A 72,089-nucleotide genomic window follows, 5' to 3' on the forward strand; every position below is an offset into this window, starting at 1 on the left:
AGGGATTGAAGTAAACTCACCCAATGTTTTCAGACTTGTCAATCTAAAGGTTCATAATAGCTGAAAAGCAGTTAACAAAGTGATTAGAAAAGGAAGTATATGAACCCAGTGTCTTTTTAAAGATATCAACTTTAATTTGAGCAAGATGCTTATTCCCAGAGCCCTAAACCTGCTGGGCAATCTCACAGTCACAATCTACTTGTCAGTCTTTATTCCATCATGATCGTCAACTCCACTTTTAGCAGAACCATCTTCAGATCACATTTTCTTTTCTGGAAGTGCGAGTGTGCACTGTATGTACAAGACTGCCACTTCATGGAGAATCTGCTACCTTCCTCTTCAGCCATCCAGCGCTTCCAGTTTTATCAATGAGGTGAAGTTGACAGTATTGTGACAATATTGTGTATCAGATCGATGCAATGCTTCACATATTTTTGAGCCTCTGAGGGAGGAAAATAGCATCTCTTTAAAGCAGAGGACTGAGAGCTACCTGATCTCAAAAAAGACATAGCTGCTTCAAAGAGTTGTGATGGCCTACATGGGCAAATCCTATGAAACTACTCATGAAATGTTGCACATATTTAGTATTTCTCTTCTGGAAGTATAAGAGAACACAAATCTAAATGGAGAGAAGATACTAGAATGAAGCATTACTTGAGGTTTTGCAGTGTTATAGCAGATCATTCCTCTTTGGCATATGCAAGAAATATTGTTTTCAAATCAGTGGCAGCCAAGGACATCCTGTCATTCTTCCCCAGTCATGATATAAAGTAACTTTAATAAAACCTGAGGCAGATAAACCCACAACTGCCTCTTCTCATTGGCAGCAATAAAATATAACATATAGTGAAAATTAACTATATACAAAAGACATTTCCTCATTTTTGTTTTCCTTTGTGATTGCAGCATCATTTGGGGTGGATTTTAATCTATTCATCTGTTGAACAGTCTTCCTTAGCAGTAGCTCTTACAATCTTTGTCATGCGACTATCTCTTCATTATGCATGCATGCTGAGTTTTATGGCCCATACCATGTGTGAGCTCCAAACACTCACTGCACACAAGCAAATAAGGAGGTCAAATGTTTCTGAGGAAAGTAAAAATGCTTGAGGAACAGAACAATAGAAGGGCATTTCCACCTGAGTAGTAGCCAGATCTTAAGACAGATATGTCCACATGTTATGGTGGTGAGCCCAGCAAACTATTAATTTATTACAAAAAGAACAGTAGAAAGTTGTGGGATGAATGCCAGGCACTTTTTAATTTTCTCTTTTAAAACAAACAAACAAGCATCGAAGAAGATTTTCGGAGGAGTCCTTGATGCTCTCTGAGCTTGGTTGTTTTCTTGCAAAAATTTCATTACCCAAACTATGTAACATTGTCAGTGATGGTAAGAAATGGGGGTTTATTTGCAATTTATATTTTAGTAGTTGGAATATGAATTGAGAGCAAACTCCATTCCTTACCAGCACTGATGATGTTACTTAGTTTGGGTAATGAAATGTTTGCAAGAAAACAACTAAGGCAGTTCAGACAGCACCAAGGATCCCTCATTTCAACCCTGAGCTACAAATGTTCTCCTTTATTGGAATTTTTTTCCAAAGCGGGAAACTGAATAGAGACATCTGAAGTGTATGTCATAGGTATGTGTAACTCTCTTCTCCTATAGTGTAAATCAGGGGTGTCCAACCTTGGCAACTTTAAGCCTGGAGGACTTCAATTCCCAGAATTCCCCAGCCAGCTAAGCTGGCTGGGGAATTCTGGGAGTTGAAGTCCTCCAGGCTTAAAGTTGCCAAGGTTGGACACCCCTGGTGTAAATAGTTTGGAGATAACTTTAACTGGACAAAGGAAAGTGGTGGTGGTGGGGATTTCTCATTCTTCCAAGTAAAATTACCTGGTTAAGAATGCTTAAAAAAATGTATGGATAGAGGAAAATTCTAAGTGCCATCAATGTCATAATGGAAGAGAAATTTGATATTGAATAAGGAATAGCCAAAATTGCACTGAATATTTAACAAGATATTACACTATCTTTATAATATACTACGCTATTAGCAATAGCACTTAGCAATAGCAGTAACACTTATATATTGCTCCTTAATGCTTTACATTCTATGAAATGGTTTACAATGTCAGCATTATTTGTGTATTGCCCCCAACAATATGGGTTCTCATTTTACTGACCTTGGAAGGATGAAAGGCTGAGTCAACCTTGAGCTCATTGGGATTGAACTCCAGACTGTGGGCAGAATTAGCCTGCAATATTGCATTCTAACCACTTGGCCACCAGGGTTCTTACATTCTGATAGATTGATCTACTGAATTCTGATTAAATTGGAAAAATAAAATATCCAGTCCTAGATTAATGTCTGACATAGCTTTTAGCAGCAACCCCAAGAACACATTTATGAGTTATGATACCCATATGTGACACAATTCAGAGAATCTTAGTCATAAACAGAATATGGCTTCAATTAGTTGAATATATTTTCTGATTTCTACAGAATATTGATGTAACTTTGAGTGGAGGTTCATGAACAACAGTCTAAGAACAAACCTATTTCTAACGGTCTTGCCTCAAAAGAAGCGAGATCACAAAAGTGGATACAATTAATACATAAAATCTTTATACATAGTTAATTGCGTCAGTGGTTGTCTTTTTCACAACACCCACATTCATCTAGATGTTGGGGTCTCTCCTTCCATTTAGGTTCCAGCTTCCTAATATTGTTTCCTTTTCCGCAGAAAATTTAGATGTATGTCTTTTATTTGTTGTCAGCAGGAGTGCAGGATTGGGACAGGGATAGTGATTTTGGTTAGCTTTCCCTTCAAAAAAGCAACAATATCAAATTAGATCAGAAGTGCCCAACTTTGGCAGCTTTAAAACCTGTGGACTTCAATTCCCAGAGTTCCTCAGCCAGCTATGGTAGTTGAAGTCCATACGTCTTAAAGTTGCCAAGGTTGGACATCCCTGGGTTGGATGATACCCCTTTGGCAGAAGGAAAATGAGGACTCTGGGGAAATAAGACTATCCTAAACCAATCTTTTAGAATGACATTTCCTGCAGTTATCTTTCTTTCATACGTCAGGGTAGCTTTGATTTGTTTTGCAACCAAAAGGTATGTCTACTCTAGCAACTGCCTATTAAACAATTTGAGGATGAGTAAACTTGTTCAATCATCCCACACTGTAAAAATACCCTCTTTTTACATTTTCCCCTTGCACTTAACTGTTGGACATTTGTCAGTATTTATTCTCATAGAAAAGACAACAGGATCTAAAAATGGAGATTTGTTTGCTGTAAAAAGAAGCCCAACAAAATTTAAAAGAGCCAACGACTGACACTTTCCCCTTGCCATAAATTTCACTATATCAGGTTTTTTTAAAAGTTCACTTATGCCAACAAGTTATGAAATTAACCCCTTTTATCAATTCCCCATCTTAGCAAGAAGAATGAAAAAAAAATCCAAATTTTTGATTTATGCAATCATTCCAAGTTTAGCTTAGAGCTAGACTGTTTTGGGAATGTATGTATGTATTTATTTATTTTTCATATTTCTTAACAGTCCATCTCTTTGAGAAGGGCTCTGGGCCATGTTACTAGTTTGCACTCAAATTTACGATTGGCGGACACTTTTCATGTTTTAAAAATGTAAAAGTTCCTACACCTTTTCTTTGGAATAGATGGAGAAATACAGGTAGACTTTGACTTACAACAGTTCATTTAGTGACCGTTCAAGGTTACAACAGCACTGAAAAATGTGACTTATGGCCGTTTTTCATAGTTATGACCTTTGAAGCACCCCCATGATTATGTGACTGAAATTCAGATGCTTGGCAACTGGTTCATATTTATGACAGTTGCTGTGTCTCAAGGTCATGAAAATCCATTTTGCAATCTTGTGACAAGCAATGTCAATGGGGAAGCCAGGTTCACTTAACAACTGGGTTACTAACTTATGAACGGCAGTGATTCATAAGTGAAAATTGTTGAGAAGATGGCCAGTCTACACATTGAATGGGTGCTGGAGGAAGCAGGTTATCTGGTTCCCCTTCCAGCAAGGTTTCAGACTGGGAAATAGTACCCAGTCAGCTTTGGTCATATTTGTCAGTGGCTGAGGTAGGCTTGGATAGGGTGATTCTGAATGGGGCCGCCCAGATCTTGTGTGGAGTTTAGGAATCCCTCAGGACTTACAGGTACTGAGTGGTGGCCGGGGGACATTTGCACAATTGTACCTTGTGTTCCATTTGTGCCCGATCTTCCTTGTACTCACTCATGCCTTAGTCATGGCTGTTGCAATGTGCTTTATTTGGGGCTGCCCTAGAAGACCATTCAGAAGTTGCAATTGGTTTAGAATAGGAGCGTCAAACTCAATTTCATTGAGGGTTGCATCAGGGCTGTGGTTGACCTCAAGGGGCCGGGTGGGTGTGGCCAACTGGGGGGGCATGGCCAGCTTGATGCCACTCACTTGGCATGGCTGACTGGGTGGACATGGCCAGCTTGACGCCACTCCCCAAACTACTGCCATGTTTCCTTTTCGCATTGGGTAGACCAGTCCAAAACCACGCTGGCCTGACGTTTCTACTTTGCATTGGGTAGACCAGGCCGAAGCAATGCGGGAAGGCCCCTTACATTTTCCAGGAAGGCCTCGCAGGCCAATCTAACTACATCGGGGGCCAGATCCGGACCACAGGCCTTGAGTTTGACACCCCTGGTCTAGGACATAGTGGTACTGATTGTTACAAATTTCCTCTATATGTTCATGTAACACCTCTATTCTGCAAACTGCACTAGTTTGCTATAAGCTTCTGGATGCAATTCAAGGGCATACATGGCACAGATCTTTTTTTCAAATGATGTAATCCTAGGGATTCAGGTGGTGTAACTTTTATACAGAAGGATTCCCCCCATCCTCATCCCGATAGGTGCCTGGCTCTGACTTAGCAGAGAACTGAGTCTCTACCTTTAGAACAGCAGATAAAATTTGGCTCTTTCCTTCAGCAGGGTGTGTCAAATTCCTATATGGTGACATATACTAAATTTGAGTGCCTGGTTTCCAATTAACTGTTACATTGATTTTTTTAAGTTGGCATTATTATTTTGTTTTTAGCATTTTTGTTATTAGGTTTTTATACATTGCACAGAATCTAATTGTTCAAGTTGGGTGACCATGTAAGCGCTTTAAACAAAAAAAGTATACTTTTTTTGATTAAACAGTGTTACCTAAAAGGAATTTCACTAAGTAGAATTTCCAGTCATTGGTATGGAACGGTGGATAATTACTGAAATTATGCATTATGGGGACATTCTGAGTAATGCTGCATGGAGAAAAAGGAAAAAAAAAAACTATGATGCTCAGTATAATATACTTGTTCTTCATGTAAAGAAAAAAAATGCTTTGAGAGTAGTCTATCAAAATCTTGGGACATAGTGGCTAAGATGCTGAGCTTGTCAATCAGAAAGGTCGGCAGTTCGGCGATTCAAATCCCTAGCACTGCGTAATGGAGTGAGCTCCTGTTACTTGTCCCAGCTTCTGCCAACCTAGCAGTTCAAAAGCATGTTAAAAAAAATGCAAGTAGAAAAATAGGGACCACTTTGGTGGGAAGGTAACAGGATTCTGTGCGCCTTTGGCGTTTAGTCATGCCGGCCACATGACCACGGAGACGTCTTCGGACAGCGCTGGCTCTTTGGCTTTGTAACAGAGATGAGCACTGACCCCTAGAGCCGGAAACAACTAGCACGTATGTGCGAGGGGAACCTTTACCTTTACCTTATCAAAATCTTTTCCTGCTCTTGAGCACTTTAAAAATAATCTCTGTGTGATCGAGCATGTATTCACATGAGGGCAAAATTTACTAATGGAGCAAATATACCTTGATCTATTCATGTCATTGTAAAATTCCAGAGCAGGCTTCAGTTTGACTCACCGCTAGTTTATTTTGTGATAATATTCTCCTTAATCTAAAAGTATCATCTTGCAAAATAGGACGGTACCACTTTGGTAGTGCACCAAATGGATGTAACGTTCTGGAGAAAAAAACTGGGTGTCCGATAGCTAGTTGCAAATGTGAGAGCTTGGGACTAAAAGAGATCAGAGATGCACGTTGATGAAGTTTCCTCTTTCTTTTCCACTCCTTACTATATTCCTTGAACATCATATTGAGAGCTGCCAACAGAGTGTGGTAAAAAATCAAGATGGCAGCCACAATGGAATATAAAATGGGTGGAGTTTCTATCTCATTGCCGTGTCCTCCATCTTGACTTTTTTTTTTTTTTTTTGCTATGCCCTGTGAATAGAAAAAGTGCCATGGGAAAGGAAGTGTATTATGCACTGCTTTTTTTGGAATTTCAAAAAGAAGAGAACAGTTGCAACTCATACAATTAATGTACAGTAATTCACAATTTGAATCCTTTAAACTTATTACTTATTTATTATGATACGCATAGGATTAGATATCTATTTCCCGATGCTAGGAGGATATCCTGCATGAATATTCACCTTTTAAACCTGACACTGAGTATATTGAATATTTCCACATGAAACTAGGCAACATTATATTTAAAGTAGACCTAGTCATTAGGCTTCAGATAACCTTCATACTTAGTGTGAAGTCCTTGACATTTAATTAAAAAGAAACCCATACCATGCAATAAGTAGGCTGTGAGTGTAATAATGATCAGAATTAGAACAATTCAAAAATGTGTGAATTTAATACTTTCTTTTCTTTGGGGCCTTCAGGAAAATGTGAGAACCTATTTTAGTCTGAGAAGTATGGACAAATGCATTAAAGTAAAAGTAAAGGTTTTGTGGTGACCCAGAGTGTAACACAAACAAAACAAAATCCAAAACATAAATAAATGTCTTTTAATGCCCCCAACTTGGCCCCACTGTTCAATAATTCTCAGTTGGAGATAAAATGTACTCAAAAATAGTTTTCAAAAGAAAGCAATACAATCTGAATTTAATGTGCAGAAAGATGTGAAAATAAAAACCAAACAAACTACAATGATGAAATTTCTACAACGGAACAGGAAAAGTATTTACCAAATTCAAGGAGATAACAAGGCACAGTCTGTTGAAGGACGCCAATCAAGATAACTTCAGACCAAAATGAAACACGCGTTGTCTCCAGCATTTGCCAGAACGCAGGTCCAAACTCTTATGCAGTTCTCACACCTGCAGCCCATGAAGAGGATCAAGGCCCTCTCCTCCCGAGGAGACCCCGTATCTCCCTTATCCTTTCCTCCCTGCATGTCCTAGGATGGATAGGGGATGGGCCTGGGTCCTCCTCTGACTGCTCAGCTGGCCTCTGCCCCTCCCCAGCCTCCTCCACAACCTCTGGAGCCACACTTCCACTCCCTGTCAGCTGTTCTTCCTCTCCCTTAGAGTCAGTCTCCACCAGGGGCATGACAGGTTTCCCTCTCCAGTCGTGTCCAGTTCTAGAGGACAGTGCTCATCTCTGTTTCTTAGCCAAGGGAGCCAGCCTTGACAGCATGACTGTACCCCAAGGCACACGGAACACTGTTACCTTCCCACCATAGTGGTACCTATTTATCTGCTCACATTTGCATGCTTTCAAACTGCTCTGTGGGCAGGAGCTGGGGCAAGTAATGGGACTCATCCTGTCACATGGTACTTGGGCCTTGAACCCAGGCTGTCAAATTTTCAGTTGACAAGCTCAGTGTCTTTAACTGCTGAGCCATCATGCCCCTGGACAACAACTGCATAATCATGCCGGGCAGAGAATAGTACAAATTTGATGCATTTTCTGAATTTTGATACGAGTATACAATGTTGTACTTCGTTTTCATACCTGCAGGATGCAGGATAATGGGAGGAATAGTGGTGTGACAGAGTCTCTGTCACAAGACTCTCTAGTCAATGAGTCTCACTGAAACCTTGGGATGTCAGTGTTTATGGGACTTTGGGCTTCATTCATTTTCTCAGCATTCAGCTTATGACCAGCAACAAATCTTACTGAAGTTCTTTATTGTTGTAATGGAATATTATATTACTCTGCTGGTCCTGGCAACACAACTGGGCACTCGAGGACAAAAGGTCTGCCATGTATTCTTATATATTCATCTATGTATGTATGTTTGTATGTACTGTAAGTATGTATGTACTGTAAGTATGTATGATACATTTGCAGCTTTATTCAGGAGTTCAGACTAGCATATGGCAGTCCATCGTCCTATTTTCACCCATAACACTCCATGAGGCAGATTGGGTTGAAAGAATGGGTTTGGCCCAAAGTACTCCCACAAGCTTCATGGCTGAGGATAGACTAGAACTTGTCTTTCCTTGCTTCTACACCAAAACTTTAGCTCTCTTAATTATGTGCCATCAAGTCAGTGCTGACTCCTGTTGGTTGTCCTCTTCTTCTCTTTCCTTTTACCCTCCCCAACTTTATAACCCTTTCGAGGGATCCATGTCTTAGCATAAAGTGTTTGAAGTAGGAAATTCTGAAATTCTGGTTATTTATGTCTGAAATGAGAACCTTGGTTGATTTGTTCAATGATCAATTTGTTTTCTTGGCTGTTCACAATATTCTTTGGAGTCTTCTCCAACACTAAATCTCAAAAATTCCAACGCTCTTTCAATTTTGCTTCTTCAAGTTCAATTTTCTCTTCCATAGAGTGTCACAGGAAATACCATACATTTCTTGATGGCTTGTTCCTTTTCTATTGGTAGTTGATCCTAAGAGGCAGATGCTATCCACCATTTCTATATCTTCAGTGTGAATTCTAAGGGTGGTTTAAGTTTGTGATAATAGGTGAAATGGTTGCAGGCTAACAGTTCAGAAGCTGGTTTATACACATATTGCTTTGAAGAAGACAGGAGTGGCAATTACAACTTTCTTTGTACCATCTATTTTTCTGTGACCTACACTTTCTGTGGCATTGTATATCATTTTGCTAATCTGGCTTGTTTTGTTTTTCCTAATTTACATAGAGTACTGCCAGCATCTGACACATTTAAGTCCGGCTCAGAAAATGCAAATGTTGTCAGCAACGTCTATGATGGGTGCAAAAGGGGACTGATTTACCAAATCCATGCCTTCTTCAACATGCATCATGACGGCGGAAACCCCTCCGCGGGGCCCCCTGAAAAGGGATTTATAGGGTGACATTGTACTACTGCTTTTGTTATTCTGATGAAAGCAATCAAATTTAGCAAATGTTGCTGTACAAAGTTTGGACCGGCACTTCTCTGATGCCAGGGATGAAATGAGTATCTATTCTAGGGAAGGTCAAAGATACAGTTGAAACTTTGTGTAAGGTTAATTCATAGATCTAAAAAAAAAAATCTAAGCATTTTCATCCCACTCTGCAAAACAAGGAAGCAGTGGCAGGTGGTTCTTTCTTACTGTATATTTTATTAAAAATTAAAAGATGAACTGCAAACTTAAACACTTTCCCCTCACTTGAAGTTGTGGCCTTTTTGAAATCTGAATCTCCACTCTGGATCAAAGCAGTATTAAGTCTAAATGACCTGGATTCTATTATCTGGTTCAAATACTACAGCGCTTCTGTGGAGAATACTGAATTTTTCCCCCCTCCCCTCAGATAGTTGTATATCATGTAAGTAATTGTTAACATCATCACGGTGCTTACATGACACATTACAAGACATGATTTGCATGCAGTTTAGTTTAACTAGATGAAGAGTTGGCCTTTTGACATGAATTGCCATCAGGAATGTATAGTAGTGGCCTGGAGAATCTCTGTGTAATTATGATGAATTAGTAAGTATCAAGCAGACATTACAACAGCCTCACAAAGTATCACCACACAAACACATTTTCAGCACTTTTCACGGGCAATAGAGTTTGCTCCATTTGTGAATAAATGGCCAGATTTCTCATTCTATAGCTTTCTTACACATATCTCACCCATAGTATAGTTAACATTATGCACTGCCAGTTTTTCCACGGACACATATACTGCAGTTTGAATCACTCTAAAAAGAATCCGAAACTGGAAATTAGGAATGACATATTCAAGATAAAAGAGCGGCCGTTGCAGAAAGAAGTCGCTGATGAAGATTTAGAATGGAGGCTGAGCCGTGTGAATTGTTTATCCGTTCTGCCATGCTATTGCTGCAAACCAAGCATGGTGTAATAATTTATTTGGAGAACCATAGCTTAGTACAGTGGAGGGGAAAAAAAATAAAAGTAATCCAGTGTAGCTTTGACAGGCAAGACAGAAAGATATGAAAAGGAGAAGCAGATCTATTTTTTGAGATGTGAGCAAGAACTATGAATGAATAGACAGCGGCAGTAATGTAGATTTGCTGTGTCTCAGATGTTTTAGCAGATGGCCAGCTATGTGTGATTTTGAGAGGAGGGGAGAATGTGGGAAAAGTGTGATATATTCTGTGTATAATGCATGTTATTGCTTTTTATTGCTCAGTGCATCTGTACCATGGCTTATCATGTTTACAATCACTCTTACAATGCGAAAGCCAGACATTTTGTACTGGTTCTAAGAATGTAGATTTTTATCATGTTTTTCTTAGTAACTTTGTGGTTTTAGAAGCCACTCTTTGAACATTTTCTTCCCCTAATTTTTTCCTCCCTGTGTGATATGTTTTTCATCTTTTAAAACATAATTTGTATTAAAAGTTTTTTTTTAATAATAATAAAATATAAACATGCAGTGTAGCTTTATAGAAAAGAAAGAGGGAAGAAAGATTTATAAAACAAGTAAAAGTAGATCTCGACTTATGATCACAGTTGAGCTCAACATTCCTGTTGCTCAGTGAGTCATCTGTTAAGTGAACCTTGTTCCATTTGACGACGTTTCTTACCACTGTTGTTAAGTGAATCCCTGCAGTTGTTAAGTTAGTCACACGGTTGCTAAGCGAATCTGGCTTCTTCATTGACTTTGTTTGTCAGAAGGTCGCAAAAGGGGATCACATGATTCCCCGGGACCCTGCAACCATCATAAACATGAGTCGGTTGCCAAGCACCTGAATTTTGATCACATGGTCATGGGGATGCTGCAAAGGTGCTAACCGTGAAATATGGCCGTAAGTCACTTTTTGGGGAGCTGTTGTAACTTTGAATGGTCACTAAATGAACTGTTGTAAGTCGAGGATTACCTGTACCTTGTATATTATTTCCTAAGCAACTCCCTAATACAGTGGTCGCCAATCAGTGGGCTGGAGAGAAAATTTTGGTGATCTGCAAAGAAATGTCCCCCCAAAGCACCCCCCCTCAAAGCTATTAATCCAGGCTGTGCAGGAACACAAGGCTGCGCTGCCCACATGGCCCGCCCACCCACTAGCCCCCACCCTTTGGCCAAGCACAAACCTTATCTTGAGTAGAGCCACGCGAGCTGGAACTGGAAGGTAAGACCAACGGCAGGGGAAGGAAATCCGCCCTGGGGTGGCTTGCTGACATTGGTGGGAAAGTCGGTCCCATGTTCCAGAGCTGCAGTAGTCACAGGACTGGCCCTTTGGTCAGCCCGGAGTAGCTCCTCCTGCAGTCCATGGCAGGCTGGTGCACCCGGGTGGAGGAGCAGCTGCTCTGGGATGACCAAGGGGCCAGTCCTGTGACTACTGCAGCTCTGGAATATGGGACCGACTTTCCCACCAACGTCAGCAAGCCACTGTCAGTCAAAATTCATATCAATGGTCCACGGGATTTAAAATTATGAGTTTGGTGATCCCTGAGGTCCAAAAGGCTGGCGACCCCTGCTCTAATAGTATAGACTGGAAACAGATGATCTCACTTCTCTGCCCAGGCAGTTGAGGATTGTATGATAGAGGAATTGTTGCTGCTTTTTCAATACCAACCCATGTTTTACTGACATTGGGACCACAGCTTTATACTGCTTCAAAATCCTATAAGATTACATTGATAAAAGAAGATAGAGAAACAAAAGACACCTCCTGGAAGGCAGGTGTGTCTGTTTACGTTTTAAATTTTATTGCAATTTTTAAAATAAACGCTAGAAGAAAACAACGTGCACAACAATGTACATGCTTATTCATTTAACGGAGTTGTATAGCCACCTATCTCACACAACATGAGCCTGGCAGTTTACAAACATATTAATTATTAAAATTGTAAAGACAAACCTACTGTAAATAAAAAGTATAAGAAAGCCAAGAATGTGGGAAAACAACAGTCAATTGACATCATATAACCAATTTGCAATTTGAGCCGGTATCCTCAAACATTGATGAAAAAAAAAAAAAAAGGTTTCAAGGGCCTTCTGATGGCAGACAAGGATGGGGTCAACGCATGGGGGGAATGATGTTCCAGTGGGCAAAGGACGTAGCTTCCACAGCAAACCTCTCCTACTCAATGGATGGGATGGGTAGATGAAATCAGAAAAAAATAGTCCCTCAAATAACCTCGTCCCATTCCATGTAGGTCTTTAAAGGCAAAACACAACACCTGGATTTGCACCCAGAATTAAATTGGCAGCCAGTGTAATTTGTGGACAAGATATGCAATGTGTACCATCCTTGAGGTGCACATAGCTGTCTACACAGCTGCATTCTATGTCGGCTGCAGCTTTTCGATGTTCTTCAAGGGCATCCTTAACCTCTGGACCAAACTGGCTCTGATTTGTTGATTTCTTTAGAAGACAGTTTCAAAATTGGCATGGTTGATGTACACTGCAAATAACTCAGTCACACAAGCCCACAGCTGTCAACAAGCTATAATTTGTTAAGAATAAATACACATATTAAATATATATCTATAATTTACATCGGGGTCCCCAATCCCCAGGGCGTGGCCCACTTACCAGGCCTTGAAGCCTTCGGAACAGGGCTGTGGAAGTGACAGATGTGCATGCGCATCCCCACTTGTAGAGTTGCACACATGCCATGTTTGTCCATCCCTCAGGTGGAACTATCACCTCTGCCCCTCCCCCGACCAGTCCACAAACCCAGAAAAGTTGGGAAACTATGAGTTGTGCTATATTAGTTATATTAAATAGGAGTGGGCAATCATGGCAGGAAGCTTTATGGCCTCAAACAAATCATGAGGTTCCTTTAATATGCATTAAAAAAAATACTTTTGAAAAAAAATGTACATATTTTTACAGAGTAAAAGCTAAACATCTGACATATTCTGGACCAAGCAAGAAATTCATGAGGGAACTATGAAAATTCACAACACCATTAAGCCTTACAGAGTAATAAATATATGGGTCGCTTTGATATGTAGCAGTGTCATTTTGTTGACATGTTTAAAGTGTCCAAGAGTTAAGAACAAAGATTATTGTGACAATTTAGAGACTAACAAATTTATTACGGGATAATTTTTCATGGGCTAATTATTCGGAAAGTGATGCTATATAGCTTTGAAGGGGCCACAATGCTATAAAATGTTGTAGAGTCACGTCTGGAAAAAAGTTAAAAAGAAAATTCTAGTGAGCAATGACAGCGGGGAAGCATCCCTGAAAGCAGAATGCTGATTTGGGGACCACAGATCATGTAAAATTCAGGCAAGTATATTTAAAATCACACAGCTCAGACTTCACTATTTAGAAGTCAACTCTACCACTGCAGCAATCTTTGTATTCATTTTTTGAACTAGCTCAATATGCCATAGGAGAAAAACAAATGGATTCCTAAGGAACATTGGAGTTATTATGGAATGCAGGCAGGTCTGCCCATGTAAACAATCAAATATCTTGATCACAGCAATAATGCAGCTCCTTTGCCTCCGAAAAGGAGAGGGCTAAACCATACTCATGAGCTTTAATCTTATTAGAAATCCATGTCTCAGCTGACCTTGTAACACTACTGATTGACTGCCATGAGTAACACAGGGTTAGAATTAGGCCAGCAAGGGAACAGACTGAACACACAGACAGTGGTCTGTGGGAAAACAGTCCTGGCCTGGGGTGCTAGGGAAGGGGTGGTGATGGGAGGTGAAAGACTGAAACAGTTACCAGCCATTGCATGTATTAGATGTTTTTATTCCTTTTCCTTGGTGTCTGCTACACCTAGGCTCAGACAAATGTTAATCTATCTAAACATATATTATGGATACCTAAGGTTCCTACCCGCTGTGCAAATCTTCATGATATTTAACATAAAACAGATCAATTAAAAACTGGGTAGATGTCTCAAAATGTTCTGTTTACTGTAATGTAATTTAGCTCCCAGCATAATCCTAACCGACAATATAGCTATTATTATGATGGTACAGGCCTATATTGTATATTTCCATTTTGTTTGTTTCTTTGTTGAACCAATTAGTTCACAATTGTAACAGATCACCTCTTCCCTGAAGGCTGCCGATGTTTGATTTCCCAGAATGCCACCTCACTAGGAATGGATCAAGAGAGCAACCTTGCAGATCAGGACTGGCTCCAGAAGACCAGAATCACAACTAGGATCTTGGTGACCCTTGGGCATCCCAGATATTTATTTGACTTCTATAGCTGCCCATCTCAACAAGGGACTCTGAGCAGCATAAAACATGAATCAACTAAAACTATTAAAATAATTTAATCAATACAAAATAAACAATATGTTATTATGGATGTGAATACATCCAGGAAACAATGCCCTCGAAGTCCCAGGCCTGGGCACACAACAAAGTCTTCATAGCCTTGCGAAAGACCAATAGGGTTGGGGTCATTCTGATATCCGAAGGGAGAACATTCCAGGGGGCAGACTCTATGGCAGAGAAGACATGTCTCTCAGCGGAGGGATTCAAATAGTTTTACTACCAGTTCTGTGGGCATGGCGTGGCTTTGTGGGCGTGGCTTTGTGGGCATGGCAGGGGAAGGATACTGTAAAATCTCCATTCCTTCCCTACCCCACTAACCTGCTTTCCAGCTCTGTGCAGGGCAACAAAAGAGGACCCAGCAATCAGCTGGACTTGACAGGCAGAGAATAGATGGGGGTGGGGCCACTCAGGAACAACATATACAAGCACACCAGAGGTGGTATTCCAAACTACTCAAAATTTCCACTACCGGTTCTCCGAACTACTCAAAATTTCCGCTATCGGTTCTCCAGAACTGGTCAGAACCTGCTGAATACCACCTCTGATGTCTCTGCCAGCCAACCCTAGGATACAGTAGTTATTAGGGTCTAAGACAGGGGTGGGCAAACTTTTTGGCTAGGGGGCCTCATTGACTTTTAAAATTTGACAGACGGGCCACCACCTGGTGTCGAAATGCCTGTCATTACAAGTCAAAATCAAATGAATGCAATCATTCAATCATTCACATCAAACCTTAATTCTGTACCAATCTTCGGCGGGCCGGATTAAAAAGACCAACGGGCCGGATGTGGCCCGCGGGCCGTAGTTTGCCCACCCCTGGTCTAAGATAATTCTTAGTCAGATGTTGGTGAATTCTGCAGTATCCAGGAGTTTTTAAATTATATTAGAAGAATCTAATAAACTAACTAGAAGCAAATCAAAATCAAAATAATCTCCAGTACCAAAAACTTTTGGGGACTACAGAAGGATAGACACATTTGTCTGGTACCTCAAAAAATAAAAACAAAAAGACCCAAGGAAAAATATATAATGGAAGAAGTACATATCATTATGGCATAAAGAATTGCAAAGCTTGCTTCATCTGATAAAAGTAGAGTAGTTGTGTTAGTCTTTAAAGTCCTTGTTGTTTTTCTTCTGTTCATTCTGCTCATTTTAAAAGCAGCTATTAAGTGTAATAAATACAACAATTCCAGAGAACAATGTACAGTATAAAATCCCCGTGTACATCTTTTTACAACTTAAATATGCACATTGCTTCAGCTGAAAAGCCTATAAGACATTGCATTAATGTGTTACATTATTTTCTTATGACTTATTGCAGGGGGTTTCAAACTTTACAATACTATGGTATTCAGAAGTTTAAAATAAATTTATCAATATCTCCACCCTTGGTTCAGACCGAATAATCTAATAAAAATAAATAAATAAGGATTAATACAAGTGTGGTGATTGGTGGGTGGTTTTGACTGATGTTTAGTCCAATGTGTTTTGCCTTCCTTCAAAATCGCATTCTGAGCTTTGTTCCTTGCCATGCCACTGCAGGCTTGTGCAGACAAAGAGGGAGTGACTTGTAATAGTGCAACAAATTATGACCCCTTTCTTAGTTGCTTCTGAACTCCTGGAGGTCATGACCCACAATTTGAGAACCTTAGCTTACTGTATTGCTTAATTTGACCTGCCTCAGATTAAAACATTAATGTGAGACCTTTTGCCATAACAAGCAATAAAACTCAGTCCATATATAGGTAAAAGATAGATAATAGAAAGCAGCTGCAATTAGAAGTTCACCATACTGTGAACACATACTTGATATCTAATCCATCTGTAGGTTTGGATTGGATTAGCCTGTCCTGAAACAGAATCCGACCTTACTTGGCTGACTCCCATCTTATGGCCTGGACTTTCCTTTTTTCTACTTCCTATATAACCTGTAACCCAGATTTCATTTGGATGGATATACAAGCATACCAGAGGTGGTATTCAGCAGGTTCTGACCAGTTCTGGAGAACCAGTAGTGGAAATTTTGAATAGTTCAGAGAACCGGCAAATACTACCTCTGACTGGAGATTTTACAATATCTTTCCCCTGCCACGCCCACCAAGCCACGCCCACAGAACTGATAGTAAATACATTTGAATCCCACCACTGAAGCACATCAATATACATTTTGGTTCTGCCCCAAAGTTGCAATAGTTTTTTTTCCTGGCCCAGATTATTTAAGTTTTTTGCCCCATTGGTGCTATATTTCTTGGTAAACATAGGTTGACATGTTATCTTCAAAAGATGTAGATTATATTTGGATGTTGTCTGATATGGAACCTTTTTTTTAATATGCTTGTGTTTCAGATTGATGACTGTTATTTAATTCTTCTTGCAGATTTATCACTGGAATTGACAAGAAACAACCTGCATATAACACAATTGTTAAGCAATTTCCTTGTAATGCATTAAATCTTGGATTTAAATGTTAAACACTTACTCAGTAAGAATATTTGCTCTACTGAAGAATGCTTACAATACTACAGCAGCATATTAGTCTCCAAAACGCAAGGACCAGAATACTTTGGAAATTAAAAAGTATTTACCTCTTACTACTTGCATAGGATTGCAGTTTTGCTGAGTTGTTTCATATTGTACATAATTGGTTAAAAAGTATTTATTTATTGCATTTAAGTTTCTTATTGTCATTAAAACAATCACAATCATATACAATTGTATTTTCCATTCCCCCATATTATGCTCATGCAAATTTTGGGAATTAGATTATGTTGAGAACTATTAGAGACTGACCCAAACAAAATGCAAGATTAAATGGAACTCTGAGACTGAATCAAAGGAGTCGGAATATTGTAAAATTTGGGACATGTGGTATGATTGGCTGGAAATTAGACAAATAGAAAATAATGAAAGTTGAAATAAGTAAATGACAGATAAATGTATATAACTGAATAATAATGTATATAAATGTATAACACAAGAGATAGAGATGTATAATATGAATGTTACAGTACTGTTATGGTTATTTTTTTCTTTTAAAAATGTAAAAGAATTAATAAAGTTTAATTAATAGAGACTGAATCGTCCCTGCCCTCCTCCAGTCACTACACAATAATTCCATTTATTTGGAATCCTGGTTTTTCACTCATGCGAGTTGAACTTTGTGTCCTCTGTTCAAGAACTCCTCACTTGCACAAGTGGAGCTTCACGTGCAAGTGCAACAGTGGTGGGATTCAAAATATTTTACTACAGTTCTGTTGCTGTGGCTTGGTGGTCATGGCATGACTTGGTGGTCATGGCTTGGTATGTGTGTGGCAGGGGAAGGATACTATAAAATCTCCATTCCCACCCCACTCCTGGGGGAAGGTTATGGCAAAATCCCATTCCCTCCCCACCCCACTAACCTGCTTTCCAGCTCTGTTCTCCTGTGCTGGGCAGCAAAAGAAGACCCAGTTGATTAGCTGGGACTCGGGAGGCAGAGAATAAATGACCCGGGGCATGGCACAAAGGCAACACAGTCAAATAAACAATAAGAGTCCCTTTATTATCTCCAACTTTGCCCCCAAGGTCCAGGTTACCTTCGGCTGGAGAAAAACTCTCCCAGGAACAGCCCCGTATTTAGCTGGTTGTCCACTAAGACTCCAAGATCCCTCTCACAGTTACTGCTTGCCTTTTTTATACACTGTGTTCCCAGTTGCAGCTAATGAAGGGAAACGGGGCCCTTTCCTCCCCGTAAGCCACACAACCCACATTGCTCTCTTCTCCGTTCTTTCCTACATGCCCTAGGATGAAGACGGGGGGCTGGGTCTTCCTCTTAATTCCCTCTCCCTTGCTCTACCTCTCTTCTCCTCTGCCCAGCTGGACTTTGCCCTTCCCCAGTTTCTTCCACAGCCAATGGAGCCACACTCCCACTCCCTGTCAGCTGTTCAGCTTCCTCCTATGAGTCGGATTCTGACAGGGGCATGACAGTCTCCTTAAGTCTCTGTGTTCCTTCAAGGCCAACGAGGCTGCCCCCTTAACCTCCGCCGGCCCCAGCTCTGGTTCATCCTCTTCCACTGACTCAGGCTCCAATGAGGCCATGACAGTCTTGAGAGTGTCATAGAGATTACTTATGCAGCAAGTGGACCCCATATTCTGCAATGGTTAGCATGCAGGATTAAGACTTGGGGATATAGTTGCCTAGAATCATGCAAAAGTGAGAAGGCAGTTATATAAATGAAATGAAATATAAATAAATAAATGTAAATATACAAAATACCTATCTACCTAGACAATAGACTTTATGCTTCTGTTTTTTCCTTCCTTCCTTCCTTCCTTCCTTCCTTCCTTCCTTCCTTCCTTCCTTCCTTCCTTCCTTCCTTCCTTCCTTCCTTCCTTCTTTCCTCCTTCCCTCCCTCACTTTCATGCTTATATTATACACTCATACTCCAACATACAAACACACCAATGTACACATACACAGCTGCAATTACATTTCAATTATGATAGTGATCAAAACTGATGATGTTAGAAACTTTAGTTATAGGTTAGCTTGTTAAGAAAATCAAATGTTAGGAACATGTATAAGTTGCTAATAACTAAATATTTTTAAGATATTGGGGTCATACCATCTGTTAATCTCTGTTGTGATTAAAGAACTAAATCTAATGCCCATTATTCCTAATGACAGGACCAAGCAGACTGAAAGCATTAGCCATCACTGGCTGAACAGAAGAAGCAATGAAGGATATCAGCAATCTTAGCTACAATTGAGGAATTGGCCCGTCCTCCACCCAACAAAAGTGATACAAAAGAATTACACCCTCACTAAAGCCTATTTCCTCGTATAATCACACAAAATGATTTTTCTTAAATATGATAATAAATCACAGCAAAAAATCAATGTGGCAGGGCCCAACTGCTATAGCCTGATAACGCATCAATCAATATTTAGTATTTAGATTTTAATTAATACATAGCAGTGCAGAGGCCTTTTAAGAGAGAAATATTATCACAGATAAAAAATCCTGCTCTGTTAGCATGCAAAAGTTGTTGCTCATATCTGTCATTGATCAATCTGCTGGTGTTGTGATTAAAAACCCTTGAAAATATCAGACAAGAGCATAAAACAGACTGAATCAAAGGAAGTGTGTGGTAGGTCTCTCAGTCTTCAAAGCTAGGTAAAAGTAACAGGGAACCAAACATTTTTCCTCAGATAAATGTGAGTAATGTTTTCTTAGATTAGCTTTCCCAATTTTATGCCCTTCAGATATGTTGAGATTATAACTGTTAGCCCTGGAAAGCCTGTCTGAGAAAATCCTTAAAATCCTAACACATTCATTATATGAGATAAATAATAATAAATATTTATTTCCTTATTAAATTGTCAGTGACCAGAATATGTGTGTGTGTGTGTGTGTATCACATAGACACACACGCACACACACACACACAACTTTAAAGTACTTATACATTACTTTATATATATTACTTTAAAAAGCCACTCTCACACACAAACTCTCACACACAAACACACATGGTTATATATATTTTGGTCCTCGGGTAAATCACAGACTGAAAGAAGCAAGGTCAGCTATAGCTTTTAAAGCCCCTAACAACAATAACAACAATAATAATAAACAAGCAATGAAAACAAAATAAAAAATGATAAGCCAGATGTTCATTCCGAATTTGGTATTTTTATCCACCTATAGGGTCCTTCCCAAGGATCTGGGAAGGCAGATGTTAACAACTGCCTTGGAAATAATATTTTTATTATTGTAATAAAAAGCCTCAAATCCGTAGATCAACTAGATCAAATATCCCTCTTACTTTCCCCTCAATTGGCCCTCTGGTCCTCCCCCCCATATCCTTCTTTCTTCTCTGTTTACCTCTAGTTCTCTCTCATATCTACCAAGAATTCTGAAGAGAAAGCATATCTAGTTCCTTTGTTTATTTGCATGTGAGAACAGTTTTGCCTAGATCTGGGATCTTGCTTTATCCATGCCTTTACCTACAACTTCTATTCAGGCTATTTTATGAATAAGAGGAAATTGGGAGAAAAAAAGGTAAGAAGGACCGGAAACCTACAGTATATCTTCTATATAGCGTCTTCCTATATACACTTTAACTATCTCATGTAAGGCGTCCTTATGATTATCATAATTTATGAACAATCTCTGCCTTTCATAAAATGTCTGCCTTTCCTAAAATACCAAAATTGGTTGGTTCTGATTGGATTATGAGTTCAGGTTCCTCCTTGGAATAATCTCATAAAAGAATTTAAAAACTTCCTTGTCTTTCCTTACAGGTCTCTAGCAGTTAGAAGAAGCAGATGAAGTTTTATTAAAACCAAAGGACACCCCCTCACCTTCCTCCCTCAAAAAAATAAATAAAAGAATTTTGATGTGATATTCCAGGTACCTAGAAATCTGTTTGGAAGACAAATTCTCCTAAACATAAAATGTCAGATTAAGTCTTGACTTGTGCTGATGATAATTTTCTCCTTCAAAGGTTGTGTGGACAGTAGATTTGTTACCTGGGATTTAGAAGAGATATTATAATGGTGGGAACTTTGGCTGCAAGTGACCGTACATTGTTAGAATTTTTGACTTTAACAAAAAAAAACAAACCCCTTGGTTAAAAAAAAGTCAAATGCAAGCTGTATTTTAGAAAGGTCAATTTTAATAAACCCAAAGAAATTATAAAATGCCATGGGAAGAAAACCTTAAAGGCAAAGGAGTTACGGCTTTCTTGAAAAGGACATTAAAAACCAGCGCAGTCTCAGACAAAGCCGATGAGGGAACAACAACTAGGAGATTTCTAAAGGAGCCAGGGTTGTTGAATAAGTAGTTTACAAGGAGCTGAGACTAAAGAAGAGTGCTTAATGGAAATAAAAGGAAGGGCTAATGAGCAAGGAAGTCTACAAGAGCCTCAGCTCAGAAATATAGGAATAAGATCAGGAAGGCAAAGCAGAGAGTGTACTAAGGTTAGCTAGAGAGGTTTCCACAAATTTTGCAACAGTAAGAGGAAAACAAAGCAGGTGGTTGGTTCATTGCTTACTGAACAATTTGCTAAGAGGAAACTCAACTTGTATTTGGCTCTCTTTTTTACATTCAAAAGAAATGGAGATTTGTATAGCAAGGATGGGGAACAAGCACAACAGGTTGGTAAGGATATGCTAAATGAACTTCTAGCTAATTTGAATGATTTCAAATCCATGCAGACCATCCTGTCTATTAACTCTGAGAACTCCTGAATAATGGGAAGGTGCCAGAAGATGGGGAGAAGAGCAAATGTAGTCGCCCTTCTTAAGAAAGTGGGGGGAAAGGACCTCAGTAATTATTAACCAGTTAGACTCGCATCAATAACTGGAAAAACAATAGAGCAGATAATAAAACAGTCTGTTTGTAAATATCTGGAAGACAATACTGAGATGGGTTAGAAGAGTCAGCATAGCTTTATCACAAATGGGTCATGTGTGACAAATCTTGGCTCCTTTGACAAGATAATTTAATGGACAGAGTGAATGTTGGGAATATAATTTATGTCAATGTCAGCAAACTTTCTGGCAAGGTTCCACATGAATTCTCCCTGGAAAGCTATGGTTTGGATAGCCCTAAAGTAAAGGAAGTCCACATTAGGTTGGCTAACCACAATTACAGAGTCAGGATTCAGGGCTGTACAATAAACTGGAGAACAATAGCAAGTGGAGTCCCTCAGGGATCTGCTTGAGAGCAGCATTATTCCATATTTGTATTTAATGACCTGGATAATGGCATTGATGGGCAGCTTCTCAGATTGGGAGGTCTGGTCAACACCTAGTGGAAAAGAATGAGATTGTAAACTAATCTGGTTAAAAGATTGGACTGAAAGGAACAAGAAGTCCATCAGCAGAGAAAAATGTAAGATATTACAGTTAGGGAAGAAAAATATAAAACTTTGTTGTTGTTTTTTCAGAATAAATTATGCAAAGCATTAAAAATAAATAAATAATTTTTAAAAATGCTGAGTCTCTTGCAATAAAAAAAATGTAATGAGTAGATTCAGGCTTTCGATTCCGCTGTTTGTAATATTTTGCAAAATGAGTTCAAAGTGACTTTTTATCTATTGTAATTTTTAAAAAAAACACCTTTGGGGGAGTAATTTTTTTTTTTTTTAGTATTAGCAGTTCATATGAAACAAAGGACAGAAAACCATAGAAGGAATTTCTCTTTTCCTTAATATCGATTAATACAATATAATAGTTTTAGGGCTTGGGGATATTTCTGCTTCGAAAGAAAGTGTCCCTGAATTATGCAGTTGCATAAACGGAGGAGTTCTTAGTCTTAACAAATCACAAAACTCAATGAAATGAATGAAGATGGATGATACATATAAGTGCTCAACTAATCAATATGGCTGGAATAAGGATGTGCAAAAACTGATCTTTGGGGAACTTTGGGATATTTCATTCCTCCTATGAACTGTGCCAACCCATCTGGTTCCAGGATGGTCCTGTGAGTTTTCCTAAATGAACCTCTGATCTGAAAATGGTCACTGAAGATTATATGTAGCCATTAATACTATTATTTTTAATAGTCTTATTTTCATGAATTTATCAAATACAGTTGCACTGAAGACCCATCTTCCTCCAAATATGATTTTTTTTTAAAAAAAAATGAAGCTCTTACATCATCCCTCCTTCTGAATTTCTCTAAATAATCTGATGTTGAACTTCCATAAATTCTCTGGCCACTTCATTACTTACTTCTCAACTCAATTGATTTAACAGCATATGGGAAAAATATCAGTGATCTCCACAGAGATTCTTCATTTATGAGGACAGAATTTATTCTTACTGGTCCCATTCATGGAACATTCTAATAGGGTGTGCTTCCTTGTGATTTAAATTAAAATAACTATTTTCAATGTGATACAAATAATACACAGACACTTGAGGGAGATGGGCTGTCTAGAAACATGAAAAATAACCAACTAAATAAACAAACTTCTCAGGCGCCTTAAAATTCTCCTACATCTAGTCTACTGGTCTGACAGATCCCTTTTTTAGCTATAAATGTTTGATTAAATTGAAAGAATGAATTAATTACCGCATTAATGAACAAATGAATGAATTACAGGTGCTTGCTCAAGCACTAAATGGTTTGCTTGATGTCAGCTTTATCGTGTCACAAACCTTGACCATCAAAACAAAAGGAAACACAACAAAGCCCCAACCAGCAATCCACAAATCCTTAAATGCTCTAAAGCCCATATAATAATCCATGATTAATTGTCTGTGTTTTTAATATGCATATACATACAGCATTTGCAAACAGGTACCCAAAAGGTGCAGATGTGTACGAGTGTACAATGAAGCTGACAGCTGCTGCTGCATCTGTTCTCCTTGCACATAAAAATGCCCATACACCCAGGTATAAAGCATATGTGTTCATTTTCAAGATAATCAAAGACACAGATAAAATAAAGCTTCTTGAATGACAGACATTCTGCAGACCCAATTGTTGGTTTATGTAGGCTCTAGGCAGAGTCGACTGGAAAATTTTGATCACTTTAATTTACTATATCCAGCATGCCTGCTGTACTCATCCAGCAGTTTTATCAAGCCCTGTGAGGTGGTATTGATTTTTTTATTTTCTAGGTAGGATAAGAAGACAGAGAGTTAGGAGCAAGAGTGAATGAAGAACTTTCCTCAGATTACTGCTATTCTCTAGCTTATTGCATCCTGTCGTTTGTAGTTCCCGATGATGTCCAGTATGCCAGGGCTGCTCGAAGCAATAAACAGGGTGAATAACAATGGAAAGGCGAGATGAGAGAGATTGAAAAAAGGAGAGAGAGGCAGGCGAAGGAAGAAAGTGAATGTGAGAAAGAGGAGGAGGAGTGTGGGCAAAGGGGGGGAGGGGAGCGAGACAGAGGTGGAGAAAAAGTCTTTGAGGAATAGAAAGGTTGATGAGTGGATTCCTTTAAAGTAGTAGCATTCCTATAACCGGTCATGACAATTTTTCAATGGACAGCTAAAATGTGAAGCCTGTTGGTAGTGGAATACTGGAAACCCTGCATTTTTGTTTTATTGTTTTGCTAGCAGAAGCAGCAACAAAATAGGGAAGAAAGTGTTTTAAGGGGGATATTATTTTTTATTCTTCCAATCTGCAATCTTCCTTCCTTCCTTCCTTCCTTCCTTCCTTCCTTCCTTCCTTCCTTCCTTCCTTCCTTCCTTCCTTCCTTCCTTCCTTCCTTCCTTCCTTCCTTCCTTCCTTCCTTCCTTCCTTCCTTCCTTCCTGAAAGTACTTGACTGACCTATAGCAATTTTTTTTAAAAACCAGAAAAGATTTGAATCAGCAAGCTTTCCATTGTTTCACTCACTGTCTTGCAAAATCTTAAGCTTTCTGTATACTATACTATACTATACTATACTATACTATACTATACTATACTATACTATACTATACTATACTATACTATACTATACTATACTATACTATACTATACTATACTAATATATATATATATATATTCCTGCTTACTATCTGGCATCCACATAGGCTTTCTCTAGCTTTCTGATCTTAATTCACAATGCTGATATTCATGGCTTGAAAAACTTAAAATACCTACCACCCTGTATTTCAGATTATGATTTCCATGTTCACTCAAGAACATCAGGGTTTTGGATATTTCTGTTTCTAAGTGACTCAAATGCTAAAATGTAAATAAGTTTCAGGTCTATGCTTGGATCCTTTTTTCATCAATTAAAAAAAGTAATCTTTATAGATAACAGATTTTACAGATAATCAGAGTTCGAAGGGACCTTATAGGTCATCTAGTCCAAACACTGCCCAAGCGGGAGACCCTACACTATTTCTGACAAATGGCAGTCCAATCTCAACTGATGGCGCTCAACTGATGGCGCTCCCACAACTTCCGAGGGCAAGCTGTTCCATTGGCTGATTGTTCTCACTGTCAGAAAGTTTCTCCTTATTTCCAGGTTAAATCTCTCCTTGTTCAGTTTCCATTCATTATTCCTTGTCTGGCCTACAGGCACTTTAGAAAGTAGTTCATTTCATATATATATATATATATATATATATATATATATATATATATATATATATATATATATATATATATATATATATATATATATGTGTGTGTGTGTGTGTGTGTGTGTGTGTGTGTGTATGTGTGTGTGTATACACATATACAGTACATACATATACATACACATGTTTAAATATATACACACACGTGTATAAATGTGTATGTATGTTTCTTTGTCATGAACCTCTACAATTTTTTGCTGTCTTGAATGCTATTGATTGATTATATGTCATCAAGTCACTGTTGACTTTAGGGACTATATAAATAGATTTTCTCCATGATAATCTCTCCCTAACTTGGTCTTCCAGGTCTTCTAATGGTATAAACCCATCGCTATTGTAACTAAATCCATGTACCTTGCTACTGATTGTCCTCTTTTCTTTCCTTCCATTGAATGCTATAGGTTATTAAAACACAAAACACAACAAAAGCTGGGCTGAAATCCATCATTTTAATTTCATACACTGAAATTGTAGTAAACTCCTAATCTTTGGTACTATTATTATTTCTTCCAGACCCAACAAAGCTGGGAGGATTCCTAAGGCTTTTTTCAAAATTTGAGTGGTTCCCGAAGCTTACAGTTTTTATTTTTATTAATTTGAGAGAAATGTATAGGATAATACCCACTATATGACAGAGGAACAAATTTATTAGGTATATTACTTCTGTGAAATTCATTCTTCTTTTACCTTGATGAAAATCAATAATTGCTGTTCTTCAAAACAAACACAGTACATCAAATTAAGGAAGCAGGAACTTAGAGATTCAGATAGGGACATAAGCTCTCTGCTTCTTGTAGTAGTGGTACAGCTTTATAGGTTGAAGGAATTTCCTTCACTGTATTGACACTCACTCAGAATTACATAACAGAATGTAACTAGAAAAGTAATATTCATTTATCTACCCAGATAGGAATTAATGAAAAGTGCTGGAATCAGGGGTTCCACAAGTGATTTAAAACAACAACAACAAAATTTGGCTGTGGTGGTGTAACCAAATATCTATTTGTGATGAACATGAAAAAATGAACAGACCTTCAGCTGCAATGTCATGGCTATTTCCTTCACTTTTTTCCCACCATAACCTGTGGACACACCTGCAGGATCTATTTAAACTGTTGTTCCCATGTTGTCCCTCACCAACTTGGTAGATCATCAAAACTCCTCTTTCTCTCCTTCATTACCTACATATCTCTAATCAAGAAACCATCTAGAAAAGTGGGCAGAATGTGATAGAGCAGGGGTGTCAAACTCAATTTCACTGAGGATTGCATCAGGGCTGTGGTTGACCTAGGGGGCCGAGTGGGCATGGCTGACTGGTTGGGTATGGCCATCTTGACACCACTCGTTGGGCATGGGTGACTGGGTGGGCATGGCCATCTTGACACCACTCCCCAAACTGTTTCCTCTTCACACTGGGTAGACCAGGCCGAAGCCACGGAGGCCGGCCCCTCACATTTTCCAGGATGGCCCCAGAGGCCTGATCTGATCACATCTTGTGCATGGATCCAGCCCATGGGCCTTGTGTTTGACATTCCTGTGATAGAGACTTTGAAAGTAGGAAGTTGAAATAGTCTAAGGATGATCTGGGTCTGGAATTTTTGCTCTCTGCAGGCTTCTTTGAACCATTGTTGACTATTTTCCAAAGTTTGGAGAAATAAATGAGGGGAGGCGAGACTTCCAAACAAATTTTAAAACCTGTGACAAGCTGCATTTCCTTTAAAATATATGTAAAAGGCACAATCATGTTGATGAAGTCACCAGAAATTCAGCTTAACCCAAGGCACACTTACCTACCTTACTTTTATACCAACATATAAAAAACAACAGATGAATGACACTTCATCTAAGAGAAAAATCAGTTAAAAGTAATCTTATATTTCTTTTCTTTTTTTAAATAAAACCTTCCTGTAATACCTCTATAGTCTATGTGGGCAATGCTGGTGGTGGAAATCTAAAAAGGGTTAAGCTTTTTCTTCCCCTTTTGAAATAAAAGAAGCATTTTTGTAACTAAAGAGTTTTTATAGAGAGATTCAGCTGCAGCTCAGTTTATCACACTGACAAATGCATTTGTGAAGGAAGACAGGTTGAACTTTAAAGGCTGGTAACCAGACAATCAAAATGCTGAATGTGTATGGACTGAAAGAAGGTACAGTGGCTGTGTTATCAACATGTTGCACACATTTGTGTAGGGCCAGTTCTTGAATGCAGGAGTTTCATTTGGATGAGGTTTTCTCTTAAAACGGCCAACATCTGCCAATAAAGAGGTGGTATCTACAAAATGCAATAACAAGAAACAATCAAGCAAACAATCAGAGTAGAGTTGGAATGGACCTCGGAGGCCTTCTAGTCCAACCCCCTACCTAAGCAGGAGATCCTATAACCGTGACAGCAAACCTGTGGCATGCGTGCCACAGGTGACACACAGAGCCCTCCCTGCAGGCACGTGAGCCGTCACCCCAGATCAGCTCCACCACAGATCAGACATCCAGCCCTTGTTTATCAATGGAGACCGAGTGGAGCAAGTGGCCAGTTTTAAGTTTCTGGGTGTTACCATAAAAGAGGACTTGACCTGGGGCACTCACATTGCAGCACTGGTCAAAGGGCCCAGCAGAGAATATACTACCTGAGACTTCTCAGAAAACAATAACTGAATGAAAAACTGCTGGTGACCTTCTACTGCTGCACCCATAGAGAGCATTTTAACTGACTGCACCTCTGTATGGTTTGCCAATTGCACAGTAGCAGATAGGATAGCACTCCAGAGGGTTAATGCCATTGCCCAGAGGATCATTGGTTGCCCTCTCCCCTCTTTGGAAGAGCGTTATAGCTCCCACTGCCTTAAGAAAGTTCAAAACATTCTCAAAGATCCATCTCATCCTGGGAACCCTTTTTTTGAACAATTACCATCTGGCAGACGGTACAGAATAATAAAAACAAGGACAAATAGGCTGAAAAACAGCTTCTATCCCAGGTCAGTAGCTTTGTTGAATTCTACTGTATAGTGCAGTGTTGGTGCGGTGTTGCGGGTTTTTGGTTCAATGTGTGGAGGGTGAAGGATGTGTGTTTGTGTTTATTTTCATGGTCATGATGTGCACTGAAGATGGTGTTTGATTTCATTGTACAAGGTGCAATGACAATAAAGAAAACCAAACTAAACTAAATCACGCATGAGTGTGCAGAGGCCAACTGATTTTCAGGTCTCTGCTGCGCACGTGCAGGGAGTGGGGCGCATGTGGGAGATGCATGCATGGGGGCGGGGGAGTGCAGGGGGTTGCATGTACATGCATGGGGGTGGGGGGAACATGGGGGCTCCCATTTTGGACCTAGTAGGCCTCCCTGCAGCCTCCTGGGAGCAAAAACGGGCTGCGGGGGGACTGCACCGTGCCCCTCGTGCCCCATTTTTGCTTTCCAAAACAGGGCATGAGGGGTTGCGCTTGTATGCGTTGGGGGGGTGGGGGAAGCACGGGGGTCACACATGCAGGCATGGGGGAGGGGGGATCGCACATGCATGTGCAGGGGGGTGGGGCAAGTGGGAGGGGGTCGCACATGCATTGCATTATGGGTGCAGGCACGTGCACATGCTGTTGTGTGCGCACATGTGCACTTTAGGCACACAATGACAACAAGGTTAGCCGTCACTGCCCTATAATATTTCAGGCAGGTGGCTGTTTAGTCTTTTCTTAAAACCCTCAAGTGATGAAGCACCTACAAGTTATGAAGGCAAGCTGCTCCACTGGTTAATTGTTCTCACTGTTAGCAAGTTTCTCCTTAATTCCAGGGTGCTTCTTTCCTAGATTAGTTTCCATCCATTGTTTCTTGTCTTGCCTTCTGGTGCTTTGGAAAATAAGTTGACTCCCTCTTCTTTGTGGCAGCCCCTCAAATACTGGAACACTGCTATCATGTCACCCCTAGTCCTTCCCATCTGCATTAGAATTTCAAAGGCAGAAGAGTGCTTATAACTCTAAAATGCCTAGAACTGAGGTCCTTGCAATGCAATGCAGTGCAGTGCAGTGCAGTGCAGTGCAGTGCAGTGCAGTGGAGTGGAGTGCAGTAGAGTGGAGTGGAGTAGAGTAGAGTAGAGTAGAACAGAACAGAACAGAACAGAACAGAACAGAACAGAACAGAATAGAATAGAATAGAATAGAATAGCATCTTCTTTATTGGCCAAGTGTGATTGGACACACAAGGAATTTGTCTCCGGAGCATAAACTCTCAGTGTATATACAAGAAACAAGTGATCATAATCATAAAATACAATTGTCATAAATCATAAGATTCAGTGACAGTTATAGGATACTTAATAAACAATCAGCCTAAACCATAATACGATATAGTCATAAGAAACTAAGGAAATAGATAATAGGAAAGATGAGAAGGGTAATAGTAATACAGCCCTACTAGGTGGTTTGACATCCCAGGGCATAAGACAGTGTTGTGGGAATTAATTGTTTAGCAGAGTGATGGCATGGGGTGGTGGTGGTGGAAACTTGATCATATTATTCATGAAGAAAAGTGGACTCTAATCCTGTGGGATCACATTTGTTGCAATTCATCAAGTCCCATAGAAGAATGTAAAACATTCCTACACTTGTTTCCAGTAGAGCAGGACTGGAACTTGGTGGCTGATAACTATTTCTTACATTTTTTTTATGCACTGGGTAGACTAATTGTTCAAAGTAGGCACTCCTGTACTGCACACACTTTGAGGGACTCGATTATTTGTTTTCTTCCACTAGAGACACCATATTTCAGTTGCAACAATATGGTTGATCTCTAGGAGGCCACATTTAGTTAGTTTGTTGTCATCTAATAGTGGTCTGATTTTTTTTTTTCTACCATTAGGTTTATGGGAATTGGATTTATTTGCTTTTAAAACCATGCTTTTAAGGATTACACAGATACTTTCATGTGTTTCCTGTTCCAAACTGGCAGCAAGTCATTGTTCTCTTAATTTCAGTGAATGGCTAGAAGGAACTCAAGGGTTTGCAAAATAGTGTGTTGGGGCTGCATGCAGTCCCATAGTTGAGGTACTCTACCTCTGATACGGAGGAAGGAAATCACAGTGATGTAAAGTAGACTTCCTCAGTCTAGTACTTTCAGACATGCTTGCAGCATAATCTAATATGTCTGGGAACACCAATTTGGGGAAGCATGGTGCAGACCCTGGAAAAAAAAGATTTCTAGAGGAATTCTCAGAAGAGCTGAGTTTGTTTAGTCTGGAAAATATGAAGATTACAGGGAGACTTGATGATAACTTTAAGATATCTAACTGGCTATTATTTAAAAAATATATATGAGAAAGTCATTTTGAGATCAGAAAGTAGGTCTTGGGCAACTAATAGGAATTTTGGAGAAGCAGATTTTAGCTAAGCAAGGGGACGAATGGAAAGAGTTGATAATGAAATAGATTGTAACAGAAGGCAAGAAGCTCTCCTCCATTGCAGATGTTAAAACATGAAAGGGATAGCCATCTGTCTGGTCACTATAGTTGTATCATACATTTCCTGTGCCGAGTAAGAAGTTGGATTAGGTGATCTATAAGGAACTTCCAGCTCCGACGTGCTATAACTCTTATCTGTTTTCTATTTTCAAGTTGTTCAGTTATAAAAGCTAGAAACAAAATGTGAGATAAAAGAAATTTATAGGAAAGGTACCAAAGGGATAGGAAAATAGAATGAAGCTGCAAAGCAGAGTACATTAATGGTATAAAAAGGTCTATCACAATTGTCTTCTGTTTCTAGAGCTTTCTTTACTACAATGAAAGCTATGAATATATACACTAAAGCTCTGTATTCAGAAATAAATTAGATGCTTACATCAATATTGGAGGACAGCATGGGTCTAATGAATAATACATAGCTCTAATCAGAAATTTGGACTTCCATCCCAAGTAGGTCCTGTAAGTAGTCATTAGACCAAGAAGCTCAGTAGCTTCTGGATCAAAAAATTCATAAGCTAAGGATCTTAAGGACATTCATGAAGGTAAAGGTAACCATAGCAATATGGCCTTTGACATAAAAGAAAGTTATGTACAAGCAGTTTTAAAATGACACTTTGAAATTATTATTCTCCAAACTTGAGAATTCGGGACTGGAATTCTCTATGTCGCACTACTACAATTTCTGTTTTCCTTACTCCCCTTTGTTTTTTTTGTTTTTTTAGTAATTTTGCTATGGTTCCTGAAACACAAAGCCCTTTGGTGTTTTTCCCAGTGCACTTTTAGTTAAAACCTGGATATTTGCATTGGGTAACATATAACACCTTGCTGAATTTGCAGGTGAAACACTGGTTGATACAGCAGGTTTTAAAAAATGCTTTTAAATGTGACAATTTCCCTATGATAATCACAGGTGGAGCAATGGCTAAGAGTTACAATATTGAGATTCAGGATTAATGAGTGATGTATTTAATTTGGTTCTAACAACACCCAAAATGTTCTGTAGATTAAGAGGCTGGCAGAAAATGGTGTGGTAATGGCTTTTTAAAAAAGGCATCGAGGATTGGTTTTTCAATTATAATGCTGCCTAATAATGTGGTGGTGGGTTGGAAAGAATGGATGAAAATCGCCCACAAATAGCATGGATTAAAAACAACAGAGTACTTATGGTCCAAGACCCTTTTGTTGTTTTGGCTGCAACAATCTAGCGCAACTTGTCTTCTGTAAAAGGATGCCATTTTCTTACCTAATTTCATGGAGAAAGAGAATCTCTGGACAAAGCAGAAGTTCAATCAAATTGGAGACACATGACAAATAACATAGGAAGGACAATTGTACAAAATGTCAGGAGTTCCACAAACTGCCTTCTTTTAACCTATCGATTGGTAAATACTGTAGAAAAAAAGAGGAAATGAATAAGCGTCCATCAATGTAGCTCAGATTATGATTGCTTCAACAAATGTTCAGCCATTTATTTATTACATTTATAAATTTCCAATATTTATAGTGATACAGAGTTTCTAGAACTACAGTATCAACTTGTCCTAACATTTGGTTGTTATAAGAAGCAAACCTCAGCCTTCATCAATGGAGGACCTTGAACCTTGCTTCTGAATCTTGGAGAACGGATGTGACATTTTGATGCCCACAAAACAGAGCTGGGATTTGTTGTATGACAACACAACATGGCTTTCATCAGTTTGATCCCTCCTGCCCACCTCCTGTGGAGACTGCTGGCCTCCAAGGCTAAAATACATGCCAATTGTGTTGGGGCTTGGTTTGGAAAAACAGTGTGAAATGTGTAGTTTCACTACATCTGCAGTACAGGAGGAGATTTATTTTTTCTTTCTTTCCTTCTCTGTAAACCTTGCCTTCCATAATCCCACAATAAAGAAAAGTCCCCCCTTTCTATTGCTAATTGTACCACAGTGATAGATTTCTTTCTCTTTTTGGTGTTGGAGGGCTTCTGGATATCTCGCTAATCCATCTATATATCTCACCTCTACCTGATTGATAGCTCTGGAAAACCTATGTCTCACATCCAGCCTTTAAAAAAAAAAGGTATGTTTTCTGAGAGTTGTGACAGCAACAAGGAATACAAAAAGAAAACCTAGATGTTTTTCATCCCACATTGTCATTGGAGAAGGTGGGTGTCACTGTCCCATGAATAGTCTCCCAATTCCCAATAAATCTGTTTTCTTTTAACACTATTTTTTCCAAGTTTTCTCTGCAATAATAATTGGGTCATATGTGTTCTGCATTGATTTACTCAGCTATTGATATAATGCTGACAATATATACAAATATTTTTTTCATCTGTGAACACAGTGATGTGTATATTGGAGTACCTGCACAATGTGTTCTTTCTCCTGTAAGCCTGCATAGACATAATATGTGAATTTGTATGCATTTTTACAAATGTGCCTTATGTTGTTACTGAAAATGCACCTCTACTTATGTTTGTGATTAAAAAAGCAGACCTTGAAGTGTGCAATGCCTAGAAAATAACACGTAATATGCAATATAATGATTCTCATTGTTTTCGGCAAGTCAATTGTGTTGCTTACAGCAGTGTGACCTTTAGCTTGGGAAAAAAAAAAACATTAAAAACCCAACACTATTGCATTTAGTATTAGATAAACCTATATACAGAGAAGAACTCAGAGAAAATGATTTATCCAACTTGCTCACAATTCTTCAAGCTTCTGTACTGATATAATCGCCCATTTCTGGATCAATATTTAAATCAGCTCAGAATCAGATCCTTATTCAGCAAATCTTTAATTAGTTCAGTTTCTTTTCTCTTTGGTGAATTCAAACTCCCAGAATTCTTTTGAGAGTGCTTTATAATCTTAGGTATAATTCAAATACACGTGTTTCACAACATTGTCCAACAGTTCTGAAAATGCGCTATGCTGACCCAATATCAGTTACATACATCATTCAGTTGTAAAATCCACAGTCTATAAATATTTCCAGGGCATCCCTAATCAAATTAGAAACAATCCAGAACAATCATTAGGCTTTCCTGCTTCTTACAAACACTTTCTCTCTTCTTGGGCCAATCTAAACTGCCAAATTTTTAATCGAAGCAGTTGAAATTAACTTGTTTATTAAGCATGTTTAGGAAAAGAACTGCTTGGTCCTATGTATGTATGATTTTACTTCTCTTCTAACTGCTTTGAAAATCAGCTATTACAAGGGCAGCCAGTACTATAGCCTTACCCAAAACCATTTCAGTTTGAGTTCTTTTGCTTTAATTTTCAGCAGTAAATGAATGTGGACCCTATCCCAACTTCCAGACCTGCTTTTGAACAAATATTTTGTTTATCCTCATCTAAGCCATTATTCATTCACCAATTTCCTCAAATTTAGATGCAATTTAGTTATACGTTAAATAAAAATGCCAATCAAACTTGGCATATATATATAATTTAATCACAGTCACAGTCTGGGTCTCTACAAAGCCTGTACAAAACCCTTCAATATGGGAAAAAAATTACTTAATGCTAATTTATGCATGGGTGGTTCAGTTTATAATTCAAGGATGAAGAACACATTATTTTAAAAAAGCAACTAACGGTTATACAGGTAGTGCTTGACTTACAACAGTTCATTCAGTGATGGTTCAAAGTTACAATGGCACGGAAAAAAGTGACTTATTACCATTTTTCACACTAATGACCGTTATAGCATCCCCATGGTCACGTGATTTAGATTTGGATGCTTGACAACTGGTTCATATCTATGACGGCTGCAGTGCCCTGGGGTCATGTGATCCCCTTTTATGACCTTCTGACGAGCAAAGTCAATGGGGAAACAGGATTCACATCACAAACCCTGTTGCTACTTTAAGAACTGCAGCAATTCATTTAACAAATGAAAAGGGAGAAAAGTTGTAAAATGGAGCAAAGTCACTTAACAAATTTCTCACTGAACAACATAAATTTTGGGCTCAATTGTGGTCATCAGTTAAAGAATACCTGAACTTATTGTGCAGTTCTACTATTCTGAGGTGAAGAATTATGTAGATTTTGCTTTGCATTTTTAACTTTAATCTACTTTAGGGTCACTGGTTTCCATTTGAACCACCCCTCACCCGTAGTAGTCCATGCAGCCACTGCTACAGGTAGTTTTCAACTTATGACTAGGGGTGGGATTCTACTGGTTCAGACCGGTTCGGGAAAACCGGTAGTTCTGGTGAACATTTGGCCCCACACACCCACCCCTGCTCTATCCTGTGCTTTATTTCCTTGTTTTGGAGCACAGCTGATTCACGTGGCAGAGCATTTTTGCCATGCCTCAGCTGGTTTACTCACAGGGCTGCAGTAGAAGGTAAGTATTATAGCTAAAAATGTGCGCGAAGCATTGTTACACCGGTTGAATCGCACCACTGCTTATGACCCCAACTGAGCCCAAAATTTCTGCTGCTAAGCAGGACAGGGAGTTTTGCCCCATTCTATGACTTTTCTTGCCATAGTTCTTAAGTGAATCACTGCAGCTGTTAAGTGAGTAACATGGTTCTTCAATGAATCTAGCTTCCCCATTGATTTTTCTTGTCAGAAAGTTGCAAAAGGTCACAAGAGCCAGGGACACGGCAATTGTCGTACACATGAGTCTGTTGTCAAGCATCAGAGTTTTGATCACATGACCATGGGGATGCCGCAACAGTCGTAAGTCAGAAAAATAGCCATAAGACACTTTTTTCAGTCCCATTTTAACTACAAACGGTCCCTAAATGAATTGTTGTAAGTCAATAGGATTGGGTTGGGAAATACAACACATCTTAAGCTGCTGCTATTCCTGTTCTTGAAAGTAGAAGGAAGCAGCTTTAAATGTTGACCAACTGTAATTTGTATCTTTATATTTCAAGATATTTTTGGGGAGTGGGAAAGTACTTTTTTTCATTCTGAGATGAACCCAGATTTCATTAGTTGACTAACCCAATTATAAGAGGCCTGTAAATTGAATAAACAATTCCATATGATCGAGGTTATTTCCAAAGAGCCTTGCAAAGATACAACTGAAATAATTTAGACATATGGATAAGAAACTTCAAAATCAATAGTGCCAGGAGAAATGAAACATATGCTGATGTAATCAAACAGAATTGAATTTCATACAAATGTTAGCAAATCTATATCAGATTATCGCAGCAAAAACTTCATTTTCATTGATTTATAATGTACTATTATAGTTTCCACCAAACTGCCATAGACAGCTATTTAACAGCTGCCAAACGCCTTAAGGGTAAATAAAAGATAATATTGATAGTGTGTTTAAGTGTCTAATACTTCACAACTGCAGTAGGTATGATATTCTGTGACTCTGTGTTCTTCAGAGGTTTATTTTTAAACTGATTTTTAAAGTTTAAAAATGTAAAGTTAAACACTTCTGTTTTGAAAGGTCAACAAAAGTGGCAAAGAATGAATGACATTTGCCATTAACCAGTTCTGTCGAGGTCATTTTATCACCTTACATAGAATATTGGCCATTGCAAAAAAACAAAAAAAAACCTCAATGTAGTTTACAAAATCAAGCAAGTTGGCAGTGAACCAATCTTGCATTCTGAATGATCCTGACATTCCTAAGTAGCACTGGGGGAATCCACAGCCAGGTTCCCATTCTTAAGATGGGTCTTTTATCAGATCGGATGGACTTGAATTAAATCAAGCAGAGTAATTTGAAAGATCCATTTAAGCAAATCCCAATAGTTACTGGAATATAAATTGCATATGAATGCTATAATTATAATGCTATTACCGTATACCTGGAGTGAAAATATATAGTCTATCATTAGATGGCAGCAAAGAGATAAAAAATATAACTGCTTGCTGCCATCTACCCATCATCTGGATTTTTGGCTGCTTAGATATGATAATTTTAGTAATTGTTTCAGAAATTCACTTTTCAATTCCCCAAAAGGAGTTACAAGTAGTCCTTGACTGACAACTGTAATGAAGTCTACCCATCATACATTTTTTAAACTAATTGTGGTATACTGGACTGGGATAATAGCATTTAGGTTTATATACTGCCCCCTAATGCTTTACAGCACTCTCTAGGCAGTTTACATGGTAAACATGATTTTGCATACTGCCTCCAACAATCTGGGCCTTCCTTTTACCAACCTTGGAAAGGATGGAAGGCTGAGTCAACTTTGAGCCCCATCAGGATTGAACTCCAGGCTATGGACAGAGTTTGCCTACAATACTGCACTTAATCACTGCACCACCAGGGGCTCCTGGTTAACAAATTTCATCTGTAGTTTGTCGGTACCAGCATTGATAATCTACTCACATCCAGTTTAGCTCAATCAAGAACCTTAAATGTACCAAAGAAAGCTATTCCAGTGAAGCTGCTAATTGGCATTGCCTTATGTTCTAAAGCAGTCTTTGGCAACTTTAAGATGTGTGGACTTCAACTCCCAGAATTCCCCAAGCTACCCTTCTATAATGCTAACTCTGCTCTAAAGTCTGTCTTTACTTGTCCCACTTCAACTCATGTCTCCATTTTTGATGGTCAAGTTATTATGGAGAATCCAGTGAGGATAACACTCTTTGTCCATGCAGTAATGAAAAAGTAGCTTCTGAGCACAGATGAAACAAGGCATCTGCGTCAATATATATTTTAAATATATGTATTTAATACATTTATGTTAAAAAAAGCAAGCAAAGAAGCAGTCAATTCCTGAAAATCTTTAATCTCTTAAAGTCATATGAGTCATTAATTTCTTTTAACTTAATTCCTCTTGCAATTTCCATTTGGGCACATGTGCATCTTTATTAATTCCTGTTCATGCTTTGGAGTACATGTTCTCCTTTATTAATTTGACTCAGCTGGGTTTTTTCCCATGTGACTTTTGCATTGTAGCAGGTGATTGGATTCCATTGAAGTAAGATACAATTTAACCAGAAAATAATTCATTAACAGGACACAAACATTACTGTAGTTCTTTCTGATAGTCTAGGTGTAAGTATTTGTAGGCTTGAATATTAGTACTGTATATCTGAAATGAAAGTCTTGCTAAATCTGTGGAGATTTAAATGTGGCTGTGAGTGGAAATTTAATATGTGAGTTTAATTCCTTACAACCACTTGCCTAAGGCTTTTGAAAAATCTTTTGTCTGCTACACAAAAGGTTAGATAGTATAAGAGGCACCAAAGTTTTAAAAATGGATTGACTGTAAGATTTGTTATATTCATCACATTACAACAGGGGTGTCAAACTCGCAACCTGCGGGCCAGATGTGTCAAGTGCTGGCCATGCCCACCTCTGTTTTAGCAAAGGGGAAAAGATGTCATGATATGTCACATGATGAAAGGTGACACCGTGAGTTTGACACCTCTGCATTGCAAGGAACATTTGTTAAATTTCTAGCAAAGTTACAGGACTCAATTCACTCAGCAGTGCATCATCTTGTTGATTACAGTGTAAATGACTAGTCATTGACCCTGATAAAGAGAGCAAGGGGTTATGTGTAGCAAGGCATTGTGTGCAATTCCTATTATATGTGGGAAAATTTGTACACCGTCACAGGCATCTATACTCAATATACATGCAACCTCTAGCAATTAACTAGGAATATGGAGGCCAGAATGGTGGTTACTGTGTTGCTTGTTGCTTTTGATTCTTCTTCTTCATCAACCGGATCTATGCATTCTTAGGGCAGTCATGGGGTCATGGGCTTGGCGATACACTAGACTAAACAACTGCCTCGATCTCATCTTCTGCAACAGTTTGAACCTAATCTACGGAATACAATCTAAAGAACCCTTTTCCAGTAGTGACCACAATATGATCGACTTTTGTCTCAACATACATCCACACAAAAATCACCACAATGATGTAATCCCCTATTGTAACTTCAAAAAAGGCAACTATGATCTTATAGACAACGATCTCTCATCCCTTGATTGGCAATCTCTATTCACTGGATGCAATACCGTTGAAGACCATTATAACATATTTTTACTTGAAGTCAAAAGAGTCATCAAACTATATGTACCAACAACAACTCCCAAAACAAAACAAAAAAGCAGATTACCCATATCAATAAGGAAACTTCAATCCAAAAAGAGATCACTCTGGCGGAAAAACAAATCTGGTCACGTTGCCAATTTCAAAAACCGATACAAAAATCTATGCCACCAGATAAAGACCGAATGCACCAATTATCACATTAAACAAGAGGAAAACCTTCTAAGCACCAATTCCACCCGCGCTTTTTACAATTTTGTAAACAACAAACTAAAAGACTCAAGGTCCATCCCTCCCTTGATAGGACCTGATGGTAAAGACTGCAACGACGACACCATTAAAGCCAACATCTTTAACACATTCTTCGCTCAGTATTTGTAAACAGCAATGGATCATGCCCAATATTTCCTAGCCGTACCACAGATAACAACAATGATCTAATACATATCGATTTCACAGAAGACAATGTTGAAAAAGCAATACGCAACCTCAAACCATCTCTATCTATTGGACCGGATGGAATATGTGCCTACTTCTTAAGAAAGCTATCCACTGCCATAGCCAAACCTCTAAGCATAATCTTTGAAAAATCTTTCAGAACCAGCTCCTTGCCTAACCTATGGTCACAAGCCACAGTCATCCCCATCTTCAAAAGGGAGACCCAAGCCTAGTTGAAAACTACAGGCCAATCTCCTTATGCTGCGTCACCTGTAAAGTCATGGAATCAATTATTAACCAATCCATCATCCTTCACTTAGAGACAAATAACCTACTCTCCAATAAACAATTTGGTTTCAGGAAAAAACTATCCTGTAATCTGCAACTCTTACACTGCAAAAACATATGGACGACACAACTCGACCAGGGCAAAACAATAGACGCAATCTACATAGACTTCTGTAAAGCCTTTGATTCAGTGGTACACGACAAACTACTCCTAAAAATAAAATCCTATGGTATCTCTGGACAACTGAATAACTGGATAGAAGCATTCCTGTCAAACAGACAACAAATGGTCAAAATCAGGAGCGTCCTATCAAATCCAGTACCTGTCAATAGTGGTGTTCCCCAAGGCAGTGTTCTAGGACCAACTCTCTTCATACTCTACATAAACGACCTCTGTGATCATATTAAGAGCAATTGCGTTCTCTTCGCTGATGATGTAAAGCTGTTCAATACCACAGACAATACTGCTACCCTACAAAAAGATCTTGACTACGTATCCGAATGGTCAAACAAATGGCAACTTCAAATCTCAACAAATAAATGCTCTGTCTTACATATTGGCAAAAAAATCAGAAAATAAAATACAAGCTGAATAGTCAAGATCTTGTTGATGACCCAAGCTCTGTAAAGGACCTTGGAATACTCACCTCTAATGATCTAAGTGCTAGAGCACACTGCAACTACATAGCCAAAAAGGCATTAAGAGTTGTTAACCTAATCCTACGTAGCTTTTTCTCTGGTAATATCACACTACTAACCAGAGCATACAAAACATTTGCTAGACCAATACTCGAATACAGTTCATCAGTCTGGAACCCACACTACGTATCTGATATTAGCACAATTGAGAAAGTCCAGAAATATTTCACAAGAAGAGTTCTCCACTCCTCTACTCGCTGTAGAATACCTTATGCCACCAGACTTGAAATTCTAGAACTAGAAAACCTTGAATTACGCCGTCTTCGGTCTGACTTAAGCATGGTATACAAAATCATACATTGCAATGTCCTACCTGTCAATGAATACTTCAGCTTCAACCATAACAACACAAGAGCACACAATAGATACAAACTCAAAGTAAACCGCACCAAACTTGATTGCAGGAAATACGACTTCAGCAATAGAGTGGTCAATGTCTGGAATACTCTACCCGACTCTGTAGTTTCTTCCCCAAACCCCAAAAACTTTAACCTTAGACTGTCTACTATTGACCTCACCCCTTTCCTAAGAGGTCTGTAGGGGGCGTGCATAAGCGCACCAACGTGCCTACCGTCCCTGTCCTATTGTTTCTCTTATTCTTTTATTTTTCTTATATGTAACCATTTCATGTATTCACAACTATGTATGCATTTATACTTATTATCTTGTAAACAATTGGCAAATCAAATAAATAAATAAATAAAAATAAATAAATAAATAAACCTCCTCCTCCCAGGCAGGGGTGGGTTTTTACCGGTTCTGTCCACTTCTGTAGAACTGGTTGCTCTGAAAAGCAGCAAACAGAGAGCATACATAGAACCGGCTTTATGTCTGCTGCTGTTTTGGCCCACCTGCCCGCCTGGGTGGGCCTGACCTTTATTTCCTGCGTTTTCAACCGCAGCTGCTTTGTGCGACACAGTTGCGGTTGAAAAAGCAGGAGAAAAGGGCTTTTCCAACCACTGCGCACCCGCGTGCAGCACTGCTCAGCTGTCCAGGCAGCTAGATGATGACGATATACACGCGCACGCAGCAAAATGTAAAATCACTGAACCGGTAGTTACACTAGTCAGATCCCACCCCTGCTCCCCGGATGTCTAAGTGTGAATCCTATTAAAGCAGCAAAGTCAAAATAGTTTAGGGTTATATGTAAAGAGGAAAAAAAATGTACATTTATGAGTAAATACTGGAAAATGTATTGTGTTGCTGATCTGCTCTTCCCAGGATTGTCAGTTTGTTAAACTGCATTCTTTGGGCAGAAGAGAAAGGGTTTTAGTTTAAAAACAACAACAACAACTCTCCCCCCCCCCCCACCCAGTGTAAACAGCACTCCTCAATCCTAAGTAAGTAATAAGACATAGTAGTGCTAAAGATTTAGCATGATTTTTTTAAAAAAATGGATTTTCACAGTATGCTATTTAGGTCTTTTAGCTTTTGTATAGTTTTTAATCTTTTTAAGATTGTAAGCCATCCAGAGTTACCCTGTGGTAAGATGGGTAGCCAATAAATTTTACAAATAAATAAATAAATATTGTGATGCCAAACTCTAGTAATGATTGCACTTTGAGCAGTCTGTTTTAATGTGCACCTTTTTAGGATTAAGATATCTGTCACTCACTATTTATTTATGCATTTGTGCATTGCCTTTATTTTTATTTTTTTTACAAATAACTCAAGGTGTGAGCATATCCAACACATCTTCCTCATGTTTCCCCCACAACAACCCAGTGAAGTGGGTTGAGCTGAGAGACAGTGACTGGCCCAAAGTCGCCCAGCTGGCTTTCATGCTTAAGGTAGGACTTGAAATCACAATCTCCAGCTTTCTAGCCTGTTACTTTAACCACTAGACCAAATTGGCACACTCTATTCGTGTACATGAAGACATAATATTGGATATGAGAATGTTTGGAAGAGTGGGTGAGATATTAAGAAGAAAAGTAAGATATAATTAACCTAATAGTTAAAAACAGTATTATTGCAACAATGCTTATACTGAAATAAAATATAAAGAAATGGGACAAGCACATCTTTGGTAGACATATCCAGGGGAAAAGAATGCTGCATAATGACTAATAAAATATATTTTAAAGTCTGCATTCGTTCATTCAAAACCAGAAAAAAGTTTGGCATTGAATTATTCAACCTAAATAGCTGCATTTTTAAGGATTATTGTTTGTATAAACACTGATGGTTTTCCTCACCACATGCTGCATTAATCATATTCATAACAGTTAAAAGAAAGGTTAACAGACAAAACAATGTTCATATCATTACCTGTGAAAAATAATGCAAGGCTACAATCCTGTAACACTTTTCTAATTGAACATAATTAAGTTTACTTCTCAGAAAACCAGCACTGGATTTCACAATATGTCTTATGTTCTCTACCCAGAGTACTAATAAAACTCTTAGCATATCTATCTACTCATAGAAGCATAAAATTAATCTGAAATTCTTTAAGATATTATTGCAAGATTTTAGAAAATATAGATAGTCCCCGAGTTACGACCATAACTGAGCCCAACATTTCTGTTAAGCAAAGCAGTTGTTAAGTGAATTTTGCCTCGTTTTACGACCTTTCTTGCCTCAGTTGTTAAGTGAATCACTGCATTTAGTAATGTGGTTGCTAAGTGAATTTGGCTCCTCTATTGACTTTGCTTGTCAAAAAGTCTCAAAAGGTGATCACAGGGCACTGCAACCATCATAAATACATGCCAGTAGCCAGATTTTGATCATGTGATTGTGGAGATGCTACAAAGGTTGTGTGAGAAACAGTCATAAATTACTTTTTTCAGTGCCGTTGTAACTTTGAACAGCCACTAAACGAATGGTTCTAAGTCAAGTGCTACCTGTAAGACCAGCAAGATACAGGCCTGGGCAATTCTTCTGCATACTCAAAGGCGTGGGGCTACATTCTCAGGACTGCAGTTGCCATTTTGATTTTCGGCTCCCTGCAGCCAAAGGTTCAGGGGTCCACAATCTTTGTTTGTCTATTCTTGTTATGTATGGAGTGAAACAATCCCTCCCAAATCAGATCAAAATTCTTCCAATTAGCAGGAGAGCCTATTGCTTCAAAGTCATGGACGTTCCTCTTAGTAATAGTGATGCAAACTATATTTTAAAAATTTACTAAGGAATATAAAAATATACTTGCTTAACTGGGGCAAAGGCAAGGATAAATTTCATTTTCTGGATGTATATCATGGTCCATTGGGAGCTTAGAAAAGACCAGCAGCACTGAATGGCAGCTAGAATGGGGTAACAATAAAGCTGTGAATGAGATTCACCGAGTTGCCCATATGGTCAGTCAAATCTAAGTATCTTAGCATATTAACCTGTATACTCTGATTATAGGTCAACTATAATTGTTAAACCTTGATAATTAATCTCAGTAAATCTTAAGGGAAGGTCTGTGTTTTACTTTGGAAACTGTTGCCATATTCAGATTTCAAACATCTGTCTTGACTTTATGAGAAAAATATGTTAATACATGTGACCTTCGTCAGAAGACCGAGATTGAGGTATTTTTTGTACATTCTAATTTTAAGCATGTTAGAAGTTAACAGTGAAATGAAGCAATATTTGAAGTAATAATACAATTCTGCAGATCTAGAAGGAAGTTCATTTAGTCTGATGAAATGGAGTATAGCCATGATGGCAAACCTATAACATGCATGCCGGAGATGGCATGCAGATCCCTCTCTGTGGGCACTCCTGCCATTACCAGCTGCTTTTCCAGGTTCTGTCGCATGCATGCATGCTGAACAGCTGGTCCGGCATGCATGTGTATGTGGCCCATTGCTCTCTTCCGGATTCTGGTGCTCTGGTGTGCACACTCCTGTTTCAGCACTCGGTGCCGAAAAGCTTAACCATCACTGGAGTATAGGATTATAATCTTGCAATATGGTAGTCTTCTCATACCTAATGCCCAACAACCACAATAGCTAAAATGGTGACAGTTGTGGTCCCAGGGTATCTATGGAAGAAGACTAGAGTATATCTGGCACATGTACTACAAGTAGTCCTCGAATTACAACCACAATTGAGCCCCAAATTTCTGTTGTTAAGTGAGACATTTTAAGTGATTTTTGCTCCATTTTAAGATCTTTCTTGCCTCGGTTGTTAAGTGAATCTGGTTTTCTCATCTGACTTTGCTTGGCAGGAGGTCATAAAAAGTGATCACATGACCCCAGGACACTGCAACTTTCACCAATATGAATCAGTTAGCAAGCACTGAATTTTGATCACATGACCATGGGGATGCTTGGAAAGGTTGTAACTTTGAAAATGGGTCATCAGTCACTTTTTTCAGTACTATTGTAACTTTGAATGGTCACTAAATGAACTGTTGTAAGTCAAGGACTACCTGTACTTAAATCTGGGTTGAACTATACAGAATTTTCTATAAGATTTGAATTATACCCATTTAGCCATAAAACAGATCATACTGAAGTAATTGGTACTTAGTTCTGTATAACTGCTGCTGTAAATATTGCATTTTCAGTTGGAGACAGACTAAAAGTCAACTGTGTTGCTAGACTAATTAGCCATTTTGGCAAGCAAGTTTGATTGTGTGAATGAACCCTTAATCTTTCTTTTTTCAAACTGATATGTGAGGAAATTGAACTTGGGGGTCTGTTGACTTCATTAATCTCAGGAAGATAAGAAGTTTAACAGTGACTTTTTAATTAGGACTAAGTCAGAACAATAAGGCATATATGAACTTGCATAATACTGTGTTATATCATCTCTTAATAATTAGAAAATAGTTGCTCAGTTGTTTTCACCTGATAACATCCTGTATTTTATCTTCAGAAGATATCAAGATTCAGCTACATTAGAGGTCTCCAAACTTGGCAACTTTATAGACTTCAACTCCCAGAATTGAAGCTAAGCTGGCTGAGGAATTCTGGGAATTGAAGTCCACAAGTCTTAAAGTTGGCAAGTTTGGGGACCTCTGATCTAAGAAATAATACACCTTTCCTTAGAGCTAGAGAAAGCAATGGAGTGGAATCATGGTGAGCTAAACACTTCTCTGAGAGTGGAGATTGAATAAAGATTGAATAGAATTCTTTGGAACTACTCCAGACGAAGAGAGGATGGGAGATTGTCCATATGGGCTCTGGATGGCTGCTTTTTTTGATGAGACCTTAGGAATACAGCTCTGAATGCCAAGGATCAACCATCAAGCTCATAACTGCAATGGAGCCTTTAAAAGATGCTAATTTCACCTCATGTTCCTTTCTTCTACCTCTGAAAAATATTGGTTTATCTGATCAAGATTAAAAAAGAAATGTATTTATAGAATTCTGACAACCCTTTATGGACTTTTTACTGACCTCGGGGTTGAAGAGGTGGTGCTGTATGGATTTGCTTGTAGATAAGGGGTGCATTATGAGAAAAAGAGATGTTTGTTCATAACTTGTGATGATGAATGGAAATCCCTTCTTTTTCTTTATTTCACTTTATTTCTGTCTTCTTTCTTTGCATCTTTTATTCCCTTTTTATTTTTGAGCTGAAATTCTATTAGTTTTTATTACTGTAATTAAATTTTTGTTGTATAGTATATATATATATATATATATATATATATATATATATATATATGTGTGTGTGTGTGTGTGTGTGTGTGTGTTTGTGTTTGTGTTTGTGTTTGTGTGTGTATCTTTGGTTATTCGGGTTTTCTCCCGTGTAAAATTGGAAGTATCCTGGTGACGTTTCGACAAAATCTCATTCGTCATCTTCAGGCTTTGTGCTTCTCGGATTAATGTGAGCTTGCAGCTGCTTCTTCCTTTTAACTGCTAGTGGGGGTGTGACTTGATTGGGTGGGGGCTTGGCTGTGTTCTGATTGGGTGGGGGGGTGTTCTCATTGGTTGGGGGGGTTGGCTGTGTTCTGATTGGCTGGGGGTGTGTTCTGTTCAGGTGGGGGCTTGGTTGTGCTCAGGTTAGTCTTAGTTGCTGGGGGATTTGAGCTGGTGAGCTGTGATCCTGTTGTTTGGCTTCACGTTTGTGGTCGTGACACACACACATACACACACACACACACACACACACACATGGATCTTTGGTTATTCTGGTTTTCTCCCGCGTAAGATTGGAAGTATCTAGGCAACGTTTCGATGAAGTCTCATTCATCATCTTCAGGCTTGTGTCTTCAGCTCTGTGCTTCTCAGAGTTCTTGTTTTGTACAATCCATGCCATACACATGACAGAGGTCAGTTTCTGATGCATATGTTTAATGGAAAGCTACCAAAGTCAATGAAATTATTCTATTTTATTGGAACAATAAAACAAACTGTTCCTATAAAACAAGCCCTTTAGATTTCTGTCCTACAAGGATACCCTCAACTAGTGCCTTACATCTAATTTCAGAAAAATGTGTATCTTCCATGTTTCTGACCTTGCAGTACTTTGGCTGGATGTTTTAAACCTTTTGAATAACATTACTAGGGATGACATGGATCAGAGAAAGTATATATGACAACCCTTATGAATGATAAATTAGAATGAATCATAGAGATTAAAACTGAAAAAGACTTAAAAGTGAGAATAAATTTGTGCAATGTTGTGTGTTCATCTCTATTTGGCTTTTGCATTGCTCTTCAATATACAATTATTAAACAGATTGGTAAAAATTGAAATGTAGGTGAGGTCAAAATAAAATCAGTCAATTTATAAAAAACAAATAATTGAGCATTAAAGGAGACAGTATAAACCCATGAACAAAATCGCTCAGATGGTAAAAATATTCAGGTGGCATAATAATTCTATAGCTTCATACTACACAGAAACTGGAAAAATATTATATTTTGCTGAGATAACAGCCTTGTTTAAAAGCCAATTCAGATAAAGCTGGAAACTTACTTACAACCTTAAATAACTTCCTTATTGTCAGGTTTCTTGCAAATTTCACAGGAAATCAGGAAGGTTTTATAACTCTTTCCTCTTTTTTCCCCCCAATGACAATATTGTTCAAACCAGACCCCTCCCCCCCGCTCAATGTTCAAGTAAAGATGTGTGCAAAAATGTAGCTTGTGATTGATAATTTATTTTTCCTTTGCTTAATACATGATGGATAATAAATAGATGGTTATTTATAGACAGGATTGCCATTATTTTCTGCGTGATGCTCTGGTGCTTTTACTACCTTATGGCAAGCAGAAATTCAACAGACAAAGGTTTCTCATCATAGCATTATCTGCAGGAGTCAAAATATTCACCTATTTAACTAGATTTAAGGAGACATAGACCTTGCTAGCAATAAGAAGCGGCGCTCTATTACTGAATACTGCAGTTTATTAATTTAAATAAATGTATATGGCCACTGATCTCATTAATATAACTCCAGTGGCTAACAAACATTTAAAAAAACACAGTTTCGATGCAATATAAAAAAAATACATATCAAAACAAAGTAAACACAAAATGGCTACTAAAGACACTCTGCATCAGAGGTGTCCAACCTTGGCAACTTTAAGACTTCTGGACTTCAACTCCCAGAATTGCCCAGCCAGCAATTCTGGGAGTTGAAATCCATAAGTCTTAAAGTTGCCAAGGTTGGACATCCCTGCTCTACATCACCAGTGAGGAGTTGATTCTTCTGTCTATCACCACACCCAGGAACACAGCCAGGTCTCCAGAGCTTTCAGTAGGTGAGTCAGGACCAACAAAACCTTGAATTTTATGATTTTCCAGAGGGCAGACATGTTATTGTGTCCTACTAGATGACAATTCTTGATCAATGGGACCTGGAGCATGCCATCTGCTGCCCAACCTATGGATTGGGTACAAACAATGGGAGTCCTTCAAATATCATAGTCCCATGCCACATATGGCTAATAACAGTATCATTATTTTTGGACGGTAAAATAAATTGGACGGTAAAATAAATTTGGACGGTTCATTAAAATACATTTTCTGGAGCCTGTTCTCAGATTTGGGAACTTTCCCATCTATAGACTCATTCTTATATTCAAATTCTACTGACATAAACATGACTTGTTTTGTTCTTTTTAAACTTATTAAGAACTAGTTGGGAAAATTTGGGCATTTTCTGAGGTTATTTTTTTTTTAGCATGCATGCAAACAAAAACAAACCTACATATGTATATAACTAGAGTTACAAGTGATAGTGGCATCTGGCCGAACTATGCTTGAAAAAGAGAAGTAAGAGGGGATTTGGCTAGTGCTTGCATGGAAAACCACCAGTTTGGCTGCATGCTAACACTGGGACATTTAAAAAAAACCACCCAACCATGTACTAAGCAATGGCAAGCAATTTCTGTATGTGTATCAAGAAAATAGAAGGACATACCTACTTGGGTAGCTGGAGTTGAATATGTGCAAATATAAAAAAAAAAACCTCCTTCCTTTTTAATGTTTACACAACATGTTTATTTACTAGTTAGATTTATATCCATCTTTGACTCCAGAGGTTCCCTGTCTAATAATTAGTAAATATATTGCAGCAATGATTTTTCCAATAGTAAATTTAGCCAGGGAGCACTGGCAAGATTCTAAACCAAACAGGAACACTTGGAAATATTAGGGAGAATTAGGGTGATCCAGGAATCAAAACATACAAAAACAAATGAAACCAGTAGTCAGTCCTATGAGGACAGGGAAAAGAACATTTGGCAGAGGAGTTAGCTGGAATACCCTGAAAAGCAGCATTAGTAGCGCATTATATCATTGAAAAGAAGTATTCTATATTGCAATGTTTGTTGCTATCCCCACTTACGTATATTTTTAAGCTTGTTTTTGAATCTTCCTATTTGGCTAGTAGTCTCAGTGCCTAACCTTCCTTTCAAAGACTAAGTTTTGGGACTTTCACAATTATAATTTTGATAGAGATTTTGAGAAAGGTAGCATACCATATGGATGCAGCAAGAGTCAAGTTTCCTCCCCTAAATATACATAGCTGGTTCACATCCCATCCTGTCTTATACACTTTGTCCCATCTTCTGTTCAAACTGGACAAAGCAATGCACGGAAGGGAGAACACTTTCTTGTATCTATATTGTATCAATGCAATCAAGAGCTTCACACAGTTGTTGCATCTGGAACATATTTATTTGAATTTATATGCTGCCCATCTTTAATGGCCAACCCCAGCCATCAAACCATGATTAGATTCAGAGGTTACCTTAAACAATAGTTGGATTGGGCTGGATTGGTTTTCTTTAAAGTGGTATATGAAGCCAGGTATAATCCACTGGTAGATATTAAAGACTTTGGCAAGGACATTTCAATGCCCTCAAGCTTTTTTTTTTTTTTAAATGAAAGAAACAAGTGAACAAATTTGTGGGTTCAGAAAAAACATCATAGTAATCATTACTAATTCATAGAAATATTTGAGGGGCTGTCACAATATTTGAGAAGCTGCCACAGAGTGGAGGGGGTCAAGCTATTTTCCAAAACATCTGAAGGCCAGACAAGGAATAATGGATGGAAACTGATCAAGGAGAGATTCAATCTAGAAATAAGGAGAAATTTTCTGACAGTGAGAGCAATCAACCAATGCAACAGAAGTTGCCTTCAGAAGTTGTGGAAGCTTCATCACTGGAAGCTTTCAAGAAAGAACTGGACAGCCATCTGTCAAAAATGGTGTTGGCAGGGTCTCCTACTTGGGTGGGGGGTTGGACGATGACCTACAAGGTCCTTTCCAACTCTGCTAATCTGTATTAATCTGTATTTTACAAAAGAGGAAATGATCTTTTCCTTTTAAGTGGGCTTTCAATAGGTAAAATCTTTTGTAAAAAAAGGTAAAGGAGTTTCTGTGGATTTTACTCTGCTAGTTGTTGCTGACTATACAGGGCATGCTCATCTCCATTTCAAGGCCATTGAGCCAGTGTTGTTTGAAGACATTTCCGCAGTCATGTGGCCAGCATGACATCATAAAGCACTGTTACCTTCCCACCTGAGTGGTACCTATTTATCTACTCACATTTCTATGCTTTCAAACTGCTAGGTTGGCAGGAGCTGGGGCGAGGATGGGAGCTCACCCCATCAAATGGCACTCGGGTCTCAAACCTGGGCTGCCAGCTTTCCAGCTGACAAGCCACTGCATCACCTTTATTTTTTGTAACCGGTTGTAAATTTCAAAATATTAATGTTAGAATTCCTGATAGCTTATTAGGTATGCTACATTTTAATGTTGAATGCTTTAATGTTTTATTGTAGGCTGCCCACAGTCATTCAACAGTGAGATGGGCAGCCCATCCATTTAATAAATACAATAAAATAAGTAAATATTGTCATAAAGACTCGAAATTCTAAAACTAAAGACTCGAAATTCTAAAACCAGACTCGAAATTCTAAAACTAGAAAACCTCGAATTACGCCGTCTTCGGTCCGACTTAAGCATGGTATATAAAATCATACATTGCAATGTCCTACCTGTCAATGAATACTTCAGCTTTAACCATAACAACACAAGAGCACACAACAGATACAAACTCAAAGTAAACCGCACCAAACTTGATTGCAGGAAATACGACTTCAGCAATAGAGTGGTCAATGTCTGGAATACTCTACCCGACTCTGTAGTCTCTTCCCCAAACCCCAAAAACTTTAACCTTAGACTGTCTACCATTGACCTCACCCCTTTCCTAAGAGGTCTGTAGGGGGCGTGCATAAGCGCACCAACGTGCCTACCGTCCCTGTCCTATTGTTTCTCTTATTCTTTTATTTTTCTTATATGTACCCATTTCATATATTCACAACTATGTATACACTTGTACTTATTATCTTGTAAACAATTGACAAATCAAATAAATAAATAAATAAAAATAAAGCAAACCTTAAACTGAGCAGTTAAGGAGGAAAATTATCCAAGGGAAACATGGAGATGTTCCATTTTTTTTTTTTTACTGTAAATGGCATCATAGTTTATTTGCTTACCTTCAGGATGTGTGTATTGTCAGCCTCCTTTGGTTCTATTCTAAAAGACGTGAGTTCTTCAGTCTGTAAACATTTTCACACTGACCAGGCCTTCAGCAGAGCCAACATATGAAATCTATCAAGAGACTTATTTTCTGATAAAAGAAATGGCTAAGGACAATTGACATTATTGTTTGAAGTCCACGGCTTTCATGCTTGTTTAGTACTGTAGAAGTGGAACCAGGGGCCTGGGCTGAGGAAAGAGAGCCTGCCCAAGGTCTCTTACCTTGAACATATTTTGAGCTCCATCTGCCTCCTATACAGGGAACGTAATATGATTTTGATTAGTTTCTGATGAGCTGCAATTTCAGTAAGTGCAACTCCGGCGCTGCGATTTTCTGATGCTGCTACATTTCAGCAATAATTTAAGAAGACTGTTCTTGGTTGCATTGATAAAACAATAAGTCAGTATCTAAAAACATCACTTTCAGATAAACCATCTCATTGCACACCTACACTTTTGGCTCAGATTTCTTTTTCTCTGTTAGCTTATGGAAGAACCCGAGCCAAAAGTCACTTCAGGCTCTTGGCGGACATGAATCCTTCAAAGGCCAAATTCAAGATTTCTGTTTCTGATTTTACCAAATTACTTGCTTTGGCTTATATGGCATAATCTCTCCCAGGATTGTATTATTTTAGACTGCCAGCAATGGAATCACATTTTTAAATGTTTATCAAAAGAAAAAGCAAAATTCTCTAGGCACTTGGGAGATTTGGCATACTGCAGTCTAGGACTTCTTTATGCAATCTTGATTTTCTAAAGGCAAACCCCAAAATTCTATATTTTTCTAAGTGTCCATTTTTGCCGCATTAGGCTGTTGCATACCTTAGTCATACCACGTAGAATGTTTTGTTCTGTCACACATAGGATATGAATACTATGGAGCAAAGCATCCAACGTATCTGATTGAATATTTAGTGCAGTCCCTGGAAATGTAAACGGATGTATTGAATATCCCAAAGGTGTTTCTTCAAAAGGCAACTGGACTTTGTTTTTCCTTGAAGACATTTCACTTCTGAAGAAGCTTCTTAAATGAGAAGCCAAACATCTTCAAGGAAAATGATAAAACCCTGTAGAGATTCTCAGTCATCCAGATCATGGTTGTCCCAAAGGCGTTTTTTCAGGAGGCAACTGGACTTTCTGGTTTTTTCTTTGAAGACGTTTCGCTTCTCATCCAAGAAGCTTCTTCAGCTCTGAATCCTTCCATTCTTCACTATCCTGTCAGAGCTGAAGAAACTTCTTGGATGAGAAGCGAAACGTCTTCAAAGAAAAAACAAGGAATTCCAGTTTCCTCCTGAAAAAGCACCTTTGGGACTCCACAGACAATGCTTAAATTCACACAATGAGTTCATAGATAATATGACTTGTTGGGTTTAGCTTGGCAAGCATTGTGCGTGCTAATACTGCCGCTTGAAAGCACAGTGTATTGCTTAGTCTACTGAGTTTTCTTCAATAAACAGTAGTTAATCAAACCATGGTTTAATGCTACATGTGTATCAGGTCTGCAACTATGTGCATTGGAATACAAGTGTTTATTTGTACGTATTTGTGCTGGTGAGAGAGCAATGGAGAGAAAAAGAGTAGAGCAAGAACACAAATTCATTAACTGCTTCATCCTTCATAGGTACTCCAATTACAAAAACATTTCAATAATTCAAATACCTGATACATTATTTCCATAAATATAGAGTAGGATAGAATAGAATAGAATTCTTTATTGGCCAAGTGTGATTGGACACACAAGGAGTTTGTCTTGGTGCAAATGCTCTCAGTATACATAAAAGAAAAGATATATTCATTAAGAATCATAAGGTACAACACTTAATGATAGTCATAGGATACAATAAGCAATCAAATCATACTAGGAAACAGTCAATATAAATCGTAATGATACAAGTGACAAAGTTATAGTCATACAGTCACAAGTGGGAGGGGATGGGTGATAAGGAGTGATGAGAAGATTAACAGTAATAGTAGTGTACCCTTTGTAAATAGTTGAACAGTGTTGAGGGAATTATTTGTTTAGCAGAGTGATGGCTTTCGGGGAAGAACTGTTGTGTCTAGTTGTTCTGGTGTGCAGTGCTCTATAGCGTCATTTTGAGGGAAGGAGTTGAAACAGTTTATGTCCAAGATGTGAGGGGTCTGTAAATATTTTCACAGCCCTCTTTTTGACTCGTGCAGTATACAGATCCTCGATTGAAGGCAGATGGGTAGCAATTGTTTTTTCTGCAGTCCTAATTATCCTCTGAAGTCTGTGTCTGTCCTGTTGGGTTGCAGAACCAAACCAGACAGTTATAGAGGTGCAGATGATAGACAAAGTATTACTCACTGGGCTATAGTAGAAACTTATTAATAAAGACAGGTATATAAAAGTAAATAAATAAAAAATACAAGCAATCCTCAATTTATGACCATAATTGAGCCCAAAATTTCTTTTGGTAAGTGAGTTTTGCCCCATTTTATGACCTTTTCTGCCATGTTGTTAAGTGAAGCGCTGTAGTTAAGTTAGTAACATGGTTGTTAAGTGAATCTGACTTCGCTTGTCGGAAGGTTACAAACAGTGGTCACATGACCCCAGGACACTGCAACCATCATAAATATGAGTCGGTTGCCAAGAGGCTGAATTCTGATCATGTGATTGTGGGGATATTGCAATGTGTGAAAAACAGTCATAAGTCACTTTTTTCAGTGCCGTTGTAACTTTGAACAGATCACTAAAATGAACTGTTGTAAATCAAAGACAACCTGTAGGTAAGAATTTTTGGTGGTTGTTATAAGAAGTATGGTAAGAGGAATATTCTTGGCTAGCTCCCTGATGTCATAGATTACTATGGAAGAACAAGAGCTCTCTAAATACTGTTGGATTGAGTTTATAGAATCCAAAATCAAAGAAATTCATCAAATCTTCCATTAAAATTTCTTCTACCCTGAAGATTCATGTAGCTCAGTGCAAAAGCAGTTTAGGGTCCCCCCCCTCCTTTTAATACTTTACTGCAGGTTTAATTGCAGCAATATTTCAATGCCAAAGAGGGTAATTTGCAACTTGAATACAGCATTAGATCTGCAGTGCCCTACACTTTTAAACCCCAGTATAAAACAAGCATTTGGTACTCACACTAGTAGAATTCTTATTTTCTGCTCACACTTTCCAAGCAATGGAAATTAAATGCCTATATTAACATTTGTAAAAATCAGGAGCGATCCCTTTATTATATGATTAGCCCAAGCACTTGAAGTATCCATATATTTGTTGACTAAAGACATTACTCAGAACATACCTTTGAACAACTGTATTCCAAAAAGAAGAAAGAAAGAAAGGCAGGAAAGCAGAAAGAAAGAAAGAAAGAAAGAAAGAGAGAGAGAGAGAGAGAGAGAGAGAGAGAGAGAGAGAGAGAGAAAGAAAAAGAAAGAAAGACACTAATATATTCTGAGAGTATTCACTTTTGGCAAAATGTAGATTTTGCTAATTCTTTCATTAATAATTAATATTTTTTCCATGGAAACTCTTTAGCTTAATTAAGATGAGATAGTGCTGTGCAGATATGAGATTGTAAACTTTTAGACTATTTAAATATCATATTAAATGGCTCATTAAATCTCAAAATTTGAGTCTGATTACATGGTAATAACAAAAATATCTTCTGTCATATTAAAGACTGCCACATTATAGCAATAGTCACTGAAGATTATGAAGTCTAAAGTTCACAAAATACGTTGGCTGTAATACACCTTTGTTACACCTTGGAATGTCACAAGATATTTGCTGATGGTTAAATGTTTATCTGGTAACTGAGAAACTAACTATTCTCATATCTATTCTTACCCAGTTTACTCACAAAAGGGAAATGAAGTAAACAATGTGCACAAAATAATTGTAGGAAGAAACAGCTCAGATTCAACAGTTTTATGTGATTCTATGGATTTTATTTTTTCTTCCTCTTTTCGTGCTTATGAGGCAAAATAATATGTATTTAAATTGTCTGCCTGGTCAACTGTTAAAGCAAAGGCAGGTTTTTGTAACTGGAGGTGAACTGCGGGGCCCAGTTGTCATTCTGGTGGAGTGGACACAACAGGGTGCCATAGTGATGACATCATGTTGTCCACAAGTAGTAGGGGCCATTTTATTTAATTTGATGCTTTAGCAGCTTTATTTATTCTATTAAGAATTTATTATATATTTATTCTACAGAGTGGAGAATTGGTCTCTGACAGAAAGCCACTTGAAGAGACTAGAAGCATTTGAAATATGGATTTACAGGTGGCTGTTATGTATAAATTGGGCTGACAAAATCAGAAATGAAGTGATAAGCCTGGGAAAGCCAAGGGAAATCATCAAAACCATAAAAAAGTGAAAGTTAGAAAATTTTGGACATGTGATGCGACACCAGAGGTGGTATTCAGCAGGTTCTGATCAGTTCTGGAGAACTGGTAGTGGAAATTTTGAGTAGTTCAAAGAACTGGCAAATACCACCTCTGACTGGAGATTTTACAGTATCCTTCTCCTGCCATGCCCACAGAACCAGTAGTAAAAAAATTTGAATCCCACCACCCAGAAAAATATGGCATACTTTATTTAATCTTCCAAGTAAGATTGAAGGCAAACAAGGTCCAGGCAGAAGAATATCATGGCTTCAAATTCTATGGGACCAGTTTGGACAAAACTCAACAGCACTTTTTTGTGTGGCTGTTGATAAAAATAGGATTGCCAACATGATCACCAATGTCTGATGACAGATATGACGCAAGAAGAAGAATAAGCAGCTTTATTGTTTTATGTGCACAAAGCCTACCTTAAGATTTAGTCTATGAAAGAGAGGCAGGTGATCCAAGTTTGAGTTTTGGTGATTACTATCAAAGGATATCTGGATATCCTCTGGATATCTGAAGAAGTGTCCCAAAATGGTTTCACACAACCCTGTATTATTTTAACAGTAATTGGATGCAACAGCTCAACTCAACTTCACTCAGTTGGATACTTACAAAATATATGCATGTTCTCTCTCTCTTTTCCAAGTTTTCAATCCTTTCTGCATAAAATACATATCTAGTAAGGGAGTCTTTTCTAGATTCTAGAGTATAACCTCACATTTGACCAACCCTACTAGTATATTTTAATTATATATTTAGTCTTACAAGTGGCCCCAACAATTCTTAAATCAAGCTTTCACACTGGTCATTACAGAAAGAAACTTTTGAGTTAATTCAGCTGAACCTATAGGTAAAACTTTCCTCAGGATAGCATTTGGGATACACACAGATTTGTGCCCATGGAGATTGTGATTCCCTTTGTGGGTGAACTTTAGAAAATATTAGAAACCTTTTGTGGGGAAATGGTAACAGTCAATCATGGAAAAAAGGTTGAGAAATTAAATGAAAAATATGTGCGTTGTTACGGTAGGATGACTATTGTATGGATATCAGGCACACTTTGAAAATGCTTTGGAAATAGTGTTTCATCTTGTGTGAACCTGAACACTGTTCCTCTCTTCTATGCATTTTCTTTTTCAGACTTACACTGTTAGAAAGTATTTTTATAATACCCAGTCACAATGTGCTTTTCTGTAATTGAAATCCAACCAGCCCTTTAAGGCAGCTGGATCTTTTTTTCCCAGGCATAACCCTCTCCAAAACGAGCGTGCATAACTCCTAGACAATGTGGCCCAAAACCACACTGATTGGAAATCTGGACTTGCAATTTCATCAGATCTGGAGACAGCCAGACTGGGGTAGGCCTTCCTGTAGTATCAAAGGCCGAGGCTCATAGAATAATGAAATAGGTTTGCATAGCGCTGCTCTAACCAGTGTGGCATCATAGCTATAGATTGAAAAGTCACAGGTACCTCCTCAATTGGAAGTCCTACAAAGTTTCCAATCGAGACAAAGACAAGCAGGAAAGATTAACCATCTTCTGGGTCAGGGGTCTCCAGCCTTGGTAATTTTAAGCCTAACGGACTTCAACTCCCAGAATTCCCCAGCCAGCTTTTCCAAGGTTGGAGACCCCTGTTCTAGGTTATTCTCTAGTTCTGCCTACTTGGCTCTTGTTTGGCCCTGGACTTCAATTCCTATTGTTATTGCTCTTCCTGAGACAGAGTACCAGATCTTTTCTCCATCACTGTGAATTATGATACAAAACAGCATTGCTCCTGCACATGGACAAAATTGATTTTGCTACGAGGAACCACTCCCCTTTATTCATCTGAATCTATGAGAAACTACTTATGCATTCTATCCATGTTGGACAGGGGTACCATGCAGCTGTTTCCTGGCATCTGCTGTTTGAGCCACCTGCCTCGTTTTGTCTGTTGGCAGAAATGGCTCTGCTTGCCTTCCTGTAACTAATTGACATTTAATAAAATATATCATTATTGGGTGTGTTGAATTTTGTATGGCTTACACTCTGTGCTTAGAAAAACTATCTGTAATTTTGGTTGAGAAGCATTTGCTATTTTCCCCCATATTTTGCTTTTCTTAGGGGAAGGCTTGAGCTGCACGCCATACTAACAAGGGACAGTCTCATTCATTCATTCTCTCCAAATTCAGACTTCTTTTTAATGCACTAACTCAAATGTGCAGAAGGAGCAGTTCATTTGCAAACAGGGATTCAGATGATCATCACTGATAAGAAAAACACAAATAGTTATTACTTTCTAATCACTCTTCCAATAATCAGGAATTTAGCTGCTCAGTTACTGTATCATCTGGCCTAACAGTGTTAATATGATACCTATAATAAGAATACTATTATTTCTTAATTAATAATTATGCTTATGCCACTATGTTAGTTACTTGATACAATGCAAACAAATATTAGAGAATGATAGAAGGTTTACTATGACCCAGGAAGGTTTATTATGATCCTTTCTCACAAGGCCATCTCTGCAACTTTACAATAGCTTGTATCTTCAGACAGATTGTGTTGATGCTGGTGTATTTCCTTTCCCTCATCCCAACAGTATTGTACCATCTAGCACAAATGGACTCAGATAGGTGATCTCAACATTCTTGCAGAAGCTGTAAGGAGCGGGCTAGATCAGGAATTTATAGCATCCATGACACCTATGGGGCTGTCCAAATTGGTCCCAGCCTGACCCATAAAGCAGGACATACCCTTGATTTAACATTTGTCACAGAGGGAATGATTGGTGATCTAGAAAGTATTACATTGCAATAGTTTCAATGAAGACACTGTTTTCCCAGTGAAATTAGGTTTCATGGTACCTATTTCCATCTGAAGGAGTTGTGGTCTTATATAAATGGTCTACTTTTGGAGACTTAAAGAATCTGATAGATTCAGGAATAGTCTGGAAATTTTTCCCTATTTGATACCTGGCTTTTCAGTGGAGTGGTTAAGATGTAACCACAGTGGAGTGGCTCTGACGCTGTAGAGTATAGGCTGTCCTATAATTTACTGAAAAGCTCTGAGCAATGGAGCAGGCTAAAACAAGGACTTAGTACAAGACTGAATGGACACGTACTAGAGGACAAAATTATATCTATTGTGTAGGGAAGGGGCAAAGGGAAAACAATGAGGTCTTACTTGTTGTCTCTATTGCTTTCTTGAGAACTATTCAGTATAGTTTTTCCAAATTATTCACAATTTATAATTCACAGTTTATAATCCTTGAAGATCTGGTGCAATACATTTTCAGTGCCTTTGGAGAATAAACCCGCTTGTCTTCAAAATGACCTAAATGCTGCCACTTGAACAGTTCCAAATGGGAAATCTGTTGTATCATTTTACCCAGTCCTCTAGGATCAATTTCAATTTTTATAGCCTGACTATGTGGACAAGACGTGGCTGAATCAAACTGGCAGTAGGGATTTGATAGGATGAGTTCAGGAAGTGTTTTGGCTGCTCTTAAGGTTATGGTGTTATCATAATTACTGGCTCAAACCTGCCTGGATCCAGGAGATTATGACAAATTTCACTTGGCAGCAGATTCTCTCTCCTTTGTCAAGAAAATTGAAAGATGATAACCCAATTCTAAGAATGCAAGGAAAATACTGATTATCTAGATCAGTTTCATCCTAGGCTCCAGACTGCTTGTGGATAGTTTCATCCTTGATTGCTGACCTTTGCCAGAAGGAATACTAGGGATCTCTCAGTAGTTGTCAGAGATCCTGGTATCCTCCTAAAGTGGCTCCATGGATCTTGGGTGGGATAGGTAAACATTATGCAATGGTTCTACTCTAGCTGCAGGGCAAGATCCATGGAATAATATTGGGCTATTGCAAGTTGGCATCTGGATGGTCATGCTGTAGAATTACCAGTGCCAAATGTCTCCAGTGCCATTTTTTTAAACTGTAAGAAGCTGCTCTCTATGGTCATTATGGGAACTGGAATGAGATGTCCCAGATATGCTGAGATTACTCATCTCTAGTTGAGAGTAATGAGAGTAAATAAGCTGAAGCCAAATCTTAATAAAATAGAAACAGAGTGGAAGTGATCCTCAGTTCAGGAATGAGGGCAACATTCCCTCTGAAGAACGATGTTCATATCCTATATTAGGGATCTCCAAATTTGGCAACTTTAACACTTCTGGACTTCAATTTCCAGAACAGCCGACTGTGGAATTCTGGGAGTTGAAGTACACAAGTCTTAAAGTTGCCAAGTTTGGAAACAGTTGTTCTGCATCATTCTCTAATCTCCCAATATTCTGTTGAGATTGGATTCTCTCTAGACTCCCCATTATGGTACACAAGCTGTGCATTTCTTCATTGCATAGAAGGAGCTCTTAACTGAAATTCTTAAGCTCTTTGGTTATGCTAGGCTATTCTTACATAGGCTCATTAAGGAAACTAGGGCAGAAGTTCAATATTTCCTGGGTTTTTATGCGAAGTCGGAGGCTGCAATAATATTTTTTCTCAATATCCAAAGGTTTCCTTAGTGCTGAAAGCCTTTCAGATACATTATATCAGAATTTCTTAACAGTGGGTCATTATTAAGCCAGTCATGCATGGAAAGAACCCAACGCTCCCTGCCAAAGGCTATCTCTGCTATTCAAGAGTACAGCTTCCTGTGGCTGCTGTTCACTGTTTTCCTTTAAGCATGGGGAAACAGGCAGTTGCTTGTTTCTGCCTTGCCACTCGCAGTGTGCAGCTATCCTCCTTTTGCCTCTCCTGATGTATCCTTTGCTACCATAAGGTAAAGATGGATAAGCAGCCTCTCCCGTTCCCATTCAGGATTGCAAGCATTTGTGGTGGCTTGTTACTTTATATTTTTTTTTAAAGGATTGGGAGATAGATGGTTACATGCCTTGTAATTCCCAATATATTGCCAGCTTACACAACATAGCCATAGGGGAAATGTCTTGGTTCGTGAGTCTTTCTTGGCAATTCCCACTCTTTACCACCACACTATACCAGTGATTGTGTGATTTGCAATGGTAAGTACAGCGCCAGAGAATGGTAGTTATTCTCAATTAATTAATCCAGAGTGGAAGGACATTTGCTCCTGGAAAGCAGCAGCCTTCTCCAGGTGCTTGAATGCCACATTGATTTGGAATTAAAGCTTGAGGGATTCTCTCTATTACTACTTTACTCACAAACATTGCACAAAGAGATGCATAAAAACAATCCTTTCCCTAAATGGACCCCATTCTATATCGAGTCAGCATGCGCCACTCGAGTTTATTGCTCATATTGTAGCTTTTTCCCAAGCTCGTTGACTACCCTCATCATTTTCCATGTTCTCAGAAGCAGGTGAAAATAATGTTCATACTAAGCAATAATTAGCAAATGGACTATATGAATAATCACACTCATTGCCACAAAGATTTCTTGTTTTCACAGACCAATCCATTACTTGCTTCAATGAACCGTCTTGTTGTTAATTTGCAGGGTTTTCACCCCTAGGTGATGGAAATACCTGCCCTCTTTCCAGTCTCCCATTAAGTATGGTTTTCACTAATATGTATAATTCATGAGAAAAATTTGTTTGTCAAGGATTCCTGACAGGTCACTTAAATCCTAGATCAATTGATAATGTTTACACTATCATGGCCCAGAATGAAAATGCCCTCATGCCGACACTCCTTTCTTGATACAAATGATACAGTCCTTACCTCAGCATGCAGAGTTTGAATTTTAAAAACAGAATAAAGGTGGATGGCTGCAACTGACACATTAAAATATGGACACACATACTTTCTGAAATCTATTCTTGAGCTATATCTGGGGTCACTTTTCCAGTACATCCCTCTTATGAGTAAAACTAGACAGAAATCATTTCAAAAGATAAAAGCTAAAGATGAGAATCTTATTTTAGTGAACACTCACCTACTGCAGCTTGTAATAATAACTAGATCCTGTGTAATTTCTTTTTTTTCAATTATAGGAAAGTTAGAATAGATTTGGATTAACAGCCTATGACCAAAACTTTTGTGGAAGAACACATTTTTTTTGTAACAACGCACCTGTATGTGGACAGAAAATACAAACATCATTTTCAAATGTAAATTGATCCTGGGGTCCATATTTGTCCTCTGGTGACACAGAAAGAATTCAGAGGGTCTATTTCATGGTGGGGAAAACAAAGACCTTTTTATGTAGGCTGGGAAACTAATTAGCCTAGGACTTAAGAGTGTTACTTTCAATGTATGAAAATCTTGTTTGGGAGGTAAAAATAGCTAAAAAACACAGCCTGGCGTTTGGTCTTTCCTCTCCTGTCATTTTTATCAGCATCAAGTAGTAAAGCAGGGGTGTCTAACCTTGGCAACTTTAAGACCTCTGGACTTCAACTCCCAGAATTCCCAGATGGGCACGTGGAATAATCTTAGGGTCCTTAAAACGTAACATGCTTCTTGTCACATTTTAATTCGTCCTAATAAAAATATTCACTGTTGATTATGGAATTTTTTTTCATCTCTTTTTATGGCATTTGTCAAGAATACTTGTCAAAGCCAAGATTGTTTCCCTGTTTATGAAAAAAGGTAAAATATAATCAATTGGAATTGGGCTTCTCTTTTCAATTTTCTTTGGCTAATCTGTACAGTTAACCACAGTCAGGACCAGAATTTTGGTCACTAACTGATGCAATTGTTAAGTGAATCATCAGATGACTGGATCCAATTTTACAATCACTTTTACTCTGGTGATAAGCAAATAATCACGATTAAGCCAGGCATGTGAACATGTTTTGTGATCTTTCCAACTGATTTCCTCATTGGAAGCCTTGCTTGTTGGAAGCCAGCTGAGGAGGTTGCAAGTGGCAATCACATGACCTCAGGATTCTGCAACTATTGGACATGTGAGCCTGTTGCCAAGTGCCTAAATTGCAATCACATGACCATAGGGTAGTGTGATGGTTACAACTTTGGGGATGGGTTGTAAGTCATTTTGTTCAGTGCTGTTGTTACTTGAACTGTCATTAAACCAACAGTGTTAAGCTGAGGACTTCCTGTATAGGTATCTGTAAAAATGCAATATAGATATGAGGTAATTCTCGTATGTCTCTCATATACCTCATTATGCTGGTTTTATCTGGTTTGAAATGGATTTTTGTTTCCTTTTATACGTTATCCTGAAAAACATTGAAATGCAGATGCATAAAATAAGTAAAGGGATGGGCCAGCAACTTCACGAATCTTCAACCTGTGGAAGCTCAAACTAATAAACTTGGATGAGATATGATAGGCTATTTTCCATTCTGTTTCCTCCTCTTTTTCTGTTCTAGGTAGTTAGCATGCTGGAATTCTGGAAACTGAAGTCCACACATCTTAAAGTTGATAAGGTTGAGAAATCCTGGTTTATTGGTTAAGGGGCTAGACTCGAATTGCGAGACCCAAGTTCATCTTCAGCCATAGAAGCTAGCTTGATGAGTTTGACCCAGTCACATTCTCACTACAGCCTTCCTAATAGGACTGCTGTGGTAGAGAAAAGATGGAGAATTTTTTTTTTTGATATATATCACTTTGAGGAACTGTGAGAAATGTGGCTCATAAATCTAATAAACAAATCATAATTACACTAGTTCACTCCGCCCTTGAGTTCCATTGGACCTTCCTTGAGTAAATTTTACTGGTGAGAATTGTGAAATTATCCCAAGGTTAAATGATCTCACAGTTAACTCTTTTGCAAGTGTAAAGTTTTATTATAATGGTGGGACTTTCAGTAATAGTTAAATTATATTCTATGCTACATAGAAATCAGCTTATCGATAAATAAATTCCATGCATTTTACCCATCTGGTTAATATTTAAAAGAAAATATCCTCCGTTCATTTTTCCCACCAACATTTAGACAAACACACTTAATTGATTGATGTAAATATTCCCATTCATTTAAATCAGCTCATCCATTGCTCTTGATCATCGCTGCATAAATGGAAAAGAAGACTACTGTACATGGAAACACTTTAATAATTATGATATGTAAATGTGACATTTTAGTGAGCAGGTGTAAATATATCAGTCTTCCCCAAGCAAGCATTTTCTGCTCATAAACATCATTGCTATATTGTTGTCAATTCAGTCTGTTCAGGTCTGCAATAATTATGATGTTTGTTCCGGGATTTGTCAACACATAGAACTTTACAGGATAGTTTTCTATGCATAGAAAGTTGATTTAAGGAGGGTTTTTTTTTTAATTTGCAAAAGTATAGCACGTGCTTTGCATCTGTTTGTGCTGCATTAAATGTAAGTAGAGCACAATCATCAGCGCAATAAGTTGACAAATGCCATCTTGGCTCTGAGTGGTGATGAATCATTGTATTGATGTTTACTTTCTGCTGAGCACCAGGTACAGAATATCACAGCCCTGTAGCATAGATATGCCTCAGTAAATGGCATCTTTGTCTTCTAATTCAGCCCTGGACAATTTATGACCCACTAGATGGTGCATTGCTGAACTACCACGCGTAATATCGGTTGCCATTGGCCATGTAGCCGCTGGTGTTATTGTACATTAACATTTGGAGTGCCAGGATTTCCTAAATGCTTTTCCTAACAAATTGCAGATAGTTCCTGATTACATACATACTGTATAACAATCTCTACTCATCTAGTGGTTTGTAGACACTGAATGAAGGAATGAATGAATAAATCCACCTCTAATTTTATTAGAATTTGAAAAAAGTTCTGCTCGATCAAACAAAGACCCAGAATTCTATTTCCACAAAATGCCATTCATTGCTGGCTGGGGAATTCTGGGAATTGAAGTCAACAAGTCTTAAAGTTAGAGCTTTAGAGTGACATTCAGCAAGGCAGAGGGGACCTCTACTGCAACCATTCACTCCACCATTCAAACCCTATTCTGGATTTGAGTTTCCTGCGATTGCTTTTCATTTTAAACACAGAATGAGGAATGATCAGATTTTTTTTTACACGAATGTAAGAGGAGATATATTTATAGCATCTGAAATCTCAGGAAAAAAGAATTTAAAAAAGAGATTAGAGACAACTCTTTTCCCCAGCATTAAGGATTTTAAGCCTATGTGTTCCATTTAAGGTTACCTTTTAAAGAACAGATTAAAGCATGATAAAGTAAGAGAGTGGATTGGAATATGGAACTAGAAAAAAATGCTGTTCACCATAGCATATGATACACTTAACACAAAGTAACTCATTAACCAGACTTGTGATTACATGAATGGTTTTTCAGTAGCCTTACTGTATAGCCAGAGGTCTCTTTGTTTTGTTGTTTAGAAAAGTATCATGTGTATTATCCAGTATTTCTTCCAGGTGCAAATGATCAGGGCCATCCATTAGGTTTGCAGCACAGAAGATTTATTCAAGCCTCTACACAAGAATCTTGTGTCAATTAAAGTTCAACACTAAATTGGCACCAGATAAGGGTCAACGCTATTCAGGAGGGGTTGGACTTAGATTGTTTGTGGGAAACTCCACAAACTCCAAGCTGATGATGCACTTAACTCCACCCTCACTCAGCTCTGCCTGCTCTTCTCCTACAGTTTCAAATTCAAGACCCAGCAGATTAAACCACAGAATCACTAATCCCATTGGAAAACCAGTCAAACCATAGCACTTCCCTCATCAGGTAATGAAAGCCCTCCCACAAAGCACTTAAAAGCAGTGGCTCTGCCTCTGTAGTTTTGAGTTTATGTTTGTTTATGTGTTTGCTAAAAAAAAAAAAAAACTTCCTAGAAGGTTGTATACAGTAAACCTGAAGCCATTTATACTTGTGGGGATGATTGAGAATGAACATCTTGCGGTTTATTGACTAATGATGCATCATTCTTTGACAACTTCTTAATCATCTATTGACCTTCATAAATATGGAAGATTCAGGATCAAAAAGTCTACCCCATATATATTTAATCATAGAACACCAGCATTTTATTGAATGAGTATCATGCTCTCCATCATTTTTTGTGTATCCCTTCTCATTATTTCCTGGTTCCTTTCCAAGTTTTTTTTCCTTTTGGCCAAACTGGCTTTTCAGCCCTCATCCCTTGCTACTTTTTTGTTCCAGAACTTATCTGAGTGATTATTCCAGTCAAACAGACTTTCTACATTTCATTGGAACTGCACCGTTAAGCATGATGACTATTTTTCTTTGATCAGTTACCATGTTTATGAATATTCTGATAGGAGTGCATGCCCTGTAGTTTCAAGACAACATGCATTCCCCAAAACTTTGGATATAGCGATCAGAGCCTTTAAACAGGAGAACAGGTATTGTATTTCCTTAAATTGTATAACAATGTAAAAACACATTCGCTGCATTTAACTCATGTAATGTCATGAGAATAAAAATCAATTTCGTCCTACTCCTTCCCATTTCTTTATTATATGCCACTTAAAAAAACCTCACAATATTCCCTGATGTGCATAGCATCACCATTGAATTGTCATTATGTGTTGGCCCCACATAATAATTCAGGCAAGAAGTACAAACCATTAATATGATACAAATTTAATAAAAAATTAATAAAAATAAATAAATACTAACGTTATCTTTGTTGTAATATATAATAATATATAGCAATAATATATAGCAATAATATATAGCAACAAAATCTTGAAAATTTGAAAGCGACTCTCCTTACCCTCCTTACTGTTACTCTCCATAAAACCAGGGAGAGTTCTTTCTGAGATACTTTCTTCATCCCATCCTTTTTTTGTACTGATATTCATTTATCAGGTCATTACCTAGACTAGGGGAGGTCTCCAAACTTGGTACCTTTAAGACTTGTGGACTTGAACACCCAGAATTCTTCAGTCAGTCATGATGAGGAATTCTGGTAGTTGAAGTCCAAAAGTCTTACATTTACCAAGTTTGGAGATCCCTGATTCTAGGCTGCAGCTCTTCCTCCTGTCTCCCAAGCTCCATGCCCATTGAATGATTATATATTTATTGATTATTAAGATTTAATTTCAGAGTAAATTGTATCTGAAAAATGCTTGGGGGCGCCAACTGGTCGAAAACCAATATTCTGAACTCATTTGAGAACTTCATGCTGCTGGAGAGCAGAGTAGTCTATCATGGCACCCATATCATGGAACTCTCCAGCAGTTGTTTCTCTCAAGCTTCACATGAACTTCTAAGATGTTCGTAATGACTTCTCCTTGCTTTGACAACATCAAAACAACAACAACAACAACTCAACACCTTGCCGTTGATTATTTTATTTATTTATTTATTTATTTGATTTGCCAATTGTTTACAAGATAATAAGTATAAGTGTATACATAGTTGTGAATACATGAAATGGGTACATATAAGAAAAATAAAAGAAGAATAAGAGAAACAATAGGACAGGGACGGTAGGCACGTTGGTGCGCTTATGCACGCCCCCTACAGACCTCTTAGGAAAGGGGTGAGGTCAATAGTAGACAGTCTAAGGTTAAAGTTTTTGGGGTTTGGGGTAGAAACTACAGAGTCGGGTAGAGTATTCCAGACATTGACCACTCTGTTGCTGAAGTCGTATTTCCTGCAATCAAGTTTGGTGCGGTTAACTTTGAGTTTGTATCTATTGTGTGCTCTTGTGTTGTTATGGTTGAAGCTGAAGTATTCATTGATTAAAGAGCTTTTGTAGACAAGAGTGAGATTCAATAAAATCCATCTAAAATACTTTTTCATAGGATGTCCTTCAGTCATTGAAGGTGCCCTATAGATAGGAAACAGCACATTTGTACTTCTCCAGTGAAGTGAATCTTCTGGGCTTCCTTCTTTGTTGTTAATTGGTCACTTAACTTAGGTTATAGCTGGATGGCTGAGATTCTGCCTTACAAGCAGAACACTGGTTTAATTTTTCCAGATAAAAGGATTAGGGAGCAAAAGCTGGAGAAACCCTCTGCTGGGACTCATTCAGAACGGGCAAACTGATGAGATTTATGAAGTGGAAACAATTTCATATGCATCTTTCTAGGCTGGTTGTTTTGAGGCATTTATTAATGTTGCTAGATAAATGTTAGACCTTGATGCAATTGTTCTACTAGTGTTAATGATGGAATGTTTGATATTTATATGCATTGCTTTATTGCTTCAGCATACAACTAACTTAGATGTCTGTGCAGATTCTCAGTCATCCAGGTCATGGTTGTCCCCAAAGGGCTTTCCAAAAGGCAGCTGGATTTGGTTTTTTTCCTTGAAGATGTTTAATTTCTCATCCAAGATGCCTCTAACTTACTAAGTTAGACTGTGGCACTGTTTTGTTTTGAGAAGAAACACATATTTACAGGAGGGATATGAATATGTGGGACTCTGCCAATGCAAATTAAAGCAAATAAATAAGCACTATTAATTTACCTATTTACAGGATTTCTATGCCAACAACTTCATATAGACTTGTAGCAGGCTATGATCATATAAAACCAATATATTGGTTAAACAGGCTTATTCCAAAAGAAAACTGTTATCCTTTTATTCTTCAATAGTCAAAAGCTTCACAGATAAACCCCATTTGGGGTCTAAGCATCATTTTTTACTATTTTATATAATATCTTTTGTAATTTATTATTATTATTATTATTATTATTATTATTATTATTATTATTATTATTATTATTATTATTATTATTATTATTATTATTCACATCATTTTAAAAAACCTCATGATTACAATCTAGAATATAAATAACAGTAATTGCAATCAGCATAGTACAAACCATGATATTACCTTAAGATGATAAACTATGAAAAATTATTTACACCAGTAAAAGTCTATTGTAATTTAAGCAGTCTTATACAATAGAAATATTAAGAATTTATGTGGAATGAGACCCATCTGGTACAATTCTATGGATTAAATTGTAATCTAGAAATGGTTTCCAGGTTGAGTTAAATTTTGTATCATATTTACTTTTAATCTGCAAAGTTATTCCAATCAGCAAAGTACTGTACATTAAGCCATTCTTCCCTAGATTGAACCCAACATCCTTTCCAATCAGAGCATACAAGTTGCCTTGGGTCCATTATTATACACAAAGCTAATTCAGTATACTTTGTGAGAGTATGTCCCAAAGGTGCTTTTTAAAGAGGCAACTGGACTTTCTGGTTTTTCTTTGAAGATGTTTTACTTCTTATCCAAGAAGCTTCTTCAGCTTGCCCAGAAAAATGAAACATCTTCAAAGAAAAACTGCCTCTTGAAAAACCACCTTTGGGACAACCATGAGCTGGATGACTGAGAATCTCCATAAACATTTGTGAGAGTATGTGTGGTCTGAAAATCTGTCAACGTCTACCTGCTCAGCTAGTCAACATCTCACTCTAAAGTATTATAAGAATGAAAAGATGCTGCAGTGATCCCCTTATATTGGGCATATTTTGCAATACGGCTTTTGAAGGTGATCAGTGCAGCATCTTTTCCTAGGAATTGCCCTGAACCTATTCGAGATATCATTCCATGTTTGAAATGATCAGACAAATCAGTGTTTACTGTTACTTGTCCAAATATGATTAACGTGACTAAACTCAAGAGGTATTTCAGATTTCTCACACAATCACTTGGCTACTCCCTTCAGAAGATAAACCTGAAGAATATAGCAAGAATAAAGTGTGTGTGTGTGTGTGTGTGTGTGTGTGTGTCTTGGTGGGATGGCTCAAATGGATATTTGTCATTGGGCCTCTCAAAATTATAAAAGGCTTTTGTTGACCCTGTACCATGCTGTTCTCTTTAGTTGGTGAGGGGAACTGATTGAGCTGGAACTCTTGATTTTGGCCCTGAAGTCTAGATAGTTTCAGAATCTCCAAAGAGAAATGAAATACAAGTAGTCCTTGATCTACAACAGTTCATTTAGTGACCATTCCAAGTTATAACAGCAATGAAAAAAGTGACTTACGACCATTTTTCACACTTATGACATTGCAGCCGCCAATCGAACTTTAGACTGTTGGCAACTGACTCATATTTATGATAGTTGCAATATCCCAGAATCATGTCATCACCTTTTGCGACTTTCTGACGAGTAAAGCCAGTGGATTCATTTAGCAACCATATTACTAACTTGACAACTGCAGTGATTCACTTAACAAATGTGGCAAGAAAAGTCATGAAATGGGGCAAAACTCACTTAACAAATATCTCATTTAACAACAGAAATTTTGGGCTCAATTGTGGTGATAAGTTGAGGACTACCTATATTCTGCATTTAAAGCTTTTGCTACAAACCAATCTGTCTTGTTAGGTATGTGCCTAACAAAATGCTAGTTTTCTATTGCAAATCTGCACTATTCACTTATGAGAAAATGGAATATAAGAACAATATTTATATTTGCTGTTGGTTCGTATGCTATTTCATTGTCCAACTTTGCCCCAAACCAGCCAGGCATAAATTGCATTTTTATTCACTCCTCCATTCATTCCAAACCCTCAGTATGTTTTCCTTTTCTCTCCGAAGTCTTCTCACTTCCATTCCTAACCACTGGTCTACATCTGGGTGACATGGGAGATAATTGCAGGACGCTTAAACCCTACTGATAAACTATGGTTTCCCCTTCTCTGCAGTCCTTTGAAGTTTCAGACACTTTCACGATAATTGATATCTAATCTCTCCTGAGCTCTGGTTTTTTGGGTGGGTGGGTGGGTGGGTGGGATTGTTGTTGGCAGCTGTTCTGGAATAGCAAGTAGAGGAAAATATTACAGCATAAGTATTGATTTCTGCATGCAGAGGTCACTATGTAAGGAATTACACGACTGTAACATAAGGTGACGTGCTGGCAACATCCTAATAATAACTACTGAATTCTAGTTAAATATGGGGGCCAGGGGGAGGGAAAACAATCTTTTATTCTTAGTACCTCAAGGCTATACATGGCAATTACTATTGCAAAGGCAATAAAGAAGTTGTTAATTACTGGTTTTATACTCTTGTAACCCAAAGAAGGAATGAAAGGACTAAAGGTTACAGAGTGAAATGCAAAGAAAGTAAGTAAGTTATAGGTCTTGTTTTTCCTTTATAAGAGAAATAATTTACCACAGACTAGAGTTTGGGACCTGATAAGAAAAATATCATAATTCCAAGTTGGAAAACATAAATGAAACTAGAAGTCTCTGAAGATTTTTTTCCCCATGGTCACCAATGTTGTTTTTTTAATTAAATGAACAAATGTCATTATAATTTGTCTTATGCAACAATTCTATATGTATTATTCATTACAAAATAGATGTTGTGCCTTGTGATTATTTGGGGGCTGCGGTTTTAAGCACTACTATAACACAATTTACTTAGCCTTTAAAAATATAAATGAGTACATTTGGGCAGAAATTTAGCAAATGGCCAATGTAGCACTTTACAACAATTTATAGCTGGGATACCTCACATACACCCATTTTGGCTTTTCAGTTTTGCTGGTAGATTCAAAATGTGGAAACCTGATAGAGTTTACTAGAGATGTGACCTCCCTAATTTTAAATCTTTTCAATGGATAATCCTTACTCAACTGTAGAGTTGGAATTTAAAACAAGACATTGCTACATTCTGGAAGAGGCGCACAGAACATTCCATGGAGAAGGAGCTACTTGAATAAGTTTTCAAACCAAAAAGAAAAGAAGTCCAAGTGCTATGATTTCCAGACAACTCTACCTGCATGACTGAGAATCTTCACGGACATACAGAAAATTGTTTTATACTAAGTCAAACCATATATATCAAGACAAATCGCCAAGATTTTCACTAGCCAAACTGAGATGATCTCTTGAACAAAAAGCTTTTAATTTTACCTTTCAAAACATTCTTGGGCATTTATTTTATCATTTATATTAATGTGGAATGTTAATTGAATATCAACCTTTATGGGAAGCTATGTATTTCTGTAACGATCCTGGCAATTACTTGGTTCAACATATAACAGGGCATATTTTTTTCTGGCTTACCTACAGAATAGAGAATAACAGAGTCAAAAGGGACCTTGGAGGTCTTCTAGTCCAACCCCCTGCTCAGGCAGGAAACCCTATACCATTTCAGACAAATTGTCGCCCAATCTCGTCTTAAAAAATTCCAGTGTTAGAGCATTCACACCTTCTGAAGGCAAGTCGTTCCACTGATCAATTGTTCGAATTGTCAGGAAACTTCTTCTTACTTCTAGGTTGCTTCTCTCCTTGATTTGTTTCCTTCCACTGCTTCTTGTCCTGCCTCAGGTGATTTGGGGAATAGGTTCGTTCCCTCTTCTTGGTGGCAACCCTTTAGATATTGGAACATTTAGAACATATTTGTGCTTTTGGGGGGATATAGATTCCTTTTGAGTGTCATTAATATTGGTGGACAAACTCTATTTCATTATTTATTTATATTTATCTCAATTTATATAGCTGCCCATCCCAAATTCATGACTCTGTGTGACTAAC

The sequence above is a fragment of the Notechis scutatus genome, chromosome 3 (genome assembly GCF_049901735.1).
Source record: "Notechis scutatus isolate UNSWTSFEM ecotype Mainland chromosome 3, rNotScu1.2, whole genome shotgun sequence".
In the NCBI taxonomy this organism is placed as follows: domain Eukaryota; kingdom Metazoa; phylum Chordata; class Lepidosauria; order Squamata; family Elapidae; genus Notechis; species Notechis scutatus.